At 37.2% G+C, this 72,089-nt stretch overlaps 3 protein-coding genes across 5 annotated transcripts in view; 1 reads left to right on the top strand and 2 right to left on the bottom strand.

Moving 5' to 3' along the window:
• Positions 1–4,901, top strand: part of LOC145906480 (uncharacterized) — a 6,530-nt gene extending 1,629 nt beyond the window's left edge. For 2 of the 3 annotated variants that reach the window (XM_082993903.1, XM_082993901.1), the window contains exons 5-15: positions 746–907; positions 1,313–1,453; positions 1,608–1,769; positions 2,168–2,281; positions 3,063–3,160; positions 3,256–3,429; positions 3,879–4,119; positions 4,207–4,249; positions 4,309–4,413; positions 4,528–4,582; positions 4,643–4,901. In XM_082993903.1, coding sequence (XP_082850029.1) covers positions 746–907; positions 1,313–1,453; positions 1,608–1,769; positions 2,168–2,281; positions 3,063–3,160; positions 3,256–3,429; positions 3,879–4,119; positions 4,207–4,249; positions 4,309–4,413; positions 4,528–4,559 — 1,272 coding nt within the window. In that variant the 3' untranslated portion in view covers positions 4,560–4,582; positions 4,643–4,901. The remainder of the gene's footprint in view (positions 1–745; positions 908–1,312; positions 1,454–1,607; positions 1,770–2,167; positions 2,282–3,062; positions 3,161–3,255; positions 3,430–3,878; positions 4,120–4,206; positions 4,250–4,308; positions 4,414–4,527; positions 4,583–4,642) is intronic. The other variant, XM_082993902.1, reaches the window with a different exon arrangement.
• Positions 4,902–34,205: 29,304 nt separating this feature from the next.
• LOC145906456 (uncharacterized) lies at positions 34,206–50,388 on the bottom strand. The gene is made up of 15 exons (XM_082993871.1): positions 50,274–50,388; positions 50,058–50,114; positions 39,563–39,786; positions 39,127–39,166; positions 39,005–39,057; positions 38,607–38,768; positions 36,799–36,942; positions 36,425–36,586; positions 36,020–36,133; positions 35,710–35,807; positions 35,464–35,646; positions 34,659–34,899; positions 34,500–34,560; positions 34,332–34,436; positions 34,206–34,259 (listed from the first exon to the last, which is right to left on the bottom strand). Exons 1-15 carry the CDS (start codon positions 50,386–50,388, stop codon positions 34,228–34,230), a joined length of 1,791 nt encoding a protein of 596 aa, XP_082849997.1. The 3' UTR covers positions 34,206–34,227.
• A 3,597-nt stretch (positions 50,389–53,985) lies between these two features.
• LOC145906455 (uncharacterized) lies at positions 53,986–69,906 on the bottom strand. The gene is made up of 16 exons (XM_082993870.1): positions 67,904–69,906; positions 61,246–61,361; positions 60,830–61,071; positions 60,364–60,525; positions 59,959–60,120; positions 59,612–59,773; positions 59,210–59,371; positions 58,623–58,763; positions 57,999–58,160; positions 56,466–56,576; positions 56,062–56,159; positions 55,793–55,972; positions 55,074–55,344; positions 54,920–54,980; positions 54,752–54,856; positions 53,986–54,673 (listed from the first exon to the last, which is right to left on the bottom strand). Exons 1-16 carry the CDS (start codon positions 69,904–69,906, stop codon positions 54,642–54,644), a joined length of 4,170 nt encoding a protein of 1,389 aa, XP_082849996.1. The 3' UTR covers positions 53,986–54,641.
• Between the last annotated feature and the right edge of the window lie 2,183 nt (positions 69,907–72,089).

The raw sequence follows: 72,089 nt of genomic DNA, 5'->3' as shown, positions 1-72,089 counted from the left end.
CTAAGTTTAGCACAGTGGACAATATGAGGCACATAAACAAAAACGCTACAAAAGAAAGAAGAAGTGAAACAACGAAAAAGCGATAAGGGCGAACACACCTGCACAGTATACTTATCAATAACCGCACGGTTTTATCACGGTTTTTGGAATGCGTAATGTCTATCGGCATAATTTTTCTTTTTTTTCTCTCGCAAGTGTCGGTACACTGGTGGAAACAGAGTTTGTTTCTTTTCATTGAGTGATGACGCATGCGTATTGATGTTTAACGACTCTAAAAACATCCTCTTGTACCTGTCGGACTCGCGTTCCAAAATGATCGTTCTCGTAAAGTCCACCGCATGTCCTGATTCGGCCGCATGTTGGGAAACAGCCGATTTTTCCTCATGGTTTCTCACGTCCCTTTGGTGCTCTTTTAACTTTGTATTTAGCGCACGGCCAGTTTCACCAATGTATACGCCGCTGCAACCACCACAGGGATTACTATAGACCACACCCCTCGTGTCGAGCTTGTTGTATACTGTGCAGGTGTGTTCGCCCTTATCGCTTTTTCGTTGTTTCACTTCTTCTTTCTTTTGTAGCGTTTTTGTTTATGTGCCTCAAATTGTCCACTGTGCTAAACTTAGATACCTCCTCCTGATGAAGGCTGTTGCATAATAGCCGAAACGTCGAGAAACGTAAATACAATAAAGTTTGCCAGAAGAGCAGTATTAAGAAATAAGTTATACTTACTTGTTATTTCATTTAGATAAGAAAACTGGATCTATCCAGGAACAGGATAGGAGATATTGGAGCTGCTGCATTGGCTGGTTGCATTCACAACATTGAAGAACTTGAACTTTGGAGCTGTAACATAGGAGATCTTGGTGTGGAAATTCTGTCAGAGAACATTAAAGACTTGCAAAAATCTGTAAGATAGAATTAATAATTTTCTTGCTATCAATGTTAGTAACAAAGTTTTGTGTAAGTAAATTTATTTAGATGAATAAACTTGACATGTGCCAAACAAAACAGGGGATTTTGGAGCGGCGGCTTTGACCTGTAACTTTCACAAGAATGAAAGCGTTAATTTAGTAGCACATCTAGCTATGCACGCATGTTTCTGAACATAAATTAACGCACAAATTAAATTAGCTTTTCTGCAGAACTCCAACAGCTTTTTAGCATCCGGCTCGATGAAAACCCGTTTTTAGACACCTTATTTAATTTCCTACTGTGTTATTCGTTTGCGCTTTAGACACATAGTGATTTATATAAAACATGTATTTATTACAAAAAAAATAGCGTTTACAATGGAATGTGTTCTTTTGTTTAGATAAAAAATCTGGATCTATATGGCAACAATTTGACGGATGAAAGTGCTGAGTCACTGGCTGAATGTTTGCACAAAATTAAGTGGTTGTCTGTCAGTTGTAAGAACTTTACACAGACGGGGATGGATATCATCAATTCCAAGGTGAAACATTGCATGTGTTTGTTAACAACACAATAGTAATCTGATTTCCTTAGAATTAACTTTTGTTTTAGATCCAAATTTCTTGCCTCTGTAGCGAGGTTTAAAACGACAACTGGGGCATAACTATTAATATGGTGACAACTATACTTTTCAGAAACACGAAGAGTACGAAGAAATCAAAACAATGTCGTCAGTTATCGGTGTGGAAGGTGGCAAACTTGAAATGATGGGTTGTGTTGTTGATATACCTCCCAATGCACTGGATGCAGATGTAAAAGTTTGGACAAGAAGTTACGACGGACACATTAGGCCCAGTGTAAGTTGTCTGTGATATGATCACTGCAATTTAAGTCAGAAAACACTTTCCAACTTTTTTTCTTTTGCAAGATATTGCCTACCGGTTGCAATTAGGTTTCATAACAAACACTCCCACAAAATTTTAATTTACCTTCTGATAATCAAAAACTTTAATTATTACATCATTTTCATGACAAGCACATTTGGTAAATGCAAAAACAAGTGTTCTGTTCTAATGCTATCACCATATCTACGGAAGTAAACAAGATGACAAAATTAGATAAACTATGAATGTAACCTAAACACGCATATTTTGTAGAAACGTATAGAAATAGTTTTCTGTTTGCTAGGTTTACAAAAGCAAGATGTCATTTCTTCACTTTTAACAATTTTGAACAAAGGGTTTTAATTTCACAGAAGGAAATTACTCCATTGTTGTATTGTGGACCAAGTGGGTTGAAGTTCACCAAAGAAGTCTCCATCACTTTATCAACACGATTTTTGTGTGAATATCTTCATCAACCAGTTGTGGTAAGTTTAAAAATTCACTTCGTGACCTTTACGCGGTGTTTTCACATAACTTAGCAAAATAAAAATGTGCAAATAAGTTCCAATAGCGCAGTAATATTTCATGCAATGGCATGATTGGCAGGATCTCCCCACTGCGCAGGTCCTTGCGTGGCGATCACTATCGTATCACGATCATCAGGTTTGCAGGCTTGGCAGCCCAGGCATTGCAGCCTAGCTGGATCAGCCACTTTTTCCTGACAAGTCGGAGCAAGATTTGTAAAATCAAGCTCCTGGTGAGGTTTGAACTCACGACTCTGGGCTAACCAGGCCCAACGCTCTACCAACTGAGCTGCAGGAGCTCAGTGGTTTCACGGGGTATATTGTGGCCAAGGTACACTGGTGCGCAAGCGCACAACTTGTCAGGCAACCTTCACATATACGTAGGGGATCTCTACCACCGTATCAGATAACGCAGTAATATTTCATGCAATGGCATGATTGGGAGGATCGTCCCACTGCGCATGTCCTTGCGTTTTCTGAAAAAGTGGCTGATCCAGCTAGGCTGCAATGCCTGGGCTGTCAAGCCTACAAACCTAAGTTCCAATAGTTTACATTTTTATATTTAACCTTTGGATTTATTGAGTTTTACAACCATATTCCGGAATAAAAATAATTGAATTTCATCTTGCATTTGTACAGTAAACAAAGTATTAATTTGTATTATGGAGTAAATAATTTGTCATTGTTGTGTAGAAACTTGAATGAAATTATGTAGCACTAAACAGTTTAACAAAATATGCAGGTTGAAACAAGTCAAGATGGTGATACATGGAAAGATTTTCAAACTCTATCTTATAATGGAGGGAGGGAGATTACATTTAAAGTAACTAACTTTACTTGGTAAGCGTAACATTTTTCTGCTTGTTATGTTTGACATTATTGTAGTTACAAAAACGCTTGAATTTGTTTTGAAACACGTATTATCGTTCTCACAGGTATCGTGTGATCTACGAACAAACTTGGTTGAAGGAAAAAATGGTCTTCGGTGGATTTTCTAAAAGTGAAAATTTCGACTCTGTTGAAAGACTTTGGAGATTTGTCATCTGTGACAACGGAGTTAACAATCAGACTGAAGTAAACTTCAAACAGTTACTCAGTTTCAAGTTGAGGTGCTACACCAAAAGACTTTTCTGCTTTCAATTGTTAAAATTAATGCATTGCAGAATTGACATGGGATATTAATTAGGCTATCGATATTTTAATTCCCGCTTAAAATCTTACGATATTAAATTCCTGCCTAAAAATTAACAAACATTGCAGAAAGGTCCACAACATAGAATTAAAATCCTATGAAAATTTCTATTTTTCCATCAAATAATAAACTATTAAAAAAGGATACTTTAACATGTAATGTCTGACTTTTAGGTATTTTTCATTTAAAAAAATCAGAAAAGGGCCACTCGCTAATTGTCTTCAGTATGTACGACAGTATAAACAAATAAGCTTATAGTTTGGTTGTAATTTATGAAAACCACAGTAGACATACCTGATGAACTACCAATCCAACAAGACGCTTATAAACAAAAGTGATTGATGTTCTCAATGTTTTTTTTACCAGATCTGATCAAAATAAGGCAATTCTCAAACTTGAAAGTAAAAGTGGTCGAGTTTCATTTGATGATAATCAAATAGAATTAGAGAGAACATTTTCAAGTAATTGGGTACAACATGAGGTTTTGTTCAAGTTTACTTCACACAATGGTTATGAAATGGTTGATATTAAATTGGATTTCAATGGAGAGTTGTACAAAACTAACTTTGGTATAAAAGTTGTATCAGAAGACACGCAAGAAAAGAAAGTAAGTTCAAACAAATACCTTTGCACCAACAATTGTAAGATTTGATTTATTATATTATGATTTAACTGTGTGTATTTTAATTTGCAGAAAGAAACAAGACAGCAAGTATCAAAAACTTCACAGAGAGCAAGTATGACAAAGGACTAAGAGTGGGACTCAGATTTTAAGTTTTATATTTGTGTTTTTTAGATACTAAATTTACTGGCTGTACATTAAATGAACCACACTTCAACATAGCAGGAGGCTCAGTTAATAAAACAAACACTCAACAACCGACGTCCAATTCATCAGCAGGCATGACTGAATAGTATTTAATTTTATTGAAATTTCCCCTTTATAATAATTGTTCAGCAGAACACAATTTAAACATATAGTTAAAAAAATATTATAATTTGAGTTGGTTTTTAGATGCTGGACCTTCATGCAGTAAAGATTATTAGCTTCATCTTTCAATCCTTGTAAGGTTGTAAGTTATCTTTATACAATTTGACTTTTATCTAAAGCTAGGTATTATTTCTTGCAGGACACTGCAATATAAGATGTTGAACACTTCTTTTATTTGGATGCATCAAATATACGTCAACAACAAACTTTTTTATTAATTTGCGTGCTTTTTTTGTCTTTAAACTTGTTTTGATGCAGTTATACATATTCCATAATTACCTGAATGTTTTCCAAATTTCTTTGATTTTTTCACTAGACACATTTAATCATGTTTATTTTATTTGTTGCTTAGTTATGCAATGTTCTCAAGTATTGGAGTAAATAAACCTTTACATCAATTTCCGCAATATTTTTATTGTTTCAGAAATCATTTTTATTATTAGGGTATGTAAGACTTCTGTAAATATTACCTTCTGTGAAGATGAATCTATTTATTATCATTTTTTTGTTATCAAATTTATTTTTTATTATCAATATTATCATTATTTCATGTTGGCAATTCTAAATATCAAGTGAAAATACATTGGTATGCAACAAGATATTTTTGTCTTTCTTCCCTTTTATCGTTTTACAAGAAATTAGAACTATAAGCCTTCAGTTTTCCGTTGTCGTTATCGTTATAAGGACTAATGCGGTAGACTAACTGGTGGCGTTTATGCAAGGACACTATTGTCGACACAAAGGCTATAGCATCTTATTTACCAACCCGTATGCGTGGCTACACCTTGTCGTTACGTAAACACGTTAAAAGACATGTCCATTTTGCGAGTCACTCAAGTAAAAGAGGAACCGAAGCTTTAATGGAAATTTTTGGGTCATCAAGCATTAATTTTCTTTTTGCAATTTCGTAAAATGAAAATTGACAGTAAAATATCAAGCAGCCGATTGCCTGGCAAGCAGCCGATTGCCTTCAAGTTTGTTTCAAACATATTTGTCGCGCCAACATTGACATAGTAGGTTTAGTACCTCAATGTCAAGGCAAGATGTATTTCCTAACGGTGGTAGAATCTACTATAGGACATCACATTGTGATATTCCAGCCCATATGTCTTCCGATCAACTTATGGGCTGCTATCAACCAACTTTTGGGAATTCAACTTTCACAACTTCCTATCACCCACAAGCAAGTGGATTAAAAAAGAGATTTTATCGTCACCTCAATCGTCTGTATCGTTTGTATTTAAAACTTATTTTTTATTATCAAGTTGATATTGTGGAAATACTCATTTTTTTATTATGACAACTTTGTGTCAACGCTTCTACTTTCAGAATAAATATTTCGCTTTATTAAGCATCGTCAGTTCTTATTCAAATGGATTGAATATGAACTGATGATCACTAATTAAAGCAAAAACTACTGATGCCTAATTTTGCAGCATTCACGATCTGACTTACAACCAGGAGATACCAACATACTCGTGTGTTTCAACATCGCCAATATAATGCCTCAACAGATAGACAATCTCTCAGAGGTACAATGTATAAACCTTTTCAACGACGATCGCCGGAATTACAACATGACTCCCCCATCACCCACAAACTAACCCAGTCAGAAATTATACTTGTCGCATCATCGGGCTTTGGCAGAATTGTTCGACAAATACCCGGGCTTTCCTTGACAACCGCAGCACAAAAATATTTGTCGAAATTAGTATAGAAACTTGTGTGAACAACAAAATTCGCTTGTGGTGTATCAAAAACACCGCTGGAAGAGGCGTATAATAGAAATGGCTGTATCTGCATCAATGTATAATAGATTGGGTTGGTAGCCCCAAATATAATGCGGGTAAGTGGACTTTTCCCGTGATAGGGATGCAATTTGGTCATTGCAAAACTATGATTGACTCAACAGAAAAATAACTAAGAACGGCTTTTATTACACTGTATTTGCAATTTCAAGGTAATTACGTCAGTTTGCCACAAAGAGTTTTCAAAAAACTTTTTACGCCCGAGGAAATATATTTCACATATATCTAAAAAATAATGAAAGAATAATATGACTTTGTTAGAGAGTAACACTTTACGTTGAATGAAAAATGCATTGCGTTAAATACGATTTTGGCGTTTTTCAGCAGGGAAAAACTCTAAGTTAATGTAACCACAAGAATAAATTTAAATGAAATTCAAGTAGTTCCATCCTTAATCTTTTAAAATATGTGTATGGTTTTAATTATGACCGACTATAATATACTTTTTAACCGTGTGTAACAAGTCATCTTACTTGCTGAAAAATTGTTATTAAGTCGTCGCATCAACCTTAAAGAAGACGTAAGACATGTAATCACGTCACTCAAGTGATGACGTAATGTTTTAGATTTGCATATCTGCCTGAAAACCAATCATGGGATTCAGAAACCTAATATATGAACAAAACAGTCCAACCCAGAGGTCACATTTTTGCAGTCATTGTTGGGTATGTATCAAAATGTTTCATTACCCCTCTTTTTGTAAAGACATATGTTGGACAGACTGTGTAGTACTACTTGAAGTAGTTGTTGGCCCAAAGTATCAGATTGTAGCCTTTGTAAGCCAGATAGGATAGGGCCAAATTTTGATGTTTTTTTTTCAAAAATTTTATTTACTTTGTTAACCAGATTTAAATCTGGCCCGTTTTTCATCTTTTACGCAAATAATATTAAATAATAAATAAATGTTGGTAATTATCTAAAAACCATGGGCATAATGAAACAAATTCTTGTGTCATTTTTTATATTCCATAGATTCTGAGCAATTCATGCCACAAATGAGCCGATGCTCTGTGAATAGCAATGTTGTATATTGGCGTTTTTGTCCAAAAGTTTGACTTGTCCAATATCCCTAAAACGAAAACAGTTTAAATTTAAAGGAAATTATTTTTGTCAAACTGTTGCACATATAACAGAAGTATATTATTTTACTATAATCATAAAACTTGATTGAATGATCATGAAAACAGTTAAAATTATGTAATATTTTGTTGAAGTAAACACAATTGCCTTTTGTTTTCGCCAAATTAGATATAAATATTTTATTCACTGGTTTCTTCTTTGCAGATCAGTTACAAATAAAACACAACAGAATGTGATATAGATATGTCTTTATTAAAATGCTTCTACATTCCGAAAAAACATGTCATATTAAAGTAAAAAATGAAAGTTTTCAGAATATGCTCGTAAGCAAACACATACATAAAATTTTATTTGGGTTATATTGGAAGTATTCCCACTGTCGCGGAGTATTTCTCAGCAATCAACATATATTCAAGGTTCAACTTTTATGAACCCATATTATGCACAAAAATATTGTTTGGTGTTGGACTTCACTCGAAACATTTGCGCTCAGCAGTATGAACATGGTGTTGGTGGGGTATTTCCTGATATCAACTGATTTTGATAATGCAGTTTATCATAATATCTTCACCTCCATCTTTATCAAAAAACAGAAATGGATACTATCGTTTGTCAACTTTTTATGTCAAAATGAACAGTTTTGCAAAATAAATATTCCCTAACACTGAATTATTACGTGCAGAGATACTGTCCCAGAAAAAACATAACAAGCAAAGTAGTTAATTAGACATGACAAACATAGTGGTTGATAATATTACTTGATTTAGCCTCCCTACCACATATTACTTGATTGCAAACAACAAAAGCGCGCAATTATTTGTTCATATTTTGACCCCAAAGGCAGTAGACGGCAAATCGCCGAAAAAATGATGCGACGCGATTTATTCAAAATCATCCCCATATTTAAAAAGACGACGGACCAAACTTCTTATTTCTTAAAAAAAATTTCAAATTTTGTTTTATTCAATAGGTTTTTGAGCCCCTAAAAAACGCCAAAATCGAATTTAACCCAATGCATTTTTCATTTCGCGTAAAGTGTTCTACTCATGCGCGACGGGGCACTTTCTCCGGAGTTTCCATTCCATGTTTTAGTATTCTATGATGCAATGTGACAATATACCAATTATCCTGTCTGCCTTGCTTTGTGAATGAAGTCATACTTTACAACTGGCAATTAGCACCGAAGAAAGAGAAGTGCCACCTACTGTGTTAATCAGCATCTATACATTGCCGCACGTGCTCACACAGGGAATTTCCCACCCAAGAAACTTTCTTCCATAGAAATAGGCCTTCGTTGCTCATAAGAATATATTAAAGAATCATTTATATGACAAGAAAAAAGGCATTGGGTCGACAATTATAATTAAATAGGAAAAGTAAAAAAAAAATTGTTAAGGCAGCATTTCGGAGTCTTTAATTGTCGCGGTAAACACAACGAAACTCCTGCCACGCACGCAATTGCTATGAAACTGCCAACATTTTGGATTTTTCAGCAATATTATCTCAGCAAGTCGAAGAACAGTTTGGGCTACGAAGAAGATCTGCTAATGACTGCTGACAACGAGGTTTCTTCCCTAAATCAAGCAGGAACTATTAGATTGAATGGAAAACCCACCAGAGCATGATAAGTACGAATGTCGAAAACAACGGCTTGCAACACAGTGGTTTGCCTTGGCACAGTAGCATTGCAAGAGGTCAAAGTTGTTATTTTTTATCACTAGCCCTCTTCTATCTTTACTGTTGTTGTTTTTCAGGCGTTATTTAAAATCATTTTGTTGTGTTTACTGTAAGGAACTGAAGATGCACATGGAGCGCAATATATATCCTTGATAAAAATACAGGCTGATCCAGACATTAAACAACAACAACGTTTGTTATATTAATGATAACTTATTTGGAAACTTCTTACACGAGTCGGTTAAAATCAACCGTTCCATTACTTCGTCTTCATTGATTTAGCGCGTTAATATTACCCAAGTGCGCTGAAGTTTTTGAAAGAGAGGTGGGTGTGGCTAGAATCATAGAAAGAAATGCGAGCGCTCCTCTGATGAATAATAGACCAATCGCTATGGTTACAAATAAATGAGGTGTTAAGAAAGGAATGAAAGATTTCATTTCTCTGGTGAACACAATATGGCTGATGTTCGATCGTGTTGAACGATTCACCCGATTTTTAGCGTTTCCATGTAAACAGTTAAGTGTTAGTTCATGGTATAGCGTTGCAGTCTGGTGTTTGGTCATTCTATTCTCGTTCTATAACTAGAGTCAATGCAATTCAGGACTCTGTAACATATATTGTTTGGATTCACATGGCTTAAAAGAATAAACATATTTTGATTGGAAGGAACTGCTGAGAATATTATATTACTAATGAAAGTAACAGGAAGCTAGGTATGTTGACCTGAGTTATATTCGCCTTAAAAACATAAAATATATATACTCAAAATTGAGTTTCGCTAAGGTTACCTAAGCTTGCCTATTGCGGCATACGTTGCAGTATCATAGTATGACACGGTTGGTATAGATAGCTTCCAGGCACAAAAATCATGTTGTGGCAATTACATACCTTTTATAATAAGGATGTTTTTTCTGCTGTAGTAGAGGTCGTTTATATGTCTTTTATTTCACTTCAGATTTTTTTTTTAAATATGCAGATCAAGTCAATTGCCAGTTTAACCTTACAAACTCTACATTGGAAAATCTATACATTAAAATAAAAATAATTTATCAGTGCAAGTATATTTGTGTATATATTGCTAAGCCCCTTTAATGCACTTTTCCTTCACAATCTTGGTTTTGTGCCAATGTTCGTCAATAATTAATTGGTGGTTGATGATATGAAATTCTTAAATGTGTGTTAAATAGCAATAATGTTGTATGTCAAATGCAATGTAACTATATAAAAGATATCCTGTCTGCCTTCTGAATGAAGTCATACTTTACGAATGGCGATTAGCACCGAAGAAAGAGAAGTGCCACCTACTGTGCTAATCAGCATCCATGCATATCCCATTGCATTGTTGCAAATAATGCAGGAGTTCACACAGGGAATTTCCCACCCAGAAAATTTCTTTCAGAGTTTGTATTCGTTTACAGAAATATAAGAATATAAAACTGGCTCAACAATTATGATTAATTAGGAAATGCAAAACCATAATTGTTACTGCAGCATTTTGGGGCCTGAATCGTCAATATTTTCCTTTAGCGTGGAGAAGAGAAAGATATACAGAGCACAGATCTCGTTGCTGTATGGAGCACTTACGTGTTGTGGTATAAGGTAGGTGTCTTGTTTATCGTTTGTTTGTATTTTAAGAAAAATTTCGTAAGGTTGATATGTTTTTAAGTTATTTGGCAGCAGTTCAAGTCAGATAAAAAGGTGTGAAATGTTATCATTATTATCAACTTCTAGCTGAACTGGAACAAAGTTAAAAATAACTGATTGCAAAAAAACATACAAATATAACACAGGACCTGAAGACCTTTTAACCCCCCAGGTCTTGCCACACATAACCCACATCCCAATATCGAAAGGACAGGTGCAATGCGAATTGAATAAGGATGGATGCTTTTGAAGCAATGCAGGGCAGGTTTATGTATTTTGATTGCTGTAGCAAATGCAGACAATTAACAACATTTGCTTGTATTACTAATGATATTGGAGACGTCTTACACAAGTCGGTCCAAATCAATTGTTTCGTTACGTGGTCTCCTGTAATTTAGCGAGTGAATGTACCCAAGTTTTGAAAGAGAGGTGGGTGTGACGTGGGAGAATCATAGAAGGAGAGACGCGAGCGCTCCACTGCTGAACAATGGACAAATCGTTACGGTTACAAATAAAATGAGGTGTGCCTATAGGAATAAAAGATTCCATTTCCCTGGTGAACACAATATGCCTGAAGTTCAATCGTGTTGAACGATTCACCCGAGTTTCAACGTTCCCATTGTTATAAAGATGATTAGCGCCAACTTTTTTAACCCCAAGAGTACTTTTACTACATACTGGTTTCTTTCCATATGCTATGCGTTACACCTAAGCAATGCTACGAAACCAATCAACCATAAACACGTTTTTGTAAACAACTTGACACAATAAAGTGTTGCGACGCCACAGCAGTGTTTTCACTGCGTTTTGATGCTTCACTGAACACAGAAGGAACTAACGGTTTGGTTAAACTACAAAGTTGTGCCTTACGCAAAAGTAACTGATTGATCTTGGTCTGAAGAAAATGTTGGCACACTTTTAACAAAAATATTAAAAATATCAACGTGCGCAAAACAACCCGCAAGTGAGGAACGTTAAAATAAAAACAAAAACCTGCAATGGCCAGGACGTTCTTGCCAGATAATTTATGTTTTTATTGCTAACATCGAGCTAAACTGGCAAAAAATTGACAATTTTGTCAACAGTGCAGACACGAATACATAACTTACCTCAAAACCTTCCTACCTGTTCTTTACTGCTTGCCAATGTTTACTGCCAATGTTGCTGCAGTGAGACTTTCTTTTTGTCCTTTTTCACGCGTCACTTTATGGTTGTTCCGCTCCATTACTTTCGTGTTTTCAGGGACAAATTCAGTTTATCAACAGAAACTTTATTTCATTTTATTTTCTTAACCGCTCAACAAGAGAAAACATTCACTGTTTAAATCACCTTTCGCATTAAATAAGTATGGCGACCCTTGGTCCTTTGGTCTCGCCAGCAACTTCAACTCTCTTTTATTTCTGAGGTGTTCGTAGGCGCTCAGGAAAGACCTGCAAGTCTCTTCTGTAGAGTTGGTGTATGACACCACTATAATAGTTCCTGGAGATTTGCCCGCTCATGACAGTGACTTTACTGCCAAGTTTACCGCAGCCGATGTCACGTCACAATAACCTTCGGGCGTCTGTGTCATCGAATCCAAGCCCATGTGTATTTGTTCGCCGCGACGTTCATCGACCTCCACAGACCATGCCATATAATGGCCCGTAAAATACAACTCAAAACTGAGTACCAAACAACAGAGACGAACCACATAAATTATTATGGCTTTTTTGCACATGTAACATATTGATTTGTGCAGACAGATCCGCCGGTCATCGACACACAAATACCAATTTCTGTAGTCACTTTTGACAAATTCTCTCTATTGATAAGCAATTAGGCGTAAATAGGAAAACACCAATAGAGCTGGGTTTTGTCGGGCTCCGACCACACAAAGCGCCAACAACACAAGTCTGTGCGTCTTCTAAGTAGTTCAACTCCCAACTAAACACACACATCCACCAAGTCCAAAGTTGTTCATCAATACGTTTATTGTCGATAATCCAGTGAAGGAATACAGCACAGCGAAGCAGTTGCGTCACGGCTTAAAACAGAACTAAACCAGAACCAACAGACTAGACCCTAACATAGCAACAGTAAAAAAACAATGCTTCTTCAGGCACTAGTGTTGCTGTTTGTTAGCCTGCGGTTGCCCCCAAGGTTTGATGCCCTTTTTTTGTCTTTTTGGAATTGTTTACGCAACTTAGATTTGCTTACCGGTTAGGTTGATTACGTCATTTAATTATTTAGCTTAACTACCTATATGGTCTAAATGAGTTGTTTATGCTTAATTTGTCTTTGTTTTCCGATTAACTGGAAGTAGTTGTGATTACTTTCACCATATTTATTTTTTGCCAAATAAACACCCAGGTTTCTTTTAACTTTATTTACGTTTCTGGTTTGGTTGCCTAGGTTACCCATACGGCTTAATTGCCTAAATGACTTGGCATTTTTTCAACTGCCACCAGCACATCAAGTTTTCCCTACTGAATTGTCCGGTCGGGAATTGAAAAAAAATTTTCTGATCGTTCGACTTCATAGAATTCACAGCGACAACTGATAACTGAAGGTTCGTTTTTTATACTTTACAATTTTCGAAATGAATGCAAATTGAGAAAGACATTTCTATTGTTTCATGCAACAATCTGACTCAAACTAAAGTTTGCAATATGTACATTTACTTTATTGTCCACACAGGCAGTCAATGACTCAGTACTTTCGTCAAAGTCACTTCATCAAAGACGTTTTGCTCTTAGGATTTAAATTTATTGCTTTTTATGCGCTATGTCACCATGTTTTTGATGCACAGAGGTTAAATTTTGAGTCAAGTGTTTAGTCTAATCTACCATGATCGGAACATTGTAAGTTAGCAATATTATGCGAGGGTAGGATGAAAAACGATTTATTCTTGGATGAAAAAAGTTTGAAATCACGATAATAATTCTTATGAGACCTAGAATCGACTTGCGTACGTTTTGCTGACATTTCGCGTCAACAATAGCCCATAGGTACTAATAATACAAAATTCACACATTCCTCAAATCATTCAATGACTTCGTTTGCACTAACCGATAAAAATGTTCCACAAATGAATGAAAAATCATTTACCGAAATACTCAAATAAATTGAATAGCTGAGTAACACTGTACCCCAGTAAAGAGAAGTATTTACGGAAGTGCAAATCAAATAAATCCAAGTTTGGAAAATGTCTAGTTAATTTTGGGACACACAAAACTGCATCAGAAAATAAACAAGTGCAAATATAATAAACCAAGAAAACAATTAAAGTGCATTTGTTGCTTAAGACTCATACAGAAAAACTGTCTGACTATTGCAGAAATAGTGCTTAATATTTTGGACGCATTCCTGCATAGATAATGTCACATTGCATAAAAACGTGTTGAATCTCGAATTGCAAAATTTACAACAAGGATTGGAAGATGAAACTAATAATCTTTACTGCATGAAGGACCAGCATCTAAAAATATATTCAAATTTTAGCAGTTTCCTCAGTTTATGGCTGTGTGTAATTAGCAGACACCACACAAATCTGGTGATGAAGTTGACATCGGCTGTTGAGTGTTTGTTGTGTTAACTGAGCCTCCTGCTATGTTAATATGTGGTTCAATTAAAGTACAGCCAGTAATTGCAGTACCTGGAAATTATAGGTAAATATAAGAGGTTTACAACTTCAAAACTAATCAGTGCTTAGTCATACTTGCTTGTTGCAATGGATCTTGTGACTTAGCAAATTTCAAATCAGATTTCTGTCTTGTCTTCTGTAAACCAACATATACATATTTAACGTAAAAAGTAAAATGCAGAAAGTTTTACAAATCTTATAATTATGGGTGCAAGGGGCTATGTTTTAACTTACTTGTTTTTCTTGTATGTCTTCAGTTTCAACTTTTATACCAAAATCTGTTGTGAATAACTTGCCATTAAAGTCCAATTCAACTTCAACCATTTCATAACCACTGTACGGAGCAAATTTAAACAAAACCTCATGTTGTGACCAATTGTTTGAAAATGTATTCTTCAATTTGATTAAATTTTTATTGAATGTTACTCTACCAGATTCACTTTTGAGTGTGAGTGTAGATTCATTTTGATCTGATCTGGTAAACAAATAATGAAGAGTATTATGTACTTTGTTGAGACTTACAAAAAAATGTATTGGCAAAGGAATTTTACTGAAATAGGTGAAGCAAAATCAGTATTGTTATTAATTGACTTGTTACGTCATGGCTGCACTTCACTGTTTACCCTTGTTGTGGATGAGATATTTTATTTTTTTTGTTTTATTAAGTATCTCGTGACAAAAAAAGATTGTTTTAAAATGTTAGTGATATTTTTAAATTGATTAGCTCACCATTGTCTAGTCAACTTGTTTGTTTAGTAAAGTATTATCTACAAATTTCAAAAAAATAAAAGTTTTTTGAACGTTGTTCTAGTGTTTAAAAAAGAGATTTTTTAAAAATTGTTTTGATGACAGGGATTCGACTACTGATAGATTTAAAAAAAATGACATCTTTGTCAAACATTATTTCAAGCAGTTGTGTATCACAATTGCGTTGTGATTCATTACCCTAAAGTGAAACCAAGCATCTTATTGAGGTTATCATCAGTCTTTAAGTTAAATTTCAAGTTGTCACAAACAACAAATCTCCAAAGTCTTTCAGCAGAGTCAAAACTTTCCTTTAATGGAAATCCACCCAGGACCATTTTCTCCTTCAACCAACCAAGTTTTTCGTAGATCACATGATACCTGCATTAATACGTCTAATCATGAAAATTCAAGTGATTTTGAGACAATAATGAAGTGAAACAAAATTGACAGTAGAAAGTTACACTTACCAGGTAAAGTGAGTTACTTTAAATGTAATCTTTCCCTCTCCATTGTGGAATAAAGTTTGATAATATTTCCATGTTTTACCATCTTCACTTGTTTTAACCTTAACATTTGGAATCGGATAATGTAAATGTTGTTACAACATTATTTAATAAATATGTCGAAACAACCAACAACACAACAAATACTATTATGCCACGCCTACATTAAAACATTTAGCAATCACAAACTGTTAAATCTGGTCACAAAACCAGTGTTTAAACTTACCATAACAAGTTGATGAGGATCTTCACACACAAAACATGTTGGCAAAGTGATGGTGACATCTTTCGCAAACTTTAACCCACTTGGTCCACAAAACAACAATGGAGTAATTTCTTTCTGTGGAATGAAATCACAAGAAAACATATTTAAATATAATTGTTGTATAATGAAACATTTTACTTGCAATTGTCAACAACCAACAAATTACATCTTGTATTTGTAAAGACCACAAACATAAAATATTCCATATGTTTGTACTTTGCTGTAAAATTTGTGTATTTTTGATGCATCGATATCTTATTTTGTCATTTGTTTTAACAGATTCAGTGTTTAGTACACACATATGTGGTACTAAAGAACTGTGGTATTCACCTGGAGGCACAAAACTGCAAGTCACTCTCATTACATCATAGCATAAACGTTACAGGTCTGTTTGGTTTTTATGTTGGACCTGCCTCTTGTCTACGCATTCAGGTCCATGACAGAGGTTATTCGATCAAATCTTTTTGTTGGAACTATAAATTTACACTGATATATAAATTATAATTCATTTTGATACATAGTTTTAAGCAATGATGTAACATCACCAGAAACACTACTTAACGTTGCCTAATAAAAAATATATCATATTTTATCAAATAGTAGGACAAAATTCATGTTGTAGTTAATTTCACTTAAAACAGAAAAATGTTGACCTTTGAGATAAGCTTTTATGCCATCACTTTCTGATATCGATGAATATTCAGATGAATATCCAGAGTCTAGTGACCTTGTTTCTGTATGCGATAACACTTCCCAATCATCACCAGCATCGTCATCTGTCATTACTGTAACCCTGCAATAGAGTGACTTCATATTAAATCACCAAATTTAAATCATATTTCGGACATGATCCTTTTCACATTCAATGAAATTTACACAGAAGCTTTAGGATAACAAAATAACTAAAATTTCAAGATTTTACAAAATTTGACCAAGTACTTTTTGAGATATTGCTCTTTGAAATTGACATGCAATTGTCACTAGATGAAAATACTTTTTTTTTGGGGGGGGGGGGGGTGGGTCATTCTAAAGGCACAGGCTTGACAGATCATGGTCACTTACAGAATTAGCTGACAAACAAAATTTAGTCATTAACCTTTGAGTGTTCATAATGTAAATGTATCACCTTATAAAAAAGTTTTTTGATAAAATGTTGACTATTTCATAATAATGATGACACTGACACCAAAAATTTTAGTAGGCTTAACAACTTAGAAGCAAACACATAAATAGTAATATTTTATACATTGTCTGTACTTAAGTTTCTTATTACTCACATGCATGAAAAAGTGCTGTGCAAATATGTTATTCAAGCAGGAGAATCAACCTAACATATTTATATGAGCAGCATGGTGGAGAATATAAAATAACTATATTACCTGGTAACAAAAGTTATGCAAAATAAACCACTTCATATGTAAAATCACTTTTGTTAGGCATATGTGTTTATGGGTGTTACGTTCACGTGTTCACGTAACATGGACATTTGACATTGGACATTTACGCATATCATGAACATTGATCACAAATAGCCAAATTACGTCATTAAAGTTCGGGACCTCTCAAATTCGGACAGTACGGCGGTATATAGGGTGCGCATTCGTTGGTGACCTCATTTCTTTGTTTACGGTAGAATTGTGCTTTTGCAAACATCCCACGTTATTCTCACGCGGTGTTCGTTGTTTTGTTTGATTGACGTGTGGTCACTTTACTGAATAGTCATTGTACTCGCATGCATATGCTCGCACGCATTATACTCGCAAGCATATGCTCACATGTTTGTTTCTCAATAATTGTTGTGATGTATCAATCGTTTTTTGTTTAGTTTTCCAGTAATTGTTTTGTGTAGAGAATGGGCTGCTGTCCATCAAGATAAGAATAGCTTTTGTCATGGTAATTTCGACCGACTTTTTTCGTTGTCGTAACTTAGAACTGACTTGTATTTTTGTGTATATATGAGCATGCTTTCTTGACTAACCCGGGTACCCTTACTCTCAGCATCTGTATACTTTAGCTATGCGTTGCTTGTAATCAGTTGATATCGTGATCTCGTAACTTGTAATTTGATTCGACATATTCAATATAGTCATGTATCCTTAATCTAATAAATGGTAAAGTAATTTTGTATCAGGTTTGCAATTGAAATCAGATCAGAAAACACAGAAGTTAGAACTCACGTGTGGCCTTATGTCAAATGAAATAGTCAAATAGGATTCCGTTATTAAGGGTTAATTAATCTTGTTAATATCCAAAGTCAGGTTAACAACATTTGGCATATAGGTCGCAACAATGGGTGTGTTATCATGATATAGCATTGCTTATGAAGCTTTCTAAGAATATGATCAGTAATACCATTTGGGATTGTAATGATAAAAATTGGATTCTGGCCAGTTCTGGAAGGGAATAGCATGAGGCTGAAGTGTCCAATGATTTGAAAGGAAAATGGAGGCACATAACGAGTTTCACAGCGTAATATCTGGGAGTTAATTGGAAAATGAATACAAATTATGTCGAAACACACTAAATCACACAATTGCCACAGCAAAGCATAATTATTTTCACCACAAACTCACAGTCAGTGCCAACAATTCCAAATCCACTTGGCAAGTAATTCGTGACCTTGTAAACATAAAACGTAAAAAGTGTAACACCACAGGTAAACTGAATATTGAGGGAAATTCAATTACAGACACCAGGCTGATTGCTGAGCACTTCAATAAATTTTTTTCAACTATTGGATCAAAACTGGCATCAAACATTCCATCTGCAACAACATGCCACTCACAGAAAACGATTGGACCAAAAAATTCCTTCTACCTAACCCCATTTACTGATCATGAAATATCACAGTGTATACACTCACTAAAAACAGAAAAAGAATCTCATCACATCCACATACCACCCAAATTCATTAAAATGGCAAATGAAATCATATCGCCTCACATTTGTGCCATCTTCAACAAATGTCTACTGCAGGGAATTTATCCTGATTTATTAAAAATTTCCAGAATTATTCCAATACACAAGTCTGGCTCAACTGACCAATGTACAAATTACAGGCCCATATCTCTTCTTCCAACTTTCAGTAAAGTATTTGAAAGACTTTTGCATCGAAGGATTTATGACTACCTAGAAAAAAAAAAACTATTGTATGAACACCAATTTGCATTCCGAAAAGGACATTCAACTGATTTGGCACTGCACAAAATTTACAATGAACTAATGTTAAACAATGAAAACAATCTTGTATCATGCTGCATATCGTTAGAAATCAAAGGCATTTGACACAGTTGATCACAAAATACTACTCTCCAAAATGGATAAATTATTTGGCATAAGGGGAATCACTTCACAATTATTTCAATCCTACTTGTCAAACAGACACCAATATACAGTTGTTAATGGCATCAATTCATCACTTGCACCCATGACATGTGGAATTCCACAAGACTCTGCACTAGGACCACTCCTCTTCCTGATGTACATTAATGATCTGCCTCTAGCTAGCACATTTTCCACCACCTTATTTGCTGATGACACATGCCTCATCATGGCAGCTGACAGCACAGTATCTTTAAAAACAAAAACAAATAATGCTTTAAAACATGTATCCAATTGGCTTAGCGGTAACAAACTAACACTAAACACTAGCAAGACCTCATACATCCTGATCGGTAAAAACACCACAAACACCCATTTCTCTGTTCAGTTAGATCAAATTCCAATATTACGTAAATCAGAATTCAAATACCTAGGTGTTATTCTCCAAGACAACCTTCACTGGACCAGTCACATTCAACATTTGGAGACTTCCCTGGCACAATTCTGTGGTGTAATGTATAAATTAAGGAAATGGGTAAAACTACAAACGCTTATGGTTGCCTATTATAGCTGTGTCTACTCGAAGTTAACAAGGCAACATGTCATGTTACACCCATATACAAAACCCTTGAAATTCTAAAACTCCCTGAAATTGTTAAACTAAAAACAGCTCAAATTATGCACAAGCATCACTTTAATCAATTACCTTTGTTTTTCAATAATTTTTTTACTCAGCCATGGCACAAACACTGCCATTTCACTAGACATGCAGATGGCTCAAATTATGTTATTCCAATAATGAAGTCTCTATTTGCCCAGAATACGCTGCTGTACCAAGGTCCCAAAATTTGGAATGAATTGCCGCAAAAAATGAAAAACTCTGGAAAATTTGCTTTAAAAAAACACTACAAACAACATCTTTTGCAACTATACAACTGAAAGTATGTTTAATGTTGACAAACACGTGCACATGTGCGACCCACGTGCTTTTCTTTCTGCCGCTAGAGCATGCACGCATCCGTCCGTACTCATGCGTAACTGAAGTAGTTTGTTTGATTGTTTTTTTCTCGTTATTTACTATTTATGTTTTCTACAACGTCTTTACATTTCCTTATTGTAAAATTTCCTTATTTTCATTGTTCACTTTTGCACAATTTTTGTGTTCGTCTTTATGTTTATGTTTTCGTTTTCATTATTCATCTTGTGTTGTTGAGTAATTAGACCAAGGGTGACGCTTGGCACCGAAAACCTGAAGGTTCATCCAGCGTCCCCCTGCCCATACTCTCGCATTCCCCATCCTTTTATACTGAAATACTTTGGGCAAAAATAAACCAATGAATGAATGAATGAATGAGTTAATTGCTAAGTCAGAACTTTGCAGCACAGCATAAAGTAACTGTTTTACTTACATTCAACAATTAATATGAAGGAAAAGAATAAGACCTTGGGCCATTTGATGTAAGGGTAGTTTTTCTATTAGGTTAAAATGTATGTCTATGAGTATTCAAAAAACAGCTTGTTCAGAAAAATGACTTAGGAATTATAGTAAATGAGTGTTGTGAAGGTAACTCTACTGCATTAAATTATACTGGTACCTGCAGAAGAAGTGGAATTACTTGGATTGGAGTGTCAATCCAAAAACTGCAACGGGAAGAGTATACACACTCAGAAAGCTCACTCACTCAGAAAGAACAATCCCGAGGAACAGAAATCATTGAACTGAAATCTTAACAGTCAAGTTTTAATATTTCCAGTTGTGTTTTGCTTATTTTTAGTGCTATATATGCTATTGTAAATCATGTGCGAACTGTAGTTCTACATACCGTGGAACAAATAAATGGGGATTAGCTATTGCTTGACATAGTACATGAAAGTGATATAGTGAAGTATAACAAACGTACAAATATTGCTACCACCAAAAAGTTGCTCCTAAATTTTCTGTATCATTTGCCCATACAAATTTTTGGTGTCATGCTTTATGACATAGATAACATTTTGTCCAAACATTTCATTTTGACATGTTACATTTATGTTATGAACCCTCAAACGGTAAAGTAAATGTTTATTTGGGGGGTTGTAATTAAAAATTTCCGAATGTTTTATGTGATTTACAGCTATAATCAATAAGGCCTTGTTGCAACCTTTATAATGAGTCCAGCATTGTAAAAATACATGCAGGAATGGCTGAGACAGTAGCAAAAAACAAAATATCTGTCGCCATCTAGTGGCAATAGGGCTATAAATTAAAAGTATGGTATCTCGAAAAGTACATGCTGAAATTCAATAAAATTTACAAAAAAGGATTTAGTGTTTGGGCTTTAGCAAGTTTACCAATTTTAGGCAAAATCCAAGAAGGTATGGTTGGATGATTAGGCATGAAATTACTCAATAATGCAAACTTAGTGCAAAAAATTCTACTCAAATTTAGATGTAAAACTAGTAATTGGAAAAATCTACATATAGGATACTGCATATTTATGTAAACATGTTTGTCATATTTAGTGCAAAAGTTTGTGATGTAACCACCAGAAATAACATTCAATTCTTACTCGATAACTTTTAAAATTATATCAGTAATACAAACACAAGCTTGTCTACACCTGACATTCCCTATCTGACCATGGCCTGCATTGGCAAGTGCTGTGCTTGGCATTCTATTCTGTACACTGCCCGCCATATACAACTGGCTTGAAAAGTTGCCTCTGGCCAGAATAAGGACCGGGATCAGAAATAATTTATAAAAATAATGGTTTCATCACAGGTACCAGAAGAATTATCATTTCATCAAAGTTCTAACTTTTTTCTCTGTTTTTGTCTGTGATTCCATCTGCTCATCACCATGTATTTTCATCAAACGTTTTTAGTTGGCAATTTTATATGTTGAACTATCTGTATAAGGTATTACGAGAAAAATTTAATATTTCAACACAGAAAATTTAGGAATACCACAGAAGTGGTTATGAATAAGTGAAAGTTATTTGTTTAAAAAAATGAATCTTTTCTATATACCTGAAAATTTATATAAATTAGGTAAAAAATGCAATTGGAATTTGCAGAAAAATGAGTGGTCAAAAGTATTCTATATATTGTGGTTTTATGCAAGACCTATCTCTCCTATTCAATGACACCAAAGTAAGTTTTAAGTAGAAAATCAAACAAAAATCTCATTGGTTTATCGTCTCTGTTGTTCGGTACTCAGTATAGGGTACCCTGCACATCGACGTTGACCGTAAGGTACCACAAAGTGGAGACTAGTGTGCCTGCTAGTGTGAAAGCTAGCACAGTGCCACTTAACAGCTGCACTGATAAGATCTTATAGGTCGAAACAGTGCATGCACACACCCTGCCTGCAGCTTTACAATAATATTTTCGCACATATAAATGAAAATCTTTTATAAGAATTGAAATTTTTAAGTCCCAGACATTTCAATTTACTGAAACAATTTCAGAGGAACATTTCAGCCTAAATACAATTGCTCATTGCTGGCACAGATTGTTAATTTTTTGTTATGACGAAGTTGCTAAATGAACAATAGCTGGTACATCAACATTTCGATGAGCAGCTTCTTCCAATTTTGCATTGTTAAAACATTCACATAACAATAAGTACTTCACACTTGGCTGCAGTACTGTAAATTTATCGACTGAATTTAATTTCTATTTCTTGTAGTTGCTTCATTAAAAAGAATACAAAATTTTAGTGATGAAGCTGCTTTAAACAGCAATGCTTATTTCAAAAAATTATTAAATATTCTTCGTGAAAACCAAACAAAACATTCTCAACGAAAAAAATATTGCACTTTTTGCCGTTTGATGTAAATGATTGCTTTACTGGTAAGTCTAAAAAAACTCACATAAAAATGTGAAAAAAAATTTTGTTTTTTGTAGATGTTCACTTTATTGTTGGAAAATTACTTTTGTGTACTTTATTGAAGTCCAATACAAAACAGCAAGTTGGCAGGAGCGGTATTTGCTAGATTTGTGTCCTGTAAGTATAAACTTCCATATTTTCATGAAAATTTTTGGTGGTGTATGGGTCATTGGCCAGGTCATTAGTGTGAGGGCAATTTTTTGACTAAATTAACTCATTTTGTATCCACAAGACTAGCAAGGCTACACTATTTGCTCCCAAAAATAATATACTTTAACATTGGGCGTTGTGAAAAATCCAATTAAGGTATTGGAAAGCAGCATCCTTATTTTTTAGCACAAGCCAATAATGTAGTATGTAACTAACCCTGAATATGTAACTAAATTGTTTTACTATTTGGGCCAACATAACATTTTAAGATACCAGGGCCGACTTTGGAGATCGGCATCAAACTGTGTTGATTGTATATGGAGACTTTCTCGCCGCCAAAAATTACACATTTTGCGCAGAAGAACCCAGTGCTCAGTGTGGACAGCATTTCTAAAGGCATCCTAGCTTTATTTGCTGTGTATTATGTTCTCAATTATCAATATTGCCCACATATTACCAAAACACAGCAATTTCTTCAAACATATCTGCTTAATATTTCTGAAAACTCAATGTATGGAGTAAAAACTTCAATTTGACAAAATAAGCCTGTAGTTGTTTGTGTTGACTATAGTTATTTTAAAAGTTCATTCTGCAGAATGACAAGAAACAATAGTTGTAATTTTTCAAAAAAACAAAAAGTGCAATGTATATGATTAACGAGCAAAAAATGACACAGTTTCTGGTTATAGTGAAATTAAACCCAAAATAGTGACCAGAAAAAATTGGGTCAAGTGTGCCACTACCCAAATATTATTGGGTAAATCTACAGGGTAAGAAGATATTTAACCCAAAGTTTTTTGGTTTCAAATAACCCAAAAAATATTTTGGGTTTACCAATGAACAAACCCTAATATTTGGGATTTTTCGACCCAAACTGGTCAGTTCACAGGTTTCAGTTACACTGTAGTTTATAGCGCACCTGCATGGTCTTTCAATGATCTGATAATTACCAAGCTGAAATATTCTACGTCATCACCACAACTTGTTGAGTTGAGCAATATGTTTAATGTGCAAGCAAATCCTGTTTCCCACGTGAACTGTTAAGTGTTAGTTCATGATATTGCGTAAATTATTTTCTATGCTCTGGGCTACCTGTGTTGAAGTCTGGTGTTGGGTCATTTTATTCTGATTCTATACTAGACTCAACACTAACTCGTGAAAAAATCTTCTAAAAAAATCGCAAAATTGCGTTTATTTTTCTCGCGTTTGTGTCGAACACTGTTTACGTTACAGTTAGTAACGCACTGCTAGGGTTTTCGAAATTCGTTTTGAAAATCTAAGAACTGACTTTGATTGGCAAAATTTGGCGTACTGTAATTACTTGTTCCATGAACTACCTTTGTTCATTGAGACCAATTTGATTGCATACGAACAATATCAAAAGTGGTTGGTTCCATTCTGTTGATTTTGTTAATTCGATTAGGGGCAAGTTGCGCCTCAACGCTAGGCATTTAGTTATGAAATCAGGGGAAGTCATCGAAGCAAAGCAAGCAAGAAAGTGTTTCAACCCAAATGTTTCAGAACCTGAAAAAGTTAAATGAGAAAAACTGAGGAGTGAAAATGCATCTCCGACGCCCACTAACGCTTGATTAAAACCTTTTTAACATTCTGCAATATTTGCATCCAAACGGAGTTAATAATACCTTTCATGTAAATGTATCGCAATAAAGAAATATCGTTGAATGAAACGATACAAATATGTAAATGTAAGCAAATAAATTCAAAAACCAAGGTTAAATCGGAACAACATGTTAAAAATACTACTATAGAAAAATGCAATCCCAAAACATTTGTTTCTCTCGCGTTTTATAATTACACTAATTATGTTACAGTTAGTAACGCACTGCTAGGGTTTTGGAAATTCGTTTCGGAAATCTAAGAATCAACTTAGACTGGCAAAATTTTGTGTGCCGTAATTACTTGCTCCATGAACTAACTTTGTTCATTGAAACCAAATTGATTGCTTACGAACAATCATCACCACCAGGTCTTGCCACAATAAATTAATATCAAAAGGCGCTGGTTCCATACTGTTGACTTTGTTAATTCGATTAGGAGCAAGCTGCGTCTTACGGCTTGGCCTTTAGTTGTGAACTTAGGGGAAGTAATCAAAGCAAATCAAGCAAGAAAGTGTTTCAATCCGATCGTTTGCTTTGTCGAAGAATTTAAACATAAACGCCATTCCAAAACAAATAATTCTATTCGGTCGTTGTGTTTGTTGTAAATTAGAAGGAAAATATCAGAATAGAGTGAGTTTATGAGTGATCAGGATAAAAAAGAGAAAAGTAAGAGCGCTCCTCTCCTGCTCATACGCTCGATCGTTGCCGTCGCGCTCATTGGGTTAAAGTTAGTTCCAATGTTTGTCTGAACAAAATTTTTACAATCACGTTACTACATGACGATTTCTATGTCTGTACCAAGCATGACCTTGAAGCAACAATCTTACAAAATATTCGTATAAGCAATGTTTGTAACGGACTAAAGAACTGTTAAAACAACAGGGGTTTAGACTTTAAATTGGTTTGGTGCAATAATAAAAATTAAATTACCCTCTGCTCTATTACTATGCGTTTGTCCGCATAAACATTTTGCGATACTGGTTGACTTCAAAAATTGAAATATTGGGATCTACCCAAAACTGCAGATGCAGGCCTAGCGATCACTGCAACTTATTTTATAATACTAAAAAAAGCAGTAGCTTTTTATACAGGATCAGCCTGGCTTATAAATCAGGAATATATATTTCGCCCCATGGGCATCTTCAGTTCCTTCAGTAAACACATTAAATGATATAAAAACGTCTGAAAAACAGCAACATTAGAGAAAGGGCTAGTGATAAAAAACAACAACAACTTCGACCTCTTGCAATGCTACTGTGCGAAGGCAAAACACTGAGTTACCCGCCTTGCATGAGAAGGTAAGAGATTTGCGTACACTGTGGAGAAACCGCATCAGACGCGGGTGGAGATAAGGAACGCGGCGATAAGTCGAACGGCGTAAAACCACCTTAAAGACACACACGAAAAACACGAAAAAACATGTAGCCATTAAAACGATTAAAAGCAATAAAAAAGAGAGAAAGATTTTTAAGAAAACACATCAACGCACCCTAGGCCATATCATTTTTTGTATGTTAATGGTGGCACCTGTAAGGTGAAGCCACTTTGCCTCGCACATGTCTAAATCCCGAAAATGTGGTTGTTCCACAAAAATTACATAAAAACAATCCGCCATGTTCGGTTGATTTGCAAAAGTGGACTTGTGCTGGGTTGCGTAGTGCTTTAGCAGAGCTACGTTGTCATCCCCTTTGGCAATGGAAAAGCTCCTCCAATTTGCTCTGTGGCCACGCCACCTAACGGCGAAACTATTTTTAGTTTGGCCCACGTATTTGCTTTCACACAGCGTGCACACTGCTACGTATATGCCGTAATTCTGGCAAGTCAACTTTTGTTGGAGGTTTGTTGTGCTGGTCTGGAGGGAGATATAGGACATAGCTGGAACCATGTCTTTCCCTTTTCCGTGGCAACCACATAAACTGCAATGTCCACAAGGGCCAGAACTACCTCGAACAGTAGTGTGATCTTCAGAAAGTGCAATACGTTTGTAGTTGGTTAGTATACAAGATAGTGTCGGTGGTCTTTTGTAGGCGACCATTGCACTATGCTTGAGTGATCTTTCTTTTTCTGTGAGCTTAATGAGTTTAGGAAACCCCGTGGCCCACACGCAGGGATCGTCCTTTTTGTGTGCAGTGCGGATAGTTGAGTTGCTGTCATCTTCTATCCACTGCAATGCCTTCGTTATACCCAGTCTGACAACGTTTTGGGGGAAGTGTGATTGAACACATTTACGTTGCAATTTTTGTAGGCTGTCGTGGAAATCCTGTTCTCGTTCATTTGTCCTGCGAAGTCTGATAGCCTCACCCTTTACGATCGCACTGTAGACCCACAAGGGGTGGTGAGAGGCACCGTGGAGGAACTTCCGGTGTGCTGCTGTTGCTTTCGTGAAGTCTTTTATAACAAACCCGAATGGATGGTCTGTGCTTGTAACATGCTTCACATCTAAGAACTCCAATTCTTCTCCGGCATCCGCAGTACAAATGGTGCGAAAAGTTAATTTTAAATTATGTTTGGCCAGTGCTCTCCCAACAGATGATTGAATGCTGCGGTTGACAGCTTTTCCACCTGCTATCCAAATTATATCGTCTATATACCTTTTAAACAATTCTGACTGTTTCAACGACTTTGCCAGGGGTTTTATTGCATAGTGTAGGGCAATGTTGGCTACGGATACTGAGTGGTTATCTCCAGTAATTATTCCTTTAACTTGCGTATAAAACGTACCTCCATACACCGTGATGATGTTTTCCATGGTATAGCTAATGAGGTCTACCAACTGCCTTCTGCCTTCGTCATTGAAACGTGATTGTTCATACAGTGCTTCCTTGAGGGCGTCTTTGATCAGAGTCCGAGGTAGATTCGGATAAAGTGCAACAACGTCTGCAGCTGTTATGTACAGCCTTGACTTTAGTTGTTGTGCTCTGTGGGTGTTTTCACTTTTCCAATCAAGAACCTCTTGTACGTAATGGGCACTGTCTCTGCAGTGTTCATTGACTAGGGACTTACAATAGTTGACTGCGATGGGTTGCAGTATATATTCCAGCATTGCTGTGACGCGAGACGTACAGGTATTCCCCGCTGCTTGTACGAGTCGGACCGGAATGTCAAAAATCGTGGCAGACTTAAGCTGTGCCTTCGTCAGCTTGTGTGTTTTAAACAAAGGGTAAGCGTACGCCGCATCTGTGTTCGCAAAAAACTTTGCACTTGGGCCGGATACATGGTGGTAGTTGTTTCCACACACTTTAATCCCTGCAACATGTAACAGAAGTTCTTCTGATAGAACCGCATTAGCGTGGAGTTGCTTGAGGTACTGATCACATTTGGTGTGGATCGTCGTGCAGTGCTTGCGGAAAGCCATTTTGTCCATATTTAATTTCTTAAATGTTGCAAACTGAGCTTCCATAACAGTGTTGTAATCCTTATAGTCAATCACAATAATTTTTCCGTCTTTGTCAGACTTGCAAATAACTATGCTCTTATTTCTAACTAACCTTTGCAGTTGTTGTAAACTGCGGCGTAGGGGAACAGAGAGGTTGTTTTTGTATTTGTATGAATCCCTAACGTGTTGGTCCAAATTACGAAGCTTCGAGCTTATGAGCTCTGTGTAGACGATTGTTTCTTCGTCCAACTGGTCTTTGGTGGGTCGTGAGTATTTCGGTATTTTCAGTTTGTTTGGTAATTTTAGGTGGTTTTTGTTTGCGGACTTATCTTGGAACACATTAGACCATTCTTGGAACAAACTGAAAATACCGAAATACTCACGACCCACCAAAGACCAGTTGGACGAAGAAACAATCGTCTACACAGAGCTCATAAGCTCGAAGCTTCGTAATTTGGACCAACACGTTAGGGATTCATACAAATACAAAAACAACCTCTCTGTTCCCCTACGCCGCAGTTTACAACAACTGCAAAGGTTAGTTAGAAATAAGAGCATAGTTATTTGCAAGTCTGACAAAGACGGAAAAATTATTGTGATTGACTATAAGGATTACAACACTGTTATGGAAGCTCAGTTTGCAACATTTAAGAAATTAAATATGGACAAAATGGCTTTCCGCAAGCACTGCACGACGATCCACACCAAATGTGATCAGTACCTCAAGCAACTCCACGCTAATGCGGTTCTATCAGAAGAACTTCTGTTACATGTTGCAGGGATTAAAGTGTGTGGAAACAACTACCACCATGTATCCGGCCCAAGTGCAAAGTTTTTTGCGAACACAGATGCGGCGTACGCTTACCCTTTGTTTAAAACACACAAGCTGACGAAGGCACAGCTTAAGTCTGCCACGATTTTTGACATTCCGGTCCGACTCGTACAAGCAGCGGGGAATACCTGTACGTCTCGCGTCACAGCAATGCTGGAATATATACTGCAACCCATCGCAGTCAACTATTGTAAGTCCCTAGTCAATGAACACTGCAGAGACAGTGCCCATTACGTACAAGAGGTTCTTGATTGGAAAAGTGAAAACACCCACAGAGCACAACAACTAAAGTCAAGGCTGTACATAACAGCTGCAGACGTTGTTGCACTTTATCCGAATCTACCTCGGACTCTGATCAAAGACGCCCTCAAGGAAGCACTGTATGAACAATCACGTTTCAATGACGAAGGCAGAAGGCAGTTGGTAGACCTCATTAGCTATACCATGGAAAACATCATCACGGTGTATGGAGGTACGTTTTATACGCAAGTTAAAGGAATAATTACTGGAGATAACCACTCAGTATCCGTAGCCAACATTGCCCTACACTATGCAATAAAACCCCTGGCAAAGTCGTTGAAACAGTCAGAATTGTTTAAAAGGTATATAGACGATATAATTTGGATAGCAGGTGGAAAAGCTGTCAACCGCAGCATTCAATCATCTGTTGGGAGAGCACTGGCCAAACATAATTTAAAATTAACTTTTCGCACCATTTGTACTGCGGATGCCGGAGAAGAATTGGAGTTCTTAGATGTGAAGCATGTTACAAGCACAGACCATCCATTCGGGTTTGTTATAAAAGACTTCACGAAAGCAACAGCAGCACACCGGAAGTTCCTCCACGGTGCCTCTCACCACCCCTTGTGGGTCTACAGTGCGATCGTAAAGGGTGAGGCTATCAGACTTCGCAGGACAAATGAACGAGAACAGGATTTCCACGACAGCCTACAAAAATTGCAACGTAAATGTGTTCAATCACACTTCCCCCAAAACGTTGTCAGACTGGGTATAACGAAGGCATTGCAGTGGATAGAAGATGACAGCAACTCAACTATCCGCACTGCACACAAAAAGGACGATCCCTGCGTGTGGGCCACGGGGTTTCCTAAACTCATTAAGCTCACAGAAAAAGAAAGATCACTCAAGCATAGTGCAATGGTCGCCTACAAAAGACCACCGACACTATCTTGTATACTAACCAACTACAAACGTATTGCACTTTCTGAAGATCACACTACTGTTCGAGGTAGTTCTGGCCCTTGTGGACATTGCAGTTTATGTGGTTGCCACGGAAAAGGGAAAGACATGGTTCCAGCTATGTCCTATATCTCCCTCCAGACCAGCACAACAAACCTCCAACAAAAGTTGACTTGCCAGAATTACGGCATATACGTAGCAGTGTGCACGCTGTGTGAAAGCAAATACGTGGGCCAAACTAAAAATAGTTTCGCCGTTAGGTGGCGTGGCCACAGAGCAAATTGGAGGAGCTTTTCCATTGCCAAAGGGGATGACAACGTAGCTCTGCTAAAGCACTACGCAACCCAGCACAAGTCCACTTTTGCAAATCAACCGAACATGGCGGATTGTTTTTATGTAATTTTTGTGGAACAACCACATTTTCGGGATTTAGACATGTGCGAGGCAAAGTGGCTTCACCTTACAGGTGCCACCATTAACATACAAAAAATGATATTGCCTAGGGTGCGTTGATGTGTTTTCTTAAAAATCTTTCTCTCTTTTTTATTGCTTTTAATCGTTTTAATGGCTACATGTTTTTTCGTGTTTTTCGTGTGTGTCTTTAAGGTGGTTTTACGCCGTTCGACTTATCGCCGCGTTCCTTATCTCCACCCGCGTCTGATGCGGTTTCTCCACAGTGTACGCAAATCTCTTACCTTCTCATGCAAGGCGGGTAACTCAGTGTTTTGCCTTCGCACAGTTGCATTGCAAAAGATCGAAGTTGTTGTTGTTTTTTATCACTAGCCCTTTCTCTAATGTTGCTGTTTTTCAGACGTTTTGATATCATTTAATGTGTTTACTGAAGGAACTGAAGATGCCCATGGGGCGAAATATATATTCCTGATTTATAAGCCAGGCTGATCCTGTATAAAAAGCTACTGCTTTTTTTAGCGTTACTGGTTGTGGTTGTTATGAGAATGTTATTATTCACTTTAAATGTTGTTACATTAAACTGAAAACACCCACTTTACATTAAACACATGATGATTCGAAATAAAACTTAAAAAATGCTACGAAATTAATAAACCTCAATTTGCAATTACGACCGATTGCGACGTAACAATAGTGTTTTTACTACGTTTTATGCATGACCGAACTATGGAGGAACTAAAGCAGAGTTTACACAACTCATATGAATTTGCGTACAAAAATATACAAAACTTGACTGCTTGTCAACACACTTGGTAAACAGATTACAACACAAACAAAAATAAAAAAACATCTTTCAGCTTAACTTGCTGGCAGATTTTGACAACATCTGATTGCCAATAATAAAGACATGCATTACAGATGCTGAAAACTTCGGTTTTATTGATACTTCCAACTTCATCGCTGCCACTAACTTCACTCAATAACTGCCGTCGTGTAAGCGCGTCGTAAGGCCCTTACGATACGGCGGTTACGACCGTCGGAGCAATTGTATGCCCACTGCGTTGGAGCGCCGTCGGAGAACCATTCGGCGGCGGCGTCGCCGCTTACGACGAAAGAAGTCGATCTAACGACGCTAAGATCGAGTAGAATTGAGTTCTACTCCGTCGTACGCCGTAAACATATCGTATCGAAATGGCTTGTTGTAGAGTTGTGCGGAATTCGGCTTGTCATAATTCGAATTTTTTTTTATTTTGTTTAAACTTGTTTTTTTCGAAACCGATTTCTACTATTATGTTTGCAAGCTTGGCGGCCCAGGCATTGCAGCCTTGTTGGATCAGCCGCTTTTTCCTGACAAGTCGGAGCAAGATTTCAAAAATCAAGCTCCCGGTGTGGTTTGAATTTATAACCCTGGCCTAATCAGTCCCAAAGCTCTAGGGTGCAAGTTTACCGCGTACACCGACCACAAACTCCTCAATTTTGCATTAAATAAGTATGGCGACCCTTGGTCCTTTGGTCTCGCCAGCAACTTCAACTCTCTTTTATTTCTGAGGTGTTCGTAGGCGCTCAGGAAAGAACTGCAAGTCTCTTCTGTAGAGTTGGTGTACGAAACCGCTATAATAGATCCTGGAGATTTGCCCGCTCATGACAGTGACTTTACTGCGAAGTTTACCGCAGCCGATGTCACGTCACAATAACCTTCGGGCGTCTGTGCCATCGAATCCCAGCCCATGTGTATTTGTATTCGAACCACACAAATTATTATGACTTGGTGCACAAGTAACATATTGACTTGTGCAGACAGATCCGCCGGTCATCGACACACAAATGCCAATTTCTGTAGTCACTCTTGACAAATTCTCTCTATTGATAAGCAATTAGGCGTAAATAGGAAAACAACAATAGAGCTGGGTTTTGTCCGGCTCCGACCACACAAAGCGTCCGTACGAGGTGTGCGACTGTGTCTCGGGTTACGCACCCGAAGGATCCGACTGAGTCTCGATGGCATCTCGATCTCGTAAACGACTTGCCTTCCCTATGTTAAGGTTACTGCTGGAGTTAAAGAACTCTTTTACACAAGTCTGTGCGTCTTCTGAGTAGTTCAACTCCCAACTATCAAGTCCGAAGTTGTTCATCAATACGTTTATTGTCGATAATCCAGTGAAGGAATGCAGCGCAGCGAAGCAGTTGCGTCACGACATAAAACAGAACTAAACCAGAACCAACAGCCTAGACCCTAACACAGCAACAGTAAAAAAACAATGCTTCTTTAGGCACTAGTGTTGCTGTTTGTTAGCCTGCGGTTGACCCCAAGGTTTGATGCCCTTTTTTTGTCTTTTTGGAATTGTTTACGCAACTTGGATTTGTTTACCGGTTAGGTTGATTACGTCATTTAATTATTTAGCTTAACTACCTATATGGTCTAAATGAGTTGTTTATGCTTAATTTGTCTTTGTTTTCCAATTAACTGGAAGTAGTTGTGATTACTTTCACCATATTTATTTTTTGCCAAATAAACACCCAGGTTTCTTTTAACCTTATTTACGTTTCTGGTTTGGTTGCCTAGGTTACCCATACGGCTTAATTCCCTAAATGACTTGGCATTTTTTCAACTGCCACCAGCACATCAAGTTTTCCCTACTGAATTGTCCGGTCGGGAATTGAAAAAAAATTTTCTGATCGTTCGACTTCATAGAATTCACAGCGACAACTGATAACTGAAGGTTCGTTTTTTATACTTTACAATTTTCGAAATGAATGCAAATTGAGAAAGACATTTCTATTGTTTCATGCAACAATCTGACTCAAACTAAAGTTTGCAATATGTACGTTTACTTTATTGTCCACACAGGCAGTCAATGACTCAGTACTTTCGTCAAAGTCACTTCATCAAAGACGTTTTGCTCTTAGGATTTAAATTTATTGCTTTTTATGCGCTATGTCACCATGTTTTTGATGCACAGAGGTTAAATTTTGAGTCAAGTGTTTAGTCTAATCTACCATGATCGGAACATTGTAAGTTAGCAATATTATGCGAGGGTAGGATGAAAAAAGATTTATTCTTGGATGAAAAAAGTTTGAAATCACGATAATAATTCTTATGAGACCTAGAATCGACTTGCGTACGTTTTGCTGACATTTCGCGTCAAAAATAGCCCATAGGTACTAATAATACAAAATTCACACATTCCTCAAATCATTCAATGACTTCGTTTGCACTAACCGATAAAAATTTTCCACAAATGAATGAAAAATCATTTACCGAAATACTCAAATAAATTGAATAGCTGAGTAACACTGTACCCCAGTAAAGAGAAGTATTTACGGAAGTGCAAATCAAATAAATCCAAGTTTGGAAAATGTCTAGTTAATTTTGGGACACACAAAACTGCATCAGAAAATAAACAAGTGCAAATATAATAAACCAAGAAAACAATTAAAGTGCATTTGTTGCTTAAGACTCGTACAGAGAAATTGTCTGACTATTGCAGGAAAAGTGCTCAATATTTTGGACGCATTCCTGCATAGATAATGTCACATTGCATAAAAACGTGTTGAATCTCGAATTGCAAAATTTACAACAAGGATTGGAAGATGAAACTAATAATGTTTACTGCATGAAGGACCAGCATCTAAAAATATATTCAAATTTTAGCAGTTTCCTCAGTTTATGGCTGTGTGTAATTAGCAGACACCACACAAACCTGGTGATGAAGTTGACATCGGCTGTTGAGTGTTTGTTGTGTTAACTGAGCCTCCTGCTATGTTAATATGTGGTTCAATTAAAGTACAGCCAGTAATTGCAGTACCTGGAAATTATAGGTAAATATAAGAGGTTTACAACTTCAAAACTAATCAGTGCTTAGTCATACTTGCTTGTTGCAATGGATCTTGTGACTTAGCAAATTTCAAATCAGATTTCTGTCTTGTCTTCTGTAAACCAACACATACATATTTAACGTAAAAAGTAAAATGCAGAAAGTTTTACAAATCTTATAATTATGGGTGCAAGGGGCTATGTTTTAACTTACTTGTTTTTCTTGTGTGTCTTCTGTATTGACTTTTATACCAAAATCTGTTGTGAATGGCTTCCCATGAAAGTCCAATTCAACATTAACCATTTCATAACCACTGTATGGAGAAAACTTAAACAAAACCTCATGTTGTGTCCAATTGTTTGAAAATGTATTCTTCAATTTGATTGGATTTTTGTTGAATGTCACTCTACCAGATTCACTTTTGAGTGCGAGTGTAGATTCATTTTGATCTGATCTGGTAAACAAGTAATGAAGAATATTATGTACTTTGTTTAGACATACAAAAAAATGTATTGGCAAAGGAATTTATTGAAACGGATTAGGCACAATTGGTATTGTTATTAAGTGACTTGTTAGAGTGTTACATCATGGATGGCATTTCACTGTTTACCCTATTGAAAATTTATTTTGATACACCTTGGATTTGATTAATAATAACCAAACTATGAAGTTTAATGCTTGTGAATGAGAAAATATTTTTAAAAATTTATTTTAGCATTATCAAGAATCTCACGACAAAATATCATTGTTTTAGAATGTTACTGATATTTTCGCATTGATTAGCTTGCCGTTGTATGGTCAAATTGTTTTTTTTTGTAAAGATTTATGTACATATTTTCAAAAATTCAAAAGTTTGCTTTTAATGTTGGTCGAGTGATCAAAAAAGAGATTTTTTTGTATTGTTGTGATCTTTGATGGTAGGGATTTGACTACCGATAGACTAACTGAAAACCTATAACATCTCTACCAAACATTATTTTAAGCAATTGTTTATCACAATTGCGATGTGATTCATTACCCTAAAGTGAAACCAAGCAACTTATTGAGGTTATCATCAGTCTTTAAGTTGAACTGCAAGTTGTCACAAATAACAAGTCTCCAAAGTCTTTCAGCAGAGTCAGAGCTTTCCTTTGATGGAAATCCACCCAGGACCATTTTCTCCTTTGACCAACCAAAGAGTTTCTTCCGAATAACGCGAAACCTTCAAGTACAAAAACAAGACTCAGGCAATTTTTTTTACATTTCTTTAAAAAAATACACTTACCAGGTAAAATGAGTTACTTTAAATGTAATCTTTCCCTCTCCATTGTAGGATAAAGTTTGATAATATTCCCATGTTTTACCATCTTGACTTGTCTCAACCTTAACATTTTATTAAACAGTTTCATTACAACATCATTTAAAATAAAAGTGTATCTAGTGTTTCTACATAAGAATTATAAATTACCTTCATTACTCCATGATACATTTTAAAACTTGTACTTCTATGTTGACTGAATTAATTCAAGATGATTTATTTTTTTATTTTAAAATATGAAACATGCAACGGCAACAAGATGAATGTTTAAACTTACCACAACAAGTTGATGAAGATCTTCACACACAAAACATGTTGGTAAAGTGATGGTGACATCTTTGGTGAACTTTAACCCGCTTGGTCCACAATACAACAATGGAGTAATTTCCTTCTGTGGAATGAAAACCCAATAATAAAAATTTAAATATAATTGTTGAATAATGAAACATTTTACTTCCTAACAGCCAAGAAATTACATCTTGCATTTGTAAAGACAACAAACATAAAATTTTGTCAATGTATGTACATGGTTGTAAAAATTGTGTATTGTTGATGCATCAATATTTTTTGTCATTTGTTTAAACAGATTAAGTGTTTGGACCAGAACATATACTTTTTTTAGAAATTGATAAGTTAATCGCAGGGGTCAGCTAAGTCTAAGTGCAATGGCTAAGCCACTTACATTTGACTTAGTATTTCCATAGTAACTTCTCAACCAAATTTTTGCATTTGTATCCAGTGCATTAGGAGGAATATCAACAACACAACCCATCACTTCAAGTTTGCCACCTTCCACACCAACAACTGATGATGTTGACTGGATTACTTCATACTCTTTATGCTTCTGTAAATATAGAAAATATAATTATTAGTCATGCATCAGTCATTACAATGTTATTAGTAGTATATATAATAAGTTTCTTTATAGTTGTAAATTAAACATCATATAAAACCTTGTAACAGACCAAAGCAATTTTAGGATGAAAAGAAATGTTAATTGTAATGAAAAGTTTAGTATTTTGTTTTCAACAAAAACATGCATTTTATTTCAATCACTTTAGAATTGATGAGATCCTTCCCTGCCTGTGTAAAGTTGTTACATGTTTTGCCAAACAACATCTCAATATTGTGCATACATCCAGCCAATGACTCAGCACTTTCATCCGTCAAACTGTCGTCTTGTAGACTCACATATTTCATCTAAACAACAGATGTTACATAACAAATATTGCCAAAGAATATCAGAGAATGTTGAACAAAATTACAACTATTTCATGATAAACAACTAATTTTAGTTGTTAACCATATCTTTTGGTCATTCACAATGTGAACAACAGAAAATGGACAATATCAGATAGTTGCATAGTTACAGTGGTTAATGTAAACAAATTACCACAAACAAACATAAGTGATAAAACTGAATTTAAAAATGAAAAATTGGGTTCCAACCAAAACTGGAGATGCAGGCCAAGCAATCGCTGTAAACTTTTGTAATCACACTAAAAAGAGCAGTATCTTTTTACTACAGGATAAACCTGGCTTTTTATCAGAAAGTTTCATACAGTAAACACAATAAAATGATATTAAAAGTGCTGAAAAACAACAACAGCAAAAAATGGACTATTCATAAAAAAACTTAGACCTTTTGCAATGCTACGGTGTCAAGGCAAACAACCTTCCAGATAAAAAGCCAGGCAGATCCTGTAGTAAAAGCTACTTTTTTTTAGTGTAAGTGATAAAACAGTCTGAAATAGTGAAAAGTTAATTTTGCAGGTGTTTCTAATATTTTTTATTCTGTTGAGAGAATTTCATGTCACAAAACAGAATATGAACAATGGAAAAAAGACCAAACCAAGCACAAGTGAAGGACTAACTGTGTCTTACAGGTTTGAATAACATGCAATCAAGCAAAAAAGTATAATGACCACACATCCCGAGTACCAAAATAGACCCAATTTTACAAAATTTGATGACTAATTTTCACATTTTTTTATTGTGTTTATATAAAATTTCTCAACAACCAATAGTCATGTTTCACTTGGCTTCCGATTTGTATCTTACAGGTTTTTGTAAATCTTTAATCTTCTCCGAAAGAATTTTCACACCCTCATCTCCTATGTCACAATCATCCAGATCAATTTCTTCAATGTTGTCAATGCAACGAGCCAATGCAGCTGCTCCACTATCTCCTATCTTGTTCATGGAGAGATCGAGTTTCCTCATCTGAATGAAACAATGAACATCCAATTAGAATATTAGTAGAAATACAAACAAGGAAGGGGTAGATGGTTTTCAACAAACATGCAGTCAAGCAAGAAAGCATAATGACCACACATCCTGAGTAGCAAAATAGACCCAATTTAACAAAATTTAATAACTAATTTTCACATTTTTTTAGTGTGATGATATAAAATTTCTCAACAACCGATAGTCATGTTTCACTTGGCTTCCGATTTGTATCTTACAGGTTTTTGTAAATCTTTAATCTTCCCAGAAAGAATTTCCACACCCTCATCTCCTATGCCACAATAATCCAGATGAAGTTCTTCAATGTTGTGAATGCAACGAGCCAATGCAGCTGCTCCACTATCTCCTATCTTGTTGCAGGAGAGATTAAGTTTCCTCATCTGAATGAAACAATTAACTTGAAATTAGAATATTAGTAAGAATACAAACAAGGAAGGGGTTCATGGTTTTCAATGAACAAGCATGTCAAACAAGAAAGTATATGGGTAAGACAACCTGAGTACAGAAATAAACTCTTTTTTTTCAAATATATTCACTTATTGTTTCATTTTGTGGTGATATGAAATTACACAACAACCAATTGTCAAGCTTTACTTGAATTCTGATTTGTATCTTACAGGTTTTTGCAAATCTTTAATCTTCTCTGAGAGAATTTCCACACCCTGGTCTCCTATGTTACAATTACAAAGATGAAGTTCTTCAATTTTGTGAATGCAACGAGCCAATGCAGCTGCTCCACTATCTCCTATCTTGTTTGAGGAGAGATCGAGTTTCCTGATCTGAATTAAACAATGAAATTTAAATAAAAAAATTAATAAGAATACAAACAAGGAAGGGGTTCATGGCTTTCAATGAACATGCATGTCAAACAAGAAAGTATAATGGTAAGACAACCTGAGTACAGAAATAAACTCTTTTTTTCAAATATATTTACTTATTGTTTCATTTTGTGGTGATGTGAAATTACACAACAACCAATTGTCAAGCTTTACTTGAATTCTAATTTGTATCTTACAGGTTTTTGCAAATCTTTAATCTTCTCTGAGAGAATTTCCACACCCTGGTCTCCTATGTTACAATAACACAGAACAAGTTCTTCAATGTTTTGAATGCAACGAGCCAATGCAGCTGCTCCACTATCTCCTATCTTGTTCCCGTACAGATCGAGTTTCCTCATCTGAATAAAACAATGAACTTCAAATTAGAATATTAGTAAAAATACAAACAAGGAAGGGGTTCATAGTTTTCAACGAACACGCAGTCAAGCAAGAAAGTGTAATGACCACACATACTGAGTAATAAAGTAAACTTAATTTTTTTAAATTTTTTTTACTTACTTTAACAATCAACTTGAAATAGGATATTTGTGAGAATACAAACACGGAAGGAGTACATGGTTTTCAAAAAATTAAATATAATGACAGCACATCCTTGACACTAAACTGTGAGCGCTTTGCAAAAAGTTGAAACATTATGTATATATTGTATATATTGTATATATATATATATTGTATATATATTGTATATTTGCTTATCATGTTGTTAAGAAGTTTCATAAACTATAAAATAATACCGATTTGTTTCTTCTTTCAATAACAAAGGAGAGGGCTTCAATCTCTTCCTGAGTGATTCTACACCAACTTAGATCGAGGCAATCAGGAAGTGAGGAAGCTACTGAAGAAATTATCTCCTCATCATTTGTTTCATAGGCCCTCATGCATTCATGGAGTATTGCACTTTGGTCAGGTCTCCTCCAATAGGGGGCAGAGAACATTGGATCTAATCTTATAGTTGAACCTGCAAATTTACACTGATATAATTCATTTTGATACATAATATCAAGCAATGACATAACATTACCGTATAACACTACTATAAGTTTGTTATTAAAAATTATTTATTGTGTTTTATCGAATGGTGGGATAAAATATATGTTGTATTTAATTTCACTTAAAACAGAAAACTGTTGACCTTCGCGAGCGTTTATGTCATCACGATAGGCGTCGATTTTTTAACGTTTTGTAAAATATTAAGGGTGACTTTTCCAATTTATAGAAACACGCAAAAAACATTCATCAATCGTATCGCCCTGAACATACGTATACGACGCAAATTCCCTTTCGTGTCACTTTGTTTTAACACAGAATCATGTTGTTGTAGCACTAAATTTTAATCACTTTAATTATTGCCCCCCTTACTGAAAGCAGCACATTTTTATTTTACTCGGTCTATTGCAGATTTAGTAATTATGAAGTGACAAACAAATCTATTACGCAACAATGCTGATTTTTACCATTATGCTACAACAACTGCTGCGCTGCGTAATAATCCACGAAACACTTGTGTTTGTCATGATTGTGACGGTGATAATACAGGTCGTTTGAAACTAGCTTTATGCATAATATAATGTATGTGGTTTTTCTGACAATAATTTTTAATTTAAACGAAATCCAGGGGTGACAATACATACGTTGTCACCCCTGTTTGTTTGTGAGGGATGACATGTCACCCCAGTCACCCCTAAATCAACGCCTATGGTCATCACCTGATATTATTGATGAATGTCGAGAGGAATGTCCAGAGGAATATCCAGAGTCTTGTGTCCTTTTTGGTGATATTGTTTAATATAAAGATTTAATTACACCTTTTTTGTTGAACATGACTTAGCTACTACACTATCTCTTACCAAGGAGAAATCTACATACAGGCTACTGCATATTTATGCAATAATATTTGTCAGATTTAGTGCAAAAGTTTGTGATGTTAAACCACTAGAAATAACTTTTACCCCTTAGATAACCTTTTTTTATCAGTACTAAAAAATAAGTTCTATAAGCACATACTGTGGTGTTGTGTAAATTTCCAATACTACTTTCTGATGACGCTGGCTCAACTATCAACGAACATACAAACACAAGCTTGTCTTAGCCTCCAATGTAAACTTGTTATGTACACCTGATATTCCCAATCTGACCATGGCCTGCATTTGCAAGTTCTGTGCTTGGCATTCTATTCTGTACACTGCCCACCATATACAACTGGCTTGAAAAGTTGCTTTTGTCTCCGTTTCTGTCTGTGATTCCATCTGCTCATCACCACATATACCTTCATCAAACCTTTTTAGTTGGTAATTTTTATATATTAAACTATCTATATATGGTATTAAAAGAAAAAAAAAATATTTTCACACAGAAAATTCAGGAATATCACAGAAGTGGTAGTGAATAAGTGAAAATTATATGATACAAATGGTGAGTCTTTTGTATATACCTGAAAATTTACACAAATTAGGTAAAAAATGCAATTGGAATTTGTAGAAAAATGAGTGGTCAAAAGTATTCTACCTACTGTGGTTTTATGCAAGGCCCATCTCTCATCTATTCAATGACATCAAAGTTAGTTTACAGTAGAAATCAATAAAAATCTTTTATAGAGAACATGAAATTTCTAAGTCCCAGACATTTCCCTCCAAGGAGTTTTGGTAAAGTTTCTTCTACTGTATTTGATCCTGTCTGTGAGTCCTAACGTGTCAGATAAAATTTAAAACATGCTTCAAGGAACATCTGGGTATTTTGTTTTGGAACTCAAGGTCACCATGATGGTTTTTATGAAGAAATTAATAACATGTTCACTACAAACCAATGCTAATATTCAAAAAATATGACCTATGAAATTGAAGCCAGTGTATTTGGGTGACCAATAAGGCATGTTTACTTTCACCAAATTATCCAAAAGTCATTCAAAACAGACTAAATGCAGGTGAAGACAGTTCAGTCAGTGAAGTATTGATATGGTATGGGACCATGGGCCAAACTTCTCCGAGTGTTTGTTCATTTGTATTTTGCTCTGACTTATCATAAAAAGTTTGAAGCAACACAAATTTGGCGGATTTTATGCTACTTTGAATAGATCTTTGGAACAATTTCAAAGAAACATTTCAGCCTGAATACAACTGCTTGATGCCAGCATAGATTGTTAAATTTTCATTATGACATAATAAATCACTCTATCTAAATGCACAATAGCTGGTACATCAACATTTGGATGGGCAGCTTCTTCCAATTTTTCATTGTTGAAATATTCGCATGACAAAAAGTTCTTTATAGGTTTCAGTTACGCTGTAATCTGTAGCACATCTGCATAGTCTTGCTATGATCTTATAAATACCAAGCTGAAATATTGTACGTCATCACCACAACGTCAACTCGATGAGTTGTCCAATATGTTTAATGCATGTGTGTGTAAGCAAATCCTGTTTCCCAAGTGAACTGTTCAGTGTTATGCATTGTGTATAAGCTGCAGACAGATGGCCACTGTTTCGACCTAAAAGGTCTCATCAGTGCAGCTGGTGTGACTATAAGACGACTTTGTCTGCAGCTTATACACAATTCATATTATTGGCTCCACATTGCTGTTCAGTGTTAGTTCAAGATATTGCGTAAATTATTTTCTATGCTCTGGGCTACCTGTGTTGCAGTCTGGTATTTGTTCATTCTATTCTGATTCTATACTTAGACTCAATGCGATTCGATGCTAACTCTGTAACATATGCTGTTTGGATTCACATGGCCTAAAAGAATAAACATATTTTGATTGGAGGAACTACTGAGAATATTATATTACTAAAGAAAGTAACAGGAAGCCAGGTATGTTGACCCGAGGGATGGTTGCCTTGAAACAGACATTATATATACTCAAAATTAAGTTTCACTAAGCTTGCCTATTGCAGCATACGTTGCAGTCTCATGGCATTACACTGTTGGTCTGGTTAGCTTCCATGCACAAAAGTCATGTTGTGGCAATTACATACCTTTTATGAGAAGGATGTTTTTTCTGCTTTAGTGGAAGTTGCTCATTTATCGAAGATCCTGTCTTTGATTTCATTTGTGAACTTTCAGATTTGAATTTTTCTGGATCCATGTTGGTTTAAATATACAAATCAAATCAATTGCCAGATTAACCTTTACAAAATCTGCATTGGAAAACTGTATATACATTAAAAAGAAAAAATTTTATCAGTGCAAAAGAAAGACAAAATATGTGTATATATATTGGTAAAGCCCCTTTCGTGCATTTTTAACTTCACAATCGTAGTTTTGTGTCAATGTTCGTCAATAATTAGTTGGGGGTTGATGCGAGGTAATTCACATTATAAATGTGTGTTAAATAACAATAATGTTACCTAACCAGCTAACGCCACGACATACATAATTTAGCGTTTTCAAATTCTGTTGAACCGCTCCGGTGATGTCATTTCCTTTCTATCTTTTGCTTTGCAAGTGCTATGCCTGGCATTTTCTTGCATTGAAAATGCCTTCCATGTCAAATGCAATGTAAAAATTTAAAAGTTATCCTTTCTGTCTGTTGTGAATGAAGTCATACTTTACGACTGGCAATTAGCACCGAAGAAAGAGAAGTGCCACCTAATGTGCTAATCAGCATCCATACATAGACCATTGCATTGTAGCACACAATTTTATGTCGTTACGCACGAGCCATATTGGAAAGTTTGTTTTTTGCGCGAAGGATTTTTTTCGACGATCGTTAATTGCGCGGACGATCGCAACGTTTTTTTGTATATTTATACTTCAGCTAATTAATATTGCGCGGATTATCGGCAATTTTTACACGACATTTTTTCCAATCTGGCGCAGGAGTTCAAAAAGGGCATTTCCCACCAAATAATCTTTCTTCCATAGAAATACACAGAAAGCGTCTTCAGAGTTTGTATTCGTTGTTTATAAGAGTAATTTAAAGAATTATTGTTACGACAAGGAATAAAACATGGATTCGACAATTGTAATTAATTGGGAAATACAAAAAAAAAATTAATGCAGCATTTTGCGGTCTGAAATGTCGCCAAACAATTTTATTTTCAAATTTAGACAAACACATACCCAGATAAGCAACTTTAATGTGTTTTTGTTTGTACAAGAAACCTTGTGGCCGATACCACCCTTAAGTTTATCGAAAAGTTATCTTTCCCTTGCCTTTTTCCTTGTCTCCTCCGAAAAATAACCAGATCGACTAAATTTACTCCCCTGTTTTTTTTAACATACTAATTTTGAAAAATATTTGTAAAAGCAAAGAGAAGTTTTGAAATACCCGAACAAGATTGCATCACACTTAAAAAAAAACACTGCAGCGAAGCAAAAAATATAATGTAAAAATAACTAATGTTTTTGCCAAAACATAACTGTTCAAAAACTACACTACGAAAACCACCATTTTCTTCGTCGTAACGAGATCGGTAAGCGACAAAAAGTCAATAAAAACATACGTAGGTCAAGCACTGACGACCCTTGACGTTTTAGACTTAGACAAGGAAACTACTGCCACGCACGCAATTACTAGGAAACTGCCAACGTTTGGGAAACAACAGCCTATAATATGGTTTCAGCAAGTCGAATCCCAGTTTGCGCTAAGAAGAATATCTGCTGATGACTGCTAACGATGTGGTTTCTTCCCTAGATCAAGCAGGCACTATTGGATTGATTGGAAAACCCACCAGAGCATGATAAGTACAAATGTCTAAAACAACCGTTAATAAGCACTTCGTGTAAAGCCAAAATGTCATCTACATTTATTTGTTTCGGCGCAACGTTCGAACAAAAAGATGTTTCTCAGTCGATGCACGGCAAAAGAATTTATGAAACGCGTACACAACCAGCGTCGTCGTCACGAGACGTTTTCTACGATTCCATACATCGTCCACACTATACACACATACATGATGGCTTTAGAAATGGCGAATACATGCTACAAGTGGAATCCAACAGACAAAGTTTTACCTCATCAACTTCTGTTAAGATTATTACAGAAGATCTACGGATGAATCGCGGCTACAAACAATTATTGCAGAAAGCTTTTGCAAACGAGGAGAATTATTATATAGCTTTTTTCAATGTATTTTCCTGCTTCTAATGGTTTTTGCCGAATTTCGCACAATAACACACGTCACGTTTCGTTTTGTACTTTGCTGTTTATTGCACAAGTCTGAAAACTCTTAGTGACACCTATATTCATGAACCAGATATGCTTTTTCTTTCTGACCCTTTCCTGTAGCTCCTACATTTTCCAGTGTGATAAGTTCAGTTGATTATGCACTGCATCATACACAGCGTGTTTAAATAAAGTGCCTGAAAGTTGGGCATAATAAAATATTAGCTAGGAGGCTTTTGTCCTGGAACGTAACGACTTTAACAAGGCGAAATGTTGGAGTCTGGCAAACACAATCTACCTCGTCCTGTTTTAGGTGTTGGTAAATGGGAAAGTTATTGCTACGAATCTTGATTTATGATCGTGTGGTGGCATGGTGCGTTGGGTTCGATACAAAATCTTCATAAAAGAGAAGCAACTCTAGTACATTGTTTCTTAACGATACCTGCCATGATATGAGCATGGCCAATCTTAGGATGCTTCGCCATTCGGTTTCACGGAAATTTTCACGGAAATGGAAATTCATGAAACGCGTACGAGCGTCATCGCCAAGAGACGTTTTCTACGATTCTTTGCATCGTCCAACGCACAATGGCAACGACATCACGCTACCATGCAGACACCAACGCAACGACATCGATCACACCTACGTCATTACCGGGGTGCACTGAAAGCAATGTTATCTGCACATCATAACGTACCTAATCGCAGGAGGCGACATCTGAAGACCTACGATAGCTTAACTCTGTACCAACGCTCGTTGGAGAAGAAATGAAATAAATACGCGCGACACCTAGACGACGGCACAAAATGGTAATCACATGCGATGTACGCTATTTCACACAATCAACCAATTAGATGCAGTAACAGCGGTGACTTGGTCGAATACCCACAACCATAATTGCTTGTACATCTGGACAAGTGGGATCAAACAACAATGTTTTATCTCAACAACTTCTTTGAAGATTGTAACAAAAGAGGAGAGTTATTGTTGCCCTTTTCAATGTAGTTTATCGCTTATAATGGTTTAAATCGAACTTCGCACAATAACGCACGTCACTTTTCGTTGTGTACTTTGCAGTTTATTGGACAATTCTTAAAACTGGTCTTAGTGACATCTTTAATCATTTTACCAGAGATGCTTTTTCTATCTGACCTTTCCTGTACCTCCAATGTTTGTAAATCGATCAAATTAAACTCTGGCAAACCAGTTGTTCATGCACTAAAACATATACAGCGTTTCAAAAGAAGTTGCCTGCAGGTTAGGAATAGTAGAATATTGACTAGAAGGCTCTGCCCTGGAACGTAACAACTTTTATAAGGCGAAATGTTAGAGTCTGGCAAACACAATCTACCTGTTCCCGTTTTAAAGGTCGGTAAATGGGAATTTATTGCTACGAATCTTGATTTATGATCGTGTAGTTGCGTAGTGATTATTTTGGTTACTAATAACAGGACCCAATACAAGACGGAAGAATGTCTTCGGTATCGTTTCACCATCTAAGTATGTCACCAACTTTGAACTGAAACTTTGTTTATATGAAATATTTGATATCGAAAGCAACGAGCATACGTGAATACTGTTTCTAAAAACACAAAAACTGCACAATAATCTCAACACCAACGTATCTGTAACATAGATATTATACGTGACAGAGCCCACCCCATTAAATTGGCATCTTGCAAATGACTGAAAAGCAAACAAAGTATTAGGCAAGCAGAACGTCAAATCAATAGAGTACACCCACGCTCAGTGACTTTATGGTGGGTGGACATGACGCTCAAAAGAAGTAATTGACGACCAAAGGGTGTTTGGACAACTTGCTGCCACTCTATGGCAGACAGGGAGTGTGGAGCGTCACGTGTTCGATGTTGGTTTTAAGGTCGCAAAAAAGCTCTCTGTCGTTAAATCGCTTGTTTTGTTCCTCGTGCGTGAAGCGAGTCTTGGCAAACACAACTTACTTCATCTCGCTTGCTTAATTAGTTGGATTTGATACAAAAACTTCACAGAGATAGTCAACCCTTCTACATTGATTTTAACGGTGTAAAAAGTTATATACCTGCTTCGATAGGTCTATGACTATATAACTATAGGATTGACGATAACACTTCTGTTAACCAGTTTATGAGGAACTAACGATATAACCACAAATGTTGTTGTTTGTTTTTTACGGATTTAAACGAAGCTGACGAATGAGGTTGATGCGCATAAAAGTCATTAATTTGTCCCATCATTGCAAAGGTTCAAGGGATAATCGATCCGATGGTATTTGACATTCACTACAAATTTCTACAAAGTGTTAGCCAGATCCTCAAATAATTATTGTACATTCAACGTGTATTTCATAAGGGACTCATTGTTCAGACACCAATAATAGGTCCGACAACAGAACTCTGCTGGTAAAAATCCAAACAAAATACATTGGTTTAGATTTAATCAAAAAAATCGCGTGTAGTCCAGCAATAATTTATTGGGGTACAAATTTTACATTCAGGCAGCAAATGCTGGAAAATACAGACATCAAGCACCAAAATCGAAAATTTTTGCTTCGGCCAAATAACAACGTGTTGAAGTTAACGGCAACTATCGCATCAGGGAAATACTTAGTAATGCTGTTCTCCTATCTAAGGCAATGCGTTTTCAGCCTAACTTTACTTGAAGTTGGACCTTGAACAACGAACTTCATTTTCTATCTGCGCTTGTGCTCTCAGTAATGCCTTTTCTCTATCCTCAGCAGTATTGTTTCAACGTTACGTTACACCCAGTTCGTAATCTCTCCTGACAAAAACGTTCAAGAACTAGACAACTGTAAAACTGAAACTAGTTGAACAGAAGATGGGGATAGGATTAGGAATGTTTACTCAACAAGCGAGCAAACAAACCTGCAATTCAAAAAGTTTCAGTGAGGACAAAAAAAACTACATGATTAGTCGTATTGACAAGAGAGTCATTTGTGCACTTTTCCCTGAATTGACAAAAGTAAGCAATAAAATTCCATTTTAAAGTCGCTTGCTTAGGTTCGCTTTAAAGTGCATATGCCACGGCCATGGCAATTTTGCGTAAAACTAAAGGTACATCTACAACAAACATATATCTAAAGTTTTACGGTTCTACGTCAACCAAAAAAATGTACAAAACTGCACCCAAAGTAACGGCGACCAAAAATCGTAAACCTTAAGCGCTGAGGAGAATAGCACATCACACAAGGGACTCGCGTCGAAAAAATGCACTGTTTAGATAGGGGAAAAAGCCGTTTTTGCAGATATCGGATAGTTTAAAAAAATAGGAGAGTCCACAGATTACGTTACCTTAAATGTCAGAACAGGGTTATGCATCACACAAAAATGTGTCACTGTTACGTCGCAAACCAAAGGCTTATTTGTCCCTAATTAACGGAATACCACAGGGTATAGCAGAAACGACATTACTCTGTACTCCGATAAGACGGAAATTGTGCGTTTCTTTGCTGAGTGACATTACATGACGCCATTTTGGGTGTTAAGTCATAACTTTAACCTCCCCTTTGTGTTGACTTTAATTTGATGATTCCAACATTTCTTGTTTCGCACTAGTAAGTAAATCATTTGTGACGCGAACTCGTAGGCAACGCTATACTGTCGGGCAAAAAGTGGTATTACGACGGAATAACAGCTAATTTGGTCGGCCAAAGTTCAATTAACCTACTATCTTTTGCTGTAAGTGGACAATATGACAATGGTAAACTAACGGTTTGTCCCTGTCGTGTTTTCAAAGGTTTATGTATCACGTTAGCTATCATAAATGCTGTAACAACAAGAACACCCTGTTCCAGTAACGTTTATTGCACTAAAAATCCGTTTATTGCACTTGTTCATATTTTGTCCCCTGGTTAATGCAATATTATGTTTAACCAGTTTTACAATGTTTTCCATTCCTACGCATAAGGCTTGCTGTCAGCACTCACGCACGACCGCAGCGCCTTCTATGACGTCACGCAACAATATCTCGCTTTTGCACGATTTCGTTCGCAGCGACAAAAGTGCGAATTTGATCAGCTGTATCTCAGAAACCAGTCGCCGTATCAAGCTACTTTTTTCGCTAAAAATGTTCTAAAGTTATGAACATTTCTTAGTTTGATTATTAGAATGCTTCATTTTTACGTGTCATATGCACTTTAAGAACAAAGGATCGCGATGCGGCAAACCGTTTAAATTTTTACGAGCGTACTTTTCTACAAGTAGAGGCATTAGGCTTCAAATGTGCTAGAATGTAAGCATTTGTTGCGCACGCTTCAATGCCATAGAATTTGGGGTTCACTTTAGTTTTTAATAACCTTTTTAATTTGTCTTGCAACACGCAATTTCCATAAACGCTTCGTAGATATTTTAAATTGTTTGGGCATTTTACTGCCGGTGTTCTTTTGTACACAGAAAAAAAAAACGTGACAGCTTGCAACCACGACGGAAACACAGACGATGACCAGCAAAACATTCAAACGATTCAACGCAACTCACAGCACAACAACCTAACGACAAGACGATATTGGATTTCGGATAGAAACTATCAATCTTTACAAGGAAGGGGCATGTGTAGCATCACGCATGTTTCCCTTCTTAATTCTTCACACACTTGGAACACAGACGGACCGAAGGCTGCAGACGGTGTTAGGCTTTCCTGGCAGAAATCGCACAGTCTTCTGGCATCCGGCTCGACGACAGACCTTTTTTTATTGTGACTTGTTAAATACCCGTTCACACTTTTCTCGGTCTCAACTCTTTGCTTAATTCGTTGTCATTAGTTCGTTATCATTCTCTTTTATTTTACTTTGCCACCCAACCAGTCTTGGTCACTTAACTAACAACTGGCACTCGGTAGGAGTTACTCGCTCAGTCACTAACGTGCTTGGAACAAATTTAAACTTTACGCCGCCTGGCATTGCAAAGATGTCTTTCAAGTAATAAATAATTCTTTTAAAAATTACGGAGTTCAGTAATAACAGCTAGAACAGGGAAGCAGTCTTAGATTCAGCTAAAGCAGCCGACCTGGAAAACAAGTGGTACACTGCAGACCCTTGAATTTACTGTATCTCATCCGAGAGCACAGGTGAACAGACAAGTCAGTGGCAACTAGCCATAACAGGTCAGCCGACCTTTATTGATTGTGGTAGCATCATCGAGACAAATTGTCAGGGAAGCCGCCAAGTACCCTGCAAATTTTTGTTCGTGATGTAACCACAGAATACACACTGTTGAAGCGATAACACAATAACAATACTAAGGAGAACAATACAAGACAATGCCAAAATCAAGACCACTGTTTATCAACGAAACTAGGCAAAGATACGTTGAAGTAACAACAGATACACCTGGTCTACATTGCATGAAACTGGGGTCGCCAAACACTTTTAAAACCGTCTTTTTGTGTACAGGGAATTCAAAAGTAGCGTCCAAGCCTTGCGAGCCTTCCACATAGCGACACATAGCTCCACATAGTTGCACATAGCTCCACATGGTTGCACACAGCTCCACATAGTTGCACATAGTTGCACATAGCTCCACATGGTTGCACACAGCTCCACATAGTTGCACATAGTTGCACATAGCTCCACATAGATGCACGAGCACATTTTAGAAGGACCGCTTCACTTGTATTACAAATGGCAACCATTTTAATGCAAGTAACAATATAAAAGTTATTCCTTGTGAATGAAGTCATACTTTACGACAAGCAATTAGAACCGAAAAAAGAGAAATGCCACCTACTGCGCTAATCAGCATTTATACATAGCCGCACGAGTTCACGCAGGGAATTTCCCACCCAGGATACTTTCTTCTAGAAATACGAAGGCCTTTACAGTTTATATTCGTTGCTCATAAGAATATATCAAAGAATCATTGATATAACAATGAAAAAAGCGTTGGGTCGACAATTATATTTAAATAGGAAACGAAAAAAAATAATTGTTAATACAACATTTTTGGGGTCCAAATTGTCACGGTAAACACAATAAAACTCCTGTCATGCACGCACGCAATTGCTATGATACTGTCAACAATTTGAATTTTCTAGCAGTATTATCTCAGCAAGCCCAAGCACAGTTTGCGCTGCGAAGAATATCTGCTGATGACTGCTAACAACCTCGTTTCTTCCCTAGATCAAGCAGGAACTATTAGATTGAATGGAAAACCCACCAGAGCATGATAAGTACGAATGTCGAAAATATTTGCCTTGGCACAGTAGCATTGCAAGAGGTCAAAGTTGTTGTTGCTTTTGTCACTAGCCCATTCAATACTGTTGTTGTTTTTCAGACATTTTTATAATCATTTTATTGTTTTTACTGTAAGGAACTGAAGATGCCCATGGGGTGAAATATATATTCCTGATAAAAAGCCAGGCTGGTCCAGACATTAAACAACATTCGTTTGTTATATTAATGATAACTTATTTGCAAACTTCTTACACGAGTCGCTTAAAATCAACCGTTCAAATACTTCGTTTCCATTAATTTCGCGCGTTAATATTACCCAAGTGGGCTGAAATTTTTGAAAGAGAGGTGGGTGTGGCTAGAATCATAGAAAGAAACGCTAGCGCTCCACTGCTGCTCAATGGACAATCGTTATGGTTACAAATAAAATCAGGTGTGCCGATAGGAATAAAAGATTCCATTTCCCTGGTGAACATAATGTGCCTGAAGTTTAATCTTGTTGAACGATTCGCTCGAGTCGTCACATATTACAATCACGCATTTTTATACCAAATGCAAATACTTGAAGGGCGAAATTTAGATTTGCGTCGGTTTCAGTGCAAACTAATCCAATTCGCTTTCTGCTCAACGCATCGAGTAATCACTGATCAGCGCCATCACTTATAAGTAAAAATGTTGTCACATTCAAGATTGCCGACGCTCCGAGTTCTTGCGTTTATGCTTTCTAGTCTGTTAGAATGGTCAAGTTCTAAATCACAGGGACCTCTTAATAGCCACCTTCCGCAGGGCCTGACCTGCCAAGGGCTGAATGGATTTTGCAAGTGACCTTTCACTAACCTGACAGGCGGAGCAAAGTTTCGTTGCAAAATAAGACGGGTGATTATTTACTATAGGGGATGGCAACACGTAACCGTCAGAGCTTGCTAACAGCGTAGTCCACAGGCTTGGGTCACAATCACCGAATAAATCACGGTGATCTGACAATGATTACTTTAGACTATCTTTGCCGAAAAAGTTCCTCCATCGATCCAGGAATTGATTCCTCTCCGTAATGTCGCCACTTCACCAGATACTGCTTGACACCGCGCCTTTTCCTGGTTCGCAGGACTTTCTCCACCTCGAAGGTATGTTTGTTCACGCGTTGTAACTCCTGTTCATAGAACGTCCCCCGAATAACCTCGCCGCTGTAATCGCACACTATGTATACATAGGCGGGCGTTCGCTGTACCGCAAAAAAACTCTTCACTCTGCGCGGCAGTGCGCCAGTGAAATTATCACTGCCCGTGTGCGTGAAATGGCGCCACAAACGTTCTTTCAATGTGCGGATAAAGCGCTGCACGACGGACACTTTCGTTTCCTGATTGTACGTCGAGTAAGTTTTTGCTTGGAAAACCACTTTTGAAAGACACTGTTCACAAACTCGCGACCCGCATCTGTCTGCAGTTGATCCGGTCGTCGCCCGATCGCACGAATTACACGATCGACGGCCCACACTAGATTGGAACCGGTTTTTCGCTTAATGCAAACAACCCAAGCGTATTTAGAGAATACATCGATAATCGTTACTAAATAGCGCACCGAGCAAGTTTCTGTACTTCGATGAGATGTATTTGCCACAAAATTTCGATTGACTAAACGACACGCGAACGCCTAAAATTTTAACGACGCGGGCTATGCAACGAGTATCTGTCTTGACCGCCCAGCCAACGTTCAGCCGTTGCATGGCTTGCGCCTGTAGCAGTCCGTAACCGGTTCACACCACCAAGACTGCCGGGGTGCGCGAGGTCGTAGTAAGCTCGGCTTAAATCTCTTGCGACAACGACTCGCGAACAGCGCCCCGACGCGGAATTTGTGAAGTTTTTTTGGTCAAAGCGTCGTGGGCGCGTTCGCGTCATTCAGTGCTGCGATGAATTTAGCTTCGCCAATCGGTTTCACGTCTCGAGGAGATTTTTGCGCAACACACCGTGAATCAACAGTTCGATATTTCGACGATTTCACCTCAAAACAAGTTTTTATATCTGAGATGGAAATTATTAACAACAAGATCGTTTCTCGGTCACTCCACCATTCGCGTGATGTCATCGCGACGTCATCTGGAAACGATCGCATTCGAGAAATAAATCAACAGATAAACCCACATTGATACGGAACGCCACACGACCGTGGGAATAAACTCTACCTGATTCAATAAACAGAATTAGAACGAATGACCAAACGCAAAACTGCAACGCAGGCAGACCAAACATAGCAAGCAATTTACGCTGAACTAGCATTTAACAGTTCACATGGAAAACAGGATCTACTTTATATTTTAGCGTGGTAATTATAAGATCGTTACATATTCCTCCCCGACGAGTATTAAACGGACACAATATGTTTGGCAAAGTCGAAGTCTAAACAAAACACAACGAAATACAAGTACGGTCACAAAAAGTTGCACACAACAAAAACGTTTCTGCGAAATCTTTGTCTGGAAAAAACGCACAAGAAAGCACGATTAGAAATTTGTTGAAAAAGGTTTTGTAGTTTTAACATTTCACATTGGGTTTACACGATTTTTATAATTTTAGTGGCAACGGCAAACACACATTTACACATCACAACGACACATACATGAATTGCAGCGTTTGTTTTAAGGTTTGGATGTTCATTGTCGTATTGCTCTACATACAATGGACGTGTCGCAAGCAAGTTCGCATATCGCAAAGATCTTTGACTCACCGACCTGAGCAACCAAGTTTTTGGCACAAATTGCAGTGCTTTATTTTTTCTCCGTTTCAATCTTGCAACCTGAACCACGCAAGTTAAATTTTGTTTAACTTGTGTGGTTCAGGTTGCTGAAAAAAAGCAAAAAAAAGTTTTCAGTAGGATCACTCTCGACCAGGAACATGCGTCAGCCTCACGTGGATACATTATATGTCAATATGGAGAGTTGGATTTACTCTTGTAGTTACGATAACAATTACCATGAAGCCTCAATTCGACTTACATACAGAATAGAGACGCTATTGAAAATTTTTACTGACATTTCGCTTTTATCCGAGTACAAAACGTCAATGTTTGATGATGGTCTGTTGTGGTGCCTTTGTACTCGTTTATTGCCAACCCCACTAATCATACAGAATTCAAACATTTCTTAAATCATTCAATAATTTCGCTTGTACTAAAACAATAATAACGTTTCAAAAATGAATGAAAAACACATTAAATGTATTACTCGTTTACATTGCATAGCTGAGTAGCAGCAAATAAGGCCACGGAAGAGCAAACTTAACAAATCACAGTAAGTTTTAAAAAAATTCTGAGAATTATGGAACATGTAAAAGTGCATTAAATGTTAACAAAGTTGATACTCAGCCAATAAAACAATAAAAATGCATTTGTTGCTGAAACTTGTTACATATCAAAATGTCAAAAAACAAACTGTTTTGCAGAAATAATGTCAGATATTTAGGCTGCAAAGATGCAAATATGGTGTCAAATTGCATAAAAAGGATTTAAATCTACATCAAGGATTAGAAGATGAAACTAGTAATCTTTGCTGCATGAAGGCTCAGCATCTAAAATATATTCAAAATATTATCTTCAGTTTATGCCTGTGTACAATCAGTATGAAAGGAAACAAACACCATACAAACCTGGTGATGAAGTTGACACTGGTTGTTGAGTGTTTGTTTTGTTAACTGACCCTCCTGCTATGATGATGTGTGGTTCAATCAATGTGCAATCAGTAATTGCAGTTCCTGGAAATTAAAATTAAACGTAACTGGCTTACAACTTCAAAACTAATTAGTGCTTATTCATACTTGCTTGCTGCAAGGGGATTTGTGACTTGGCATTTTCTAAATCAGATTGCTGTCTTGTCTTCTGTAAATTAACATGTACAAATTTAATAAAAAATCAAAATATAAAAAGTTAAATCTTGCAATCTTGAGTGTAAGAGGTTATGTTTTTACTTACTTGTTTTTCCTGTGCGTCTTCTGTCTCAACTTTAACACCAAACTTTGTAGTGTGTAACTCCCCATCAAAATCCAATTTAACATCAACCATTTCATATCCATTGTGAATGGCAAACTTAAACAAAACCTCAACTTTCATCCAATTGTTTGAAAATGTATTCTTTAACTTAATTTGATTTTTATTGAAATTATCTCGACCAGTTTCACTTTCATCAAATGTAACCCGGCCACTTTTACCTTCAAGTGAGAGAGTTGCTTCGTTTTGTCCTGATCTGGTAAACGAACAGTAAAGAACATTAGGCATTAATGGAACTTTCAGGAAAGGAAAAGTAATTGGAAAGAAGTTTATTAGAACAATCAGTATTGTTGTTAATTGACTTGTTGGAGCGTTACGTGATGGGCGGCATTTCACTGTTAACAAAGGGTGAACCCCTTTTGCAACATTTTGGTTTTACTTGATAGTAACCAAACTACTAAGGTGAATGCTTGTAAATGAAAACTTATGTTCATTATATCAGATATTTGGTGATGAAATAAGTTTGTTTTGTTTGTTATAATTTACGTTTTGTTTTGTTTATAAATTGAACTTTGACGCTTGATGTTCTGGCAGGGATTTGAATATCGGTAGACTTACTAAATACTCAAACCATCTCTACAACGCATTATTTTAAGTAATTGTTTATCAACACAATCGTACCTTTTGAAGTAGTGATTCATTACCTCAAAGCGAAACTAAGCAACTTGTCAAGGTTATCTTCAGTCTTTAAGTTGAACTGCAAGTTGTCACAAATAACAAGTCTCCAAAGTCTTTCAGCAGAGTCAGAACTTTCCTTTAATGGAAATCCACCCAGGACCATTTTCTCCTTCAACCAACCAAGTTGTGTGTAGATCACATGATACCTGTGAGTACGATTATCAATGTAACATAAAAAGTGTTTTTGAAACAAGAATGCTGTCAAACAAAACAGACAGAGAAATGTTACACTTACCACGTAAAGTGAGTTACTGTAAATGTAATCTTCCCCTCCCCATTGTAGGATAAAGTTTGATAATCTTCCCACGTTTTACCATCTTGGCTTGTTGCAACCTTCATATTTTGTGAATACATCATCATTTAAAATAAAAGTTTCATTTCGTCAATACACAACAATCACAAATTACTTTCAGCACTCCAATGTACATATTAATAATTGATTTGGTACTTATTGGCTATTGGCTGAACAAAATCAAAATGATATAAACTTAGTTTTATTGCAGGGTATGGTTCAACAATCTCAAAGTTAAGAATAATTATAAAAAACTATTAGAACTTCATTGGCAGTTTTATTCACTTTTGCAAGTTGATGTGAAAGCACTTTTAAGTGAAGGCCACAAGATGAATGTTTAAACTTACCACAACAAGTTGTGGGTCTTCACACACAAAACATGTTGGTAAAGTGACGGTGACATCTTTGGTGAACTTCGACCCACTTGGCCCACAATACAACAGTGGAGTAATTTCCTTCTGTAAAATAAAAACTAATTATTAAAAATTTAAATCTAATTGTTGTACAATGAAACATTTTACATTTTGTAACAAACATAAAATATTTTATATGGTTGTAAAAATTGTGATTTTTAATGCAACAATATTTTTTTTGTCTGTATATAGCTGGAAAAATGAATAAAAATGAATCACAAAATCCTCATCCAATATGTAACTCAACATTAGCCCTACCCTTTACTATGTTATAACAAAAACAACTTTGATAGCCCCTAGGAATACTTCTGCTATCTTATGGGACATAGGATCCTCCTGCAGGCTCCACAAATCCCTGTTGTGTATTGTTTGCAGTTACAAATATAGCTATAATCATTATTTTTTCAATTGTACTAGTGAACGTTCATGGGTAAATGACTTACAAGTCAGTAAATTGGAAATTTAATGAATTAAATCACAGGAATAGGTTTGGGGACAAAAGCCAATCAATCATTATGTGCATTTCGATAAGCTCAGATACGTGACTTGTGGGATTTAATGTTGATTTTGAAACTTAGTACGATTGCAGTCTCAACTAGCAGATATTGTGTGGCCTAGTCACCCACATTTGGGGTAATCACTCGGGTCAGCCAAACCTAAGTGTAATGGCTAAACGCCGCTCTGGGCCCACCGCCGGCCTGATAATGGTGAAGGCCCCGTCAGGTAAGTTTATATTGAGTCTTAGAAAACATATAATATCCTGTATTCAAATCACTCTTGTATAAAACCAGTGTACCTTGGCCACAATATACCCCGTGAAACCACTGAGCTCCTGTAGCTCAGTTGGTAGAGCGTTGGGCCTGGTTAGCCCAGAGTCGTGAGTTCGAACCTCACCGGGAGCTTGATTTTTCAAATCTTGCTCCGACTTGTCACGAAAAAGTGGTTGATCCAGCTAGGTTGCAACGCCTGGGCTGTCAAGCCTGCAAACCTAATGATCGCGATACGATATCTGTGATCGCCAAACAAGGTCCTGCGCAGTGAGGCGATCCTGCCAATCATGCCATTGCATGAAATATTACTGCGTTATCTGATACGGTGGTAGAGATCCCATACGTATATGTGAAGGTTGCCTGGCAAGTTGTGCGCTTGCGCACCAGTGTACCTTGGCCACAATATACCCCGTGAAACCACTGAGCTCCTGTAGCTCTGTTGGTAGAGCGTTGGGCCTGGTTAGCCCAGGGTCGTGAGTTCAAACCTCACCGGGAGCTTGATTTTTCAAATCTTGCTCCGACTTGTCAGGAAAAAGTGGCTGATCCAGCTAGGTTGCAATGCCTGGGCTGTCAAGCCTGCAAACGTAATTATCTCGATACGATAGCTGTGATTGCCAAACAGGGACCTGCGCAGTGGGGCGATCCAGCCAATCATGACATTGCATAAAATATTACAGCGTTGTATAAAACCACTTACATTTGGCTTGATATTTCCATAGTAACTTCTCAACCAAATTTTGGCATTTGCATTCAGTGCATTAGGAGGAATATCAACAACACAACCAACCACTTCAAGTTTGCCACCTTCCACACCAACCACTGATGACATGGTTTGGATTACTTCATATTCTTCATGCTTCTGTAAAATATATAAAATATAATTATTTGTCACACATAAGTTATTAGAATGTTAGTAGTAGTATTTATAGTAAGATTCTTTATAGTTGTAAATTAAACATTTTATAAAACCTTGCTATAGACAAAAGCAATTTTTGGATCAAAAGAAATGTGTATTGCAATGAATAGTTCAATACACGCAGTAATATTTCATGCAATCATATGATTGGCAGGATCGCCCAACTACGCCGGCCTTGGTTGGCGATAACAGCGTATCACGATCATTAGCTTTGTAGGCTTGGAAGCCCAGGCATTGCAGCCTAGCTCGATCAGCCACTCTTTCCTGACAAGTCGGAGCGTGATTTGAAAAATCAAGCACCCTGTGAGGCCTTGGACTTCATGCCTGGGCTTCCAAACATGTAAACCTAATGAACAGTTTAGTCCTTTGCTTTTATCAAAAAACATGCAATGTTATTTTTCTCACTTTGGAATTGATGAGATCCTCCCCCGCCTGTGTAAAGTTCCTACTATTGACCGACAACCTTTTAACTTTGTGCTTACATCCAGCCAATGACTCAGCACTTTCATCTGTCAAATTGTTGCTGTGTAGAACCACAAATTTCATCTAAACAACAGATATTACACAATAACTTTAAAAAAAGAATTGCTCCAAAAAGCCTGTTTTCATTGACACATACTAATGCAAACAATAATTTTACACAACATTGGTATAAAATCACAAACTATTCCAAAATAAACAATTAATTATTGTTTCTAACTATATCTTTTAATATTAAATCACTATGTCAACAGCAGAAAATGGACGATATCTGATTATTTTATATTTACTGTGGGTAACGAAAATAAACTACCACAACAAACATGTGTGATAAAACAATCTGAAATAGTAAAAGTTAATTTTACAGATGCCTGTAATGTTTTATAATCTATTGAGAGAATTTCAACACCATGATCTCCCATGTCACAAAACAGAATATGAACAATGGAACAAAGAAAAAGGACCAAACTTTGTTCCTAGCACAAGTGACAAGTTAACTAACTATGTCTTACAGATTTTTGTAAATCTTTAATGTTCTCTGACAGAATTTCCACACCCTCATCTCCTATGTCACAAAGCCTCAAATCAAGTTCTTCAATGTTGAAAATGCAATGAGCCAATGCAGCTGCTCCGCTATCTCCTATCTTGTTCCAGGAGAGACTGAGATACCTCATCTGAATAAAAAAAAACAAATTTAAAATTAGAATATTTGTTGGAATACATATAAGGAAGGGGTACATCCCTTTTGGTTTTCAACGCACATTTATATCAAGCAAGAAATTATAAAGACCACACAACCTGAGTACTGAAATAGTTAAAATTTTACAAAATTTTCAATGTTATTTTTTATATTTTCTTATTGTGGTGATACAAAGTTACTACACAACCAATAGTTACTTGAATTCTGATCTTACAGGTGTTTTCAAATCTTTAATCTTCTCTGAGAGAATTTCCACACCCTTATCTCCTATGCCACAACTATCCAGATCAAGTACTTCAATGTTGCGAATGCAACGAGTTAATGTAGCTGCTCCACTATTTCCTATCTTGTTTAAGGTGAGATTGAGTTTCCGCATCTGAATAAAAGAATGAATTTAAATTAGAACATTAGTGAGAATACAAACAAGGAAGGGGTGCACGGTTTTCAACGAACACGCATGTCAAGCAAGAAAGATTAATGGCCACCCATCCTGAGTACCGAAATAAACTCAATTTTACATGGTCATCCAATGATTTACATAATTTCTGGTTTGTATCTTACAGGTTTTTGCAAATCTTTAATCTTCTCTGAGAGAATTTCTACACCCTCATCTCCTATGCCACAATCATCCAGATCAAGTTCTTCAATGTTGTGAATGCAACGAGCCAATGCAGCTGCTCCACTATATCCTATCTTGTTGAAGGAGAGAATGAGTTTCCGCATCTGAACAAAACAATAAACTTGAAATTTTGAAATTGATTAGAATACAAACAAGGAAGGGTTGCATGGTTTTCAACGAACTCACATGTCAGGCAAGAAAGTATGATGACCTCACATCCTGAGTACCGAAGTAAACTCAATTTTACAAAATTTGAATGTTAATTTTTATTTTTTCTGATTGTGGTGATATGAAATTACACAATAACAAATTGCCAAGCTTTACTTGACTTCTGATTTGTATCTTACAGGTTTATGCAAGTCTTTAATCTTCTCTGAGAGAACATTCACACCCTCATCTCCTATGCTACAATTACCCAGATGAAGTTCTTCAATGTTCTGAATGCAACGAGCCAGTGCAGCTGCTCCACTATCTCCTGTCTTGTTCCTGGAGAGATTGAGTTTCCTCATCTGAATGAAACAATGAATTTGAAATTGGAATACAAACAGGGAAGGGGTAGATGGTTTTCAACGAACTCGCATGTCAAGCTAGAAAGTATAAGGACCACACATCCTGAGTGACGAAGTTAAACTCAATTTTTGCAAAACATGAATGTTAATTTTTATATTTTCTTATTGTGGTGATATGAAATTTCTCAAAAACCAATTGTTATGTTTCACCTGGCTTCTGATTTGTATCTTACAGGTTTTTGCAAATCTTTTCTATATTTGCTTATTGTGTGTGTAAGAAGGTTCATAAACTAGAAAATGATACCGATTTGTTTCTTCTTTTAATAACAAAGGAGAGGGCTTCAATCTCTTCCTGAGTGATTCTACACCAGTGTAAGTCGAGGCAATCAGGAAGTGAGGAAGCTACTGAAGAAATTATCTCCTCATCATTTGCTTCATGTGCCCTCATGCAATCTTGGATTATTGCATTTTGTTCAGGTTTCCTCTGATTGCCTCTATCCCACAAACTCATACTTAAGGTCATTGGATCTAATCTCTTCGTTGGAACTGTAAATTTACACTTATATATAAATTATGATTCACTCTGATACATAACATCAAGCAATGGTTTAACATTATTGTATAAAACTGCAGTAAGTTGCTTAATTAAAAGTTGTTTATCATGTTTTATCCTATGTTGGGGCAAAACTCATGTTGTATTAAAGACAGAAAACTGTTGACCTTTGCGAGGAGCTTTTATGATATAACTTGCTGATATCGATGAATATCCAGAGTCTTGTGTCCTCGTTTCGGTATGTGATAACACTTCCCAATCATCACCAGCATCATCATCAAACCTGGAATAATGCAAATTTAGGGCTGAAAATTTTACGCAAATTTATGTGTAAAATGGGCAATTTTCATCTTATTTTCGGATTTTACTGAAACATTTGTTTCTTAAGAAAGAGAATTCGTTTGTAACTAAAAATGTTGTACAATTAGGTGGTATTGTTTAATGTGACGATTATTAATTGAACTTTTTTTGTTGAACACGCTACTACACTATCTCTTATTAAGAAGAAATCTACATATAGGCTACTGCATGTTTGTGTGAAAATGTTTATTCGTATTTAGTGTAAAAGTTTGTGATGTCAAACCACCGGAAATAACTTTTAATTTATCATTTCCACACAGAAATTTTAGGAATACCACAAAAATGGTTTTGAATAAGTGAAAGCATATAACTGGAGCGTGGCTTTGTGAACAATTTAGTGCAGGAAAATCCATTTAAATCCGGATTTCGGTATGAAAAGGAGCTTTTAACAGGAATTGGCAACAATCTAGTTCAAATACCTATTTGAGATTATCTGCAGATTTTCTTGAGAAAATTATTTGATAAAAAAATGAATCTTATGTATATACCTAAAAATTTATACAAATTAGGTAAAAAATGCAATTGGAATTGGCAGAAAAATGAGTGGTCAAAAGTATTCTATGTACTGTCGGTTTACCCGTTGTCGGGGTAAGTCCCCGCTTGGTGACCGTGGGGTACGACTGCGTCTCGGCCTCGCACCTAACGGATCCGACTGAGTCTCGTTGGCAACTCGGCCTCGTAGGCAACTTGCCTTCTCTATCTCAAGGTTTACTGTTGGAGTTAAAGAACTCCTTTACACAAGTCTGTGCGTCTTCTAAATAGTCTAACTCCCGACTAAACACATACATCCACCAAGCTTCAAGCCAGTCCAAAGTTGTTCATAAATCCATTTATTGATATAATCCAACGAATAAATCCAAGTACAGTACAGTACAATTGGGGCTCCTATACAGTGTACTAAAGCAGAACCAACAGCCTAGACCCTTATACAGCAACAGTTAAAACACACTGATTTGGCAGGCGCTAGTCGCTCTGCTTATATAGTCTGCGGTTGTTGCGCAACTTGAATGCAACTTGAAGTTGACCGATTTGGTCGATTACGTCAGTTATTTATATAGCTTAATTAACTAAGTGCCCTAATAGGTTATTTATGTATAGGTAGACTTTGTTTTCAGAATAACTAAAAGTAGTTATGTTTATTTTAGCTTTATTTATCATTTGCGAAAGAAGTACTTGTGTTTAAATCAACCTTTATTTATTATTTGCCAACGAAATGTCTGTAATTATTTTAACTTGATTTACATAGTTAGTTTGGTTGCCTAAGTTACCTATATGACTTTATTGCCCAAATTACATGGTTTATAACACATCTATAATGTGGCTGCTTCTACCGGCTACAATTTTTTCACCTGCCACCAGCTCGGCAGGTTTTTCCTATTAAATTGTCCGATCAGGAATTGACCTAAACCGGAAATGAGTTCTTCTTTTTTTCCCATGTCGTTTTATTGGACATCACAACTTGGACATGCGTTGAACGCGTGGTTACAATGACTTTGGTTTTAACTCTCGGTCATAATATAGTTATACGCTTTGGGCCTTTTTTAGTATATACATGTGTTGTGCGGCGACATAATACCCCCCCGCATGTCTGGTACTTGCGGTCCATATATGAACGCAAGTTGTTGGTTCTGTTGAAGAGAGCGACGTACAAAGTACACACACAAATATATTTTATAGTACATCAAAATATATATATATATATGTGCAAAAAAAGCCATAATATTGCAAAGCTGCAGACAGGGTGTGTACACGCACTGTTTCGACCTGTAAGGTCTCATCAGTGCAGCTGTTGAGTGGCACTGTGCTAGCTTTCACACTAGCAGGCACACTAGTTTCCACTTTGTGGTACCTTTCGGTCAACGTCGATCTGCAGGGTACCCTATACTAGGTACCGAACAACAGAGACGACGAACCACTGTGGAGCGCACTATGGCCAAACGGAACTGCTTGGAAACCGATAGCGCAAAAGGCAAAAAACACCAATGTAATATATGTGCAAAAAAAGCCATAATATTGCAAAGCTGCAGACAGGGTGTGTACACGCACTGTTTCGACCTGTAAGGTCTCATCAGTGCAGCTGTTGAGTGGCACTGTGCTAGCTTTCACACTAGCAGGCACACTAGTTTCCACTTTGTGGTACCTTTCGGTCAACGTCGATCTGCAGGGTACCCTATACTAGGTACCGAACAACAGAGACGACGAACCACTGTGGAGCGCACTATGGCCAAACGGAACTGCTTGGAAACCGATAGCGCAAAAGGCAAAAAACACCAATGTAATATATGTGCAAAAAAAGCCATAATATTGCAAAGCTGCAGACAGGGTGTGTACACGCACTGTTTCGACCTGTAAGGTCTCATCAGTGCAGCTGTTGAGTGGCACTGTGCTAGCTTTCACACTAGCAGGCACACTAGTTTCCACTTTGTGGTACCTTTCGGTCAACGTCGATCTGCAGGGTACCCTATACTAGGTACCGAACAACAGAGACGACGAACCACTGTGGAGCGCACTATGGCCAAACGGAACTGCTTGGAAACCGATAGCGCAAAAGGCAAAAAACACCAATGTAATATATGTGCAAAAAAAGCCATAATATTGCAAAGCTGCAGACAGGGTGTGTACACGCACTGTTTCGACCTGTAAGGTCTCATCAGTGCAGCTGTTGAGTGGCACTGTGCTAGCTTTCACACTAGCAGGCACACTAGTTTCCACTTTGTGGTACCTTTCGGTCAACGTCGATCTGCAGGGTACCCTATACTAGGTACCGAACAACAGAGACGACGAACCACTGTGGAGCGCACTATGGCCAAACGGAACTGCTTGGAAACCGATAGCGCAAAAGGCAAAAAACACCAATGTAATATATGTGCAAAAAAAGCCATAATATTGCAAAGCTGCAGACAGGGTGTGTACACGCACTGTTTCGACCTGTAAGGTCTCATCAGTGCAGCTGTTGAGTGGCACTGTGCTAGCTTCTACACTTGCGTCAACAGCTGCACTGATGAGACTCCACAGTGGTTCGTCGTCTCTGTTGTTCGGTACCTAGTATAGGGTACCCTGCAGATCGACGTTGACCGAAAGGTACCACAAAGTGGAAACTAGTGTGCCTGCTAGTGTGAAAGCTAGCACAGTGCCACTCAACAGCTGCACTGATGAGACCTTACAGGTCGAAACAGTGCGTGTACACACCCTGTCTGCAGCTTTGCAATATTATGGCTTTTTTTGCACATATATTACATTGGTGTTTTTTGCCTTTTGCGCTATCGGTTTCCAAGCAGTTCCGTTTGGCCATAGTGCGCTCCACAGTGGTTCGTCGTCTCTGTTGTTCGGTACCTAGTATAGGGTACCCTGCAGATCGACGTTGACCGAAAGGTACCACAAAGTGGAAACTAGTGTGCCTGCTAGTGTGAAAGCTAGCACAGTGCCACTCAACAGCTGCACTGATGAGACCTTACAGGTCGAAACAGTGCGTGTACACACCCTGTCTGCAGCTTTGCAATATTATGGCTTTTTTTGCACATATATTACATTGGTGTTTTTTGCCTTTTGCGCTATCGGTTTCCAAGCAGTTCCGTTTGGCCATAGTGCGCTCCACAGTGGTTCGTCGTCTCTGTTGTTCGGTACCTAGTATAGGGTACCCTGCAGATCGACGTTGACCGAAAGGTACCACAAAGTGGAAACTAGTGTGCCTGCTAGTGTGAAAGCTAGCACAGTGCCACTCAACAGCTGCACTGATGAGACCTTACAGGTCGAAACAGTGCGTGTACACACCCTGTCTGCAGCTTTGCAATATTATGGCTTTTTTTGCACATATATTACATTGGTGTTTTTTGCCTTTTGCGCTATCGGTTTCCAAGCAGTTCCGTTTGGCCATAGTGCGCTCCACAGTGGTTCGTCGTCTCTGTTGTTCGGTACCTAGTATAGGGTACCCTGCAGATCGACGTTGACCGAAAGGTACCACAAAGTGGAAACTAGTGTGCCTGCTAGTGTGAAAGCTAGCACAGTGCCACTCAACAGCTGCACTGATGAGACCTTACAGGTCGAAACAGTGCGTGTACACACCCTGTCTGCAGCTTTGCAATATTATGGCTTTTTTTTTGCACATATATTACATTGGTGTTTTTTGCCTTTTGCGCTATCGGTTTCCAAGCAGTTCCGTTTGGCCATAGTGCGCTCCACAGTGGTTCGTCGTCTCTGTTGTTCGGTACCTAGTATAGGGTACCCTGCAGATCGACGTTGACCGAAAGGTACCACAAAGTGGAAACTAGTGTGCCTGCTAGTGTGAAAGCTAGCACAGTGCCACTCAACAGCTGCACTGATGAGACCTTACAGGTCGAAACAGTGCGTGTACACACCCTGTCTGCAGCTTTGCAATATTATGGCTTTTTTTGCACATATATTACATTGGTGTTTTTTGCCTTTTGCGCTATCGGTTTCCAAGCAGTTCCGTTTGGCCATAGTGCGCTCCACAGTGGTTCGTCGTCTCTGTTGTTCGGTACCTAGTATAGGGTACCCTGCAGATCGACGTTGACCGAAAGGTACCACAAAGTGGAAACTAGTGTGCCTGCTAGTGTGAAAGCTAGCACAGTGCCACTCAACAGCTGCACTGATGAGACCTTACAGGTCGAAACAGTGCGTGTACACACCCTGTCTGCAGCTTTGCAATATTATGGCTTTTTTTGCACATATATTACATTGGTGTTTTTTGCCTTTTGCGCTATCGGTTTCCAAGCAGTTCCGTTTGGCCATAGTGCGCTCCACAGTGGTTCGTCGTCTCTGTTGTTCGGTACCTAGTATAGGGTACCCTGCAGATCGACGTTGACCGAAAGGTACCACAAAGTGGAAACTAGTGTGCCTGCTAGTGTGAAAGCTAGCACAGTGCCACTCAACAGCTGCACTGATGAGACCTTACAGGTCGAAACAGTGCGTGTACACACCCTGTCTGCAGCTTTGCAATATTATGGCTTTTTTTGCACATATATTACATTGGTGTTTTTTGCCTTTTGCGCTATCGGTTTCCAAGCAGTTCCGTTTGGCCATAGTGCGCTCCACAGTGGTTCGTCGTCTCTGTTGTTCGGTACCTAGTATAGGGTACCCTGCAGATCGACGTTGACCGAAAGGTACCACAAAGTGGAAACTAGTGTGCCTGCTAGTGTGAAAGCTAGCACAGTGCCACTCAACAGCTGCACTGATGAGACCTTACAGGTCGAAACAGTGCGTGTACACACCCTGTCTGCAGCTTTGCTATATATATATATTTACACAAATTTCCGTTGTTCGATTGTAACATATATACATATAACAAAGCAATCACGGGACACGATTGTTTAGACGAGGAGACATTTACAAAGATATAATTGTAGATCCACAGATTATTTTAGTACATTATGGAGAGCAACGAGAATACATATACACAAATTTTACATTGATACATAGGCGATAGCTGGTGTTATTAACACAGTAACAAGCGTATAATTGATGTTAAGTAAGCGTCTGATTATTAATAGTTGCCACTATGTGGACTATATATCTCTTTTATTATTTCGCTTTGCGAAACTGTTTATAGCGTTATTAGGCTTTACACCATTGAAATTGCAAGCAAGGTGTAAGTAGGTACACACGCATTCGTTGTTTGTATCGTGAAATGGCTTGAAAAATTGCTTCAAAATTTTGAACTGTGGAAGAGTGATTACATAGGGTACCAACTACTTCCACGTTGGTGCCATTTGATATCAGAAAAAGTGAGATATTGGACAGAAGTGTCCTCATGAACAAGGCTGTAAATGGCTGTAAAATGCCTTATATGTTGAAGATAAAAACGCTATTCGCATTCCTCGAGGTAAATACAAATCGCGAAATGAAGTGAAGATCTACGTTATTTATTGCAAGAAGATCCATTCCACGTCACCCGACTGGGCCCAAATCAGGTTCAGTGGAACGGAGTCTTGTCGCGAATAGATTACAAACGTAGGGATCTCATGACTTATATTTATTTGAACAGCACAATTGCATTAATATGTCGGCTGTCGCAGTCGCTGATCGAGTGACCCCATTCAGTTATCATAAGGTTTTGTGGGGTTGATCACTGCTGATGTTTACGTGTTGAAGGATGCGCGTCGCATGAGATAGCTGCCTCAGGAATTTATATCCTGATTTGAGAGTTGCAGAAAGAAAGGCGATGCACGTTGCATGAGATTACATTGGCGGAGTGAAATTGTGTTGTGAAAGCATTGATTCGGTTCTTATACATATATAAACACATACAACGTTTCGGTGGGTCAAACATAAAAAATGTAACGAATCTATGTAAAAAGTGTGCTTTGTTGATTTATCAACATTTGTGCAGATGCCGGATGTTGGAAATTTTATGCGGCCTTCAGTAAACACAGACGGCTCACTATATTTGTAAATTGTAAAAGTCTTGTGACTTTATGGATGACTTCACCAAGACCGGAGTAGTCATACCTTGAAATTTCATGGCGATCATTCCGCATGATGGTCGCTTCTGATTGATGCATACGGAACTGTTCGCAGTTGAATTTGGAAAAATATTTCCTACTTCCATCACCGGAAAAAGGAGAGTTGAAATGCAGTTTTTGTTGCGGTTCAAAAGACTGCTTTGGGAAGCGAGGATTGTTTCCTCCTGTAATTGTTGCATTGCTACTTTGGCGTTTTCTGACGCTTGGGTACCTGGCCTTTTTGGTTTTGTACTGAGGCAATTTATCTGCAGTTGAAGAAGAGTGAAGTTTAGTTTTTTGTTGATGTTGGGGCACGTCTGTTGAGCCAAGTGTGTTTGCCACAACAATACTAGGCTTGTCCTTTGTAGTTGTTTTGATAAGAGTGTTATTTGCATGACTGTCTCGATGCGGAACTTTTACAAGGACTGTATTTATTTCCTTCGAGCTTTCTTTCATGTTAAATTGAACTGATTTCCTGTTTTGTGATGACTGCAACAGATTTTTATCAGGTCTGATAAACAAGTCGTGCTTTTGAAGGAAGTAGTATCCGAGCACAGGTTTTTTAACTTTGCAAACAGAGAAAGTTACAGGCATGTTGCCGAAGCCAATGTCAATGTTGAGTACAGTTTGTCCGAAGTAGGGTATGGACTCTCCGCCTGGTCCAATAAAATCTGATTCAACTTCTTGGGTGTGGTGCTGTGTAACTGGGAGGAAATTTTTGGATGATCCAGTGTCCAACAGAAATGACATTTTATTATTTTTGTCGTAGACATGCGGCAAAGAGTTTGAGGCCGACTCGGAATATTGCCGTCGATTTGGTGCTTTTGGAATCTGATTCGGTTCGTTCATAGGCCTACCAATGTTGATATTATTGACTTGATTGTAACTGCAAGGTTTGTTGCATTTTAACGCCTTGTCACCAAAGCGTGCATGATAAAAACACAAGCCATCTGTTGACTGGTGTTGGTGCTGGGTAGACTGAGTATTTATTTGCCCTTGCCTTTGGCATTGTCGGAAGGGCTGTCTGTGATTTCCTTGTTGTTGCTCGTAATAACCGTTTTGATTTCTACACTGTTGTGCATATTCTTGTCTTGTCGGGTGGTATGAAAACTTTCGTCGGTTGGTCATATTGTTACTTTTGTTTTGTTCAACAAAATTTCTGCGACTTTGTTGTCTTTGATTGCTTATATCAGACTTTAACTCAGTAAACAGTTCTTGTATCTGAGCGGTAATTCTCTGCATTTCATTGTTTTGTGTCTGATCTTCCGGTACACTATAATCAGTTGGCGTAATGATTCTGTCAGCCAGCAACCCCAGCTCTTCTAGAGATATGTCTGGGTGTTGGGCGCGAAGTACATTGCTGACGTCCCTTGGCATTTTATCAAGAAAATTGTCCACCACAATTTGGCGTGTTGTCTCGTCATAGATTGGGTCTTTTGCGCACACTGCGCATAATCTTCCCATGAAAGTTGAAGGAAGTTCACCTGAATCTAACCTCAAAGATTTTAGCTTTGAGAGCCAAGCTGTGCTGCTTGTTCCAGTGGACAAGCGAATTAAAGAATTTTGAGTTGTATAAGGGGTAAGTGAAATAGCTGCCTGTGCAATAACGTGCTCATATCTGGCACATTGTTCTTGTGAAAATCCTGACAAAAGTTGAGCAAATTTGTCTCTGTCGTCCATTATATTATACGTTTGAAAGTATCGGTCGAGGTATAGAAAATAAGAGCGGTAGTTGTGTTGCGACCATAGTTTTGGAATTTTAATTCCAGCTGTGAAGTTAAACGTTTGACGTGGAAAAGGTGCGTTTGTAAAAACATGTTGGTCGGTGTTGGATGGCCTTATGTCAGCATGCTTATCTTGGGAGGGAGGTATACTAAATGGGTTTCTGCCCAAACTTTCTACATCATTTGTGTTTGGTCTGGGGGAAGTGCGACCTGAAACTGTGGGATTATCAGGTGGCAGTGTTTTTCCTTGATTTTCAGCCCACAAGGTGTCGGCCGGGGTTTCCATACTTGCTCTTATTTGAGTTTGATATCTAGTTCTAGATGCAATTGAGTTACCAGGTGGAACAGTTTTGCGTTTTTTATTGCCTTTCTCTGCCAAAGTTGCGGACTTTACCACGTGCGGCAACGTGATGATTTTATATTAGCGTTTTGATGCTATAAATGTTTGTTGAATAAGCTGTTCTTCCTGATGGCACTTTCCTGTAGTTCCAGTGTTCTTTCTCCTTATGGGATGTAATTAGGAACAAGCTGTAGTAAATCCAATAGTAAGGTAATTCCGTTTGGCGCCTGATAAGGGTATTCTTTTCTTTAAAAAGGATGAGGGCAGACCAGTTGCGGGTATAATCCGTAATCAGTATAAATCCGTATAATTCCGTATAAATCCGTATAATACGTATAAATCCGAATAATTCAAACAGTTGCCGGAGGTTGTCTTCTTGTTTGTTAATGACTGGTGCAGTTGACTGCTTGCTGTTGCTGTGCTAGGTAGGCTGCTGGAACTGGAACGGGTGTGAATTAACCCGTTCGGCGGGAAATTTGACTGCTAAATCCGGAGATAGTCGGAATAATATCCGAAGAAGTTTTGATGAAACTGACTTGTGCAGTGAACTCGCCAAACTTCTGGGCACCAGTTGTCGGTTTACCCGTTGTCGGGGTAAGTCCCCGCTTGGTGACCGTGGGGTACGACTGCGTCTCGGCCTCGCACCTAACGGATCCGACTGAGTCTCGTTGGCAACTCGGCCTCGTAGGCAACTTGCCTTCTCTATCTCAAGGTTTACTGTTGGAGTTAAAGAACTCCTTTACACAAGTCTGTGCGTCTTCTAAAAAGTCTAACTCCCGACTAAACACATACATCCACCAAGCTTCAAGCCAGTCCAAAGTTGTTCATAAATCCATTTATTGATATAATCCAACGAATAAATCCAAGTACAGTACAGTACAATTGGGGCTCCTATACAGTGTACTAAAGCAGAACCAACAGCCTAGACCCTTACACAGCAACAGTTAAAACACACTGATTTGGCAGGCGCTAGTCGCTCTGCTTATATAGTCTGCGGTTGTTGCGCAACTTGAATGCAACTTGAAGTTGACCGATTTGGTCGATTACGTCAGTTAATTATATAGCTTAATTAACTAAGTGCCCTAATAGGTTATTTATGTATAGGTAGACTTTGTTTTCAGAATAACTAAAAATAGTTATGTTTATTTTAGCTTTATTTATCATTTGCGAAAGAAGTACTTGTGTTTAAATCAACCTTTATTTATTATTTGCCAAAGAAATGTCTGTAATTATTTTAACTTGATTTACATAGTTAGTTTGGTTGCCTAAGTTACCTATATGACTTTATTGCTCAAATTACATGGTTTATAACACATCTATAATGTGGCTGCTTCTACCGGCTACAATTTTTTCACCTGCCACCAGCTCGGCAGGTTTTTCCTATTAAATTGTCCGGTCAGGAATTGACCTAAACCGGAAATGAGTTCTTCTTTTTTCCCATGTCGTTTTATTGGACATCACAACTCGGACATGCGTTGAACGCGTGGTTACAATGACTTTGGTTTTAACTCTCGGTCATAATATAGTTATACGCTTTGGGCCTTTTTTAGTATATACATGTGTTGTGCGGCGATAGTACTGTGATTTTATGCAAGGCCTATCTCTCCTTTATACAACGACACCAAAGTTAGTTTACAGTGGAAATCAATAAAAATCATAAAATATTAGAAATTTTTGAATCTGCATCTGTTGGACAGTCTTTAGTCCTTGACAGTATGTAAAATGCAGTTTTTGGCCTTTGGGAGTCATTACCCAATATTCCAGAAATTTATTAACATATCTTATTCAAACAGAATCTTTTTCCTATTCAAATAGAATCATTAAACAAGTATATCAATTTATATTAACAATAAAGTAAAACAACTTGCCACAACCATGCACATAACACAAAGCACTGAGCACCAGCACATTGACCTCAATAGCATCAACCCACAATGTCATAAGGTCACAGGGTCACATGATCACATGGTGAATCCCATCCAAACCAGCAGGGTAAGGAAACATAAGGTACAACAACAATTAATATTACCACTACACATTTCTCCTCCAAAGGTAATTGTAGTTTTGAAGTTTCTTCTACTGTAGGCTATTTGACCCTGTCTGTAAGTCCTAACATGTCAGATGAAAAT

The sequence above is a fragment of the Ascidia mentula genome, chromosome 6, assembly GCF_947561715.1.
Source record: "Ascidia mentula chromosome 6, kaAscMent1.1, whole genome shotgun sequence".
In the NCBI taxonomy this organism is placed as follows: Eukaryota; Metazoa; Chordata; class Ascidiacea; order Phlebobranchia; family Ascidiidae; genus Ascidia; species Ascidia mentula.
The sequence above is the reverse complement of the archived record's forward strand: the minus strand, read 5'-3'. Positions and strand labels throughout refer to the sequence as shown.

Bases quoted from the DNA above. Each gene is read 5' to 3' on its own strand.
- LOC145906456 (XM_082993871.1), bottom strand. From the start codon at position 50,388: ATGTGTCGCTATGTGGAAGGCTCGCAAGGCTTGGACGCTACTTTTGAA. The intron at 39,167-39,562 runs GTATTATTTTAT...TGTTTTATTCAG, and splicing joins TTGAAAGAAGAAACAAATCG to ATGAGGAAACTCGATCTGTA. The intron at 36,587-36,798 runs GTGATTGAAATA...CTATATTTACAG, and splicing joins AGGATCTCATCAATTCTAAA to AAGCATAAAGAGTATGAAGT.
- LOC145906455 (XM_082993870.1), bottom strand. From the start codon at position 69,906: ATGGAAACCCCGGCCGACACCTTGTGGGCTGAAAATCAAGGAAAAACA. The intron at 56,160-56,465 runs GTAAGTTTAAAC...CAAAATATGAAG, and splicing joins AAGACCCACAACTTGTTGTG to GTTGCAACAAGCCAAGATGG. The intron at 54,981-55,073 runs GTAAGTAAAAAC...GTTAATTTACAG, and splicing joins AAGACGCACAGGAAAAACAA to AAGACAAGACAGCAATCTGA.